Source organism: Clupea harengus, chromosome 4 (assembly GCF_900700415.2).
Source record: "Clupea harengus chromosome 4, Ch_v2.0.2, whole genome shotgun sequence".
Lineage (NCBI taxonomy): Eukaryota > Metazoa > Chordata > Actinopteri > Clupeiformes > Clupeidae > Clupea > Clupea harengus.
The window spans coordinates 18225130-18277659 of NC_045155.1; the positions used below are offsets into that span (position 1 = coordinate 18225130).

General features: G+C 42.3%; 1 protein-coding gene and 1 pseudogene across 1 annotated transcript; both read left to right on the forward strand.

Annotated features, from left to right (window-relative positions):
• Window positions 1-15076: 15076 nt before the first annotated feature.
• LOC105906393 lies at window positions 15077-16871 on the forward strand (annotated as a pseudogene).
• Window positions 16872-40884: 24013 nt separating this feature from the next.
• Window positions 40885-47829, forward strand: LOC105906398 (potassium voltage-gated channel subfamily A member 3). Its single transcript, XM_031565544.2, has 2 exons — window positions 40885-44133; window positions 46867-47829. Exon 1 carries the CDS (start codon window positions 41253-41255, stop codon window positions 42807-42809), a length of 1557 nt encoding a protein of 518 aa, XP_031421404.1. The 5' UTR covers window positions 40885-41252; the 3' UTR covers window positions 42810-44133; window positions 46867-47829.
• The last annotated feature ends 4701 nt before the right edge of the window (window positions 47830-52530 follow it).

A 52530-nucleotide genomic window follows, 5' to 3' on the forward strand; every position in this document is an offset into this window, starting at 1 on the left:
TTATCCCTTACATAATGAAACACCTGATATCCCTTGGTGCGATATTAGTTGGTTTTCATTTCTTTCATTTATTTTACAGCATATGATTTGTCTTCTTCCATCTACATGTGTATGACTGATCATATTTCTGTGTTTAATCAGCATTATTGAAACATGCTGTGTGCAGTTGTAATGGGTAGCCTTTGTAAACTTAAGTGTGCAGTATCACGAGTGTTGTGGATGTAAACAGTGTTGTAGTGGCATAACATAAGAGTGCTGTGATTGTGTGTACAAACGTAACCAATGAGCTGTAGTGTTACCGTAATTCACAGGTGTTTGATGTGACGTGTAGTAGGACTGCCCGATTGCCTTGTTTTCTTTCTCTCTCGGTCTGCTGTCCACTGATTGCTGTCCTCTCCCTCCGTTTTAGCTCCACCAATCCGTGAACCTCAGACGTGATTGAACGCAGTACTTAATGCAGACGCGAACTTATCCATAGGAGAGGCGTTTTGTGAAGGGAGCACCGGAATCCACGAGCGGCCTGGTTGCAATTGAGTGGCTACATCGTTAGATGTTGGTATAAAGGAGTTTTCCTCCGTGGCGATTGCGCCTCCCAAGCCAGCTCTGCTACAGGCTTGTATTCCGCCTGGAGAGTTTCTCTATCAGGCACGCAAGGGTCCTGTGCTTCCTCGCCTGTTTCAGGCTTCGACCTCCGAAGGTACTATGTATGTGTAACTGAGCATCGGAACCGGCCTAGCTGTTGTTATTCGGGCGTCATTGACGCTGCCGGTTTCCGTGAGTAGCCTGTGTGGTTGCCAGGTTTGTGACTGATCCTCTTTAGTCGCATTGGCAGTTTACCAATGGTTGCCAGACATTGAGTTTAGCTGCTATTTAGAACACCGCTGTTATTTATACTATTTATTGCCTGTACTTATTTATTGGGGACTAGTGGACTGCCCACTGTCCCTTGTTGATATTCTTGTATCTGTTTTTACTGTTTGTGACATTACATTACAATGCATTGTACTCTTGCCTATTGTGAGTGTTTTAACCAGCCACAAGCTTGAACGAACCTGTGCTAAATTTAAGTAATTATAATTACTGCCCTTCTGGGCTGGCGTAGTCGGCTACTTTCACTATTCCCTAGTGGTAAATCTTAGTATAGGCCTTTTTGGCCCTTACACAGTAAGCTCCAGCATCATTCTGGCTGTGTGCAAATAGTCTAGTTAGCTAATTCATATTGGCGGTGTGTGACTTTGATTTGATTTAGTTTGATTTTCTCACCAAAATGTGATCTTAATCAGGAAATTGAGACTTGGTAATTATAGGTGTACACTCCATGTGGTGTTCCTACAAAACTAAACTAATACTGTGGTACTATGAGTGTCATGAGTCGCAACATTGAGAGTATTAGGGAAATATTAGAGGCAACAACTGCAAACTGGCAACGGTTAACCCAACCATTTAGTGAAATGAAGTCTCTACTGTAAGGCATAGGTGCTAAACTAAACAACTCTTTATAGTGTGGCAAGAAACATACACAAAAACTGTATGTTTTGTGTGTAACGCCGGCGGACACATTACACATCTGAGTGATGTGAATGTATATCCTGCATCCTGTACTGTAAAATAAATAATTAATGAAGAGGACATGCTTGAGAAGATATTGACAAAGACAACAGGACTGAATGGCACTGTACTTCAAGCATAGCTATCAAATAAGCATGGCATGAACATTTGCACAGTTATTTATTTACCTGTATAGCTGTAATTTATCTGACAAAACATCAGTATTCTGGGCTTACGGCCCGTAGAGCATGTTGTACCTGCAGATAAAGTGAACTGTGCTGAACATCATTTTGAGTAAATGGAAGTGAGTATCTAGAGCTTTAGGAAGAGAGCAGGATGAGTGACTGGTTGTTGGCCTGGTGGGCCACGTGGTTAAGGACCGGTTACTGCCCTCCGGATAGTAAGTAGTAAGGAAATAAGTGGCACGACCTTCTCGGCTAACATTTTTCTTTTGGTTAAAAATGATAGAAGCGTGAATACCTGCTCAGAGCCGTGGTTGGTGATGACAGCCTGATGACGGCATGCGGTGAGGTGGATGGGGGACAGTCAGGGTTCAGGAATCCCAGGCGTGTGCTCCCTGTGCCTTCTGGGAACTACGTGAGTCACTGAGACCAATGAGAAGCCACTTGATTAACTTCAGAGTGAAAGAGGCCTCCAGGGAAGCAACTTGACTTTTCATGAGACATTATTGTGCAATACCAATTACCAGTGGCCCTGTGGAGATTAGTCAACTGATACATCCCACTGATTTCTTCACTGGCTGATTAAACTATATGAGCTACTATACTGTATACTACACTATATACCACCAAATTTGGTTTCTAAACATAAATTAATATAATAAATATAAATTTCCAGACTTATATGTTGGAAATGTTTCTATCTCCCTCTTTAAAGTCCTTCAGTATAAACAGTGCAAGCCGAAGACGATTCATGTGACCAGAAACAAACTGCACTAAAACACACTGTAAAGTATGTTAAAATTCCTTTTAAGGATTTATTGGCAAATTGATTTACACATTGTCTACAGAAGAAAGCCTGTTTGCTACCAGAGACATAGTGAGCCCTATTCTCCTGCCGTGCAAGTCCTGTGCCACCCAGGCTGAAGGTCTATTTACATTTGAAATTATTTGGAAGAATGTTTAGTAGGAACCATAACACACACTTCACAAGAAGACAGCTAGAGGTTTCAGACAGCATTTAAGAGCAAAAATGACACAATTAATCTGATGCCTAAACAAAACACTATGATCAACTCCAGGTCTAACAGATGGGCATGCCTAATCCCTCAGAAACTATAGTGATATGAAAGCTATTTAGTTACAGTCTTACAGTTAAAATCAAACATTCTGTGATGATGGGGAAAACGTTTGAACATCCATACCCGCAGACCCAAGAGACATAAACATTCACGTTTGTATTTATTTGCTCACACAGACACAACAAATGGGAAGTGAAATGAGAACTCCAAGCCAGTATGAAGCCATTGCAAGGGTTACTGTGAACTGGAAAATATGTTTGGATTACACGCTGAAATGTACACGTGCAGTTAATTGCCATCATTTATGAAAACTGTTGTTGATTATTATTTGTGACTGGAGGTTTGATTTTGGTGCAATATAGGCTCCAATCTAAAGGGCTACAAACCATAGACTTATATACACTATACATATGTCTATGCTACAAACCACCCAGGGGTTTTAACGCAATGGGCTATTCATTTTGCCATAGCAAAAAGAGAACAGATAAATCATATCTGTCGTGTCATAATATGTAAACCATCTGCAAAACATCTTTATTGTTTTTGTATTATACTGATATCCCAAATTACCACTGACTGGATCAGATGTACAGGAAATTAAGATAAACCAATCCCAATCCCACACAGAACTTGAGGTGGCCTACATTCAATTTACAGTCATTGTCCCATTGGATGTAATATATTGATTCTGACACTGTAACGGGAGCAGACCATGCGGTGCTTTGCAGACTCTTTCAAATATGAGGTACACAACCGCAGCGTGGCATCTGTTTTAGCTATCAAGACTCCTTGGGAGTTGACTTCAAATAAAACAGCAGAGGAGGATAAGCAGAGATGGGACTTGGGAGTGGAGGGTGTGAGGAAGTGGGTGGAGGGGAGGAGAGGAGAGGAGAGGAGAGAGGGGCTGCTTTGGGGTCGTGTCTGTTCTTAACCCCCTTTTAGGATATGACCGTTAACAAAAACATTTCTTCTTCTCTTTCCTTCCTTCTTACTGACTCTCTCTCTCTCTCTCTCTATCTCTCTCTTTGACACACCCAATATCCCCCACACCCATCTCCACTCTGACACACTTAACACGCACGTGCACAGAAACAGACTGACAGACATACAGACACACACACACACACACATACACACACACACACACACACACACACACACACACACACACACACACACACACACACACGCCAAGCAATAAACCATCCCCTTTAGACTTCAAAAGAATGCTGCTGGTGTGTTGGGGGGAGAGGGCAGATGTCTTTTGTTTGGTTCTGGGTGGCGTCATGGAATACGCCTGTGATTGCAAGTGTGATTCCTCAGGCTGCCTCTGGAAAATAAGCCGTGGCACTCCTACACCACATCTGAGAAAGTGTTTGAGGTGTAGCACACTCGTCTGCCCCAGTGTCAGACGCTTCAAGGAGATCGGCTCACATTTGTCACTTCCTACAGCTGTGGCTTCCTTGACATGAGTAAGAGTTCAATGAGTCAGCAGCAAAGGTCGGAAACGTTGACATTTGAATTGTCCTCTTGAATCTATAACAGTTGCACTTGCATAATAATATTGTCTGAACCCATTCTAGAAGTGCTTAGTATTCAAACGCTAATTGTTATGTACACCTTGCAAATAACCATTGGAAATTGTGACGGGTGTGTCTCTCGGGGTAGACTGCCCATTCAAATAGAAAACGGTGTCTAATCTCAAAGAGGGTCAGCTCATCCAATGTAGACACAGACAAACAGGTACTCTCACATTTGAACTTTTTAATACCAGCTGAAACGATACTGTTTTCCTGGGGTCCTGAAGGCCAAAAACCACTCAGACAGTTTTTCTGTCTGGAGACACGCTTCTTTCCTTAGCGTATCTGATGATTGGAAATTAAATTAAAACAAGGAATTATTTTTCTCTTTGGTCAGTCAGAGGTCCTGTGTTCAAACTCAGGAGTTTCCTGCGGGACCAATCTAACTGGATAATAACCACGTCGAATTGCTAGCACATTTAATATTCACCTCCAAAGCTTTGCAGAATTTGAACTCCTCTGTTGGCGTAAAAGCATTTGTCATCATTGGCAGGCACTTTAACGGGATAATTGGGACTTTTTTTCACGTCCAACAATATAACCTCTCCATGTTGACCACACAATCCAAGGGAGCATTCTTGGAGGCTCCTCACAGTGGCGTACTGTTGGACAGTCTAAGCTATCTAAATGCGCTTGGCATACAGGAACCTTTCCATCTGGAATCTATGAGAAACTGGGAACTGTAAGGCAATGTTCCCTGAGAAAAAAAAAGTTCACTTTGAGAGGTAAAGTGTCGTATGCTATTTTGTGAGTCTATCAAGAACCCATCTGTAGTTCATATATATTATTACAAAGAATACTAGGGGTAGACAGAGAGCAGACTGCTCTTCATTATCTTAGTGAGGCAAATGGTAGTGAGGCAAAACAAATGTGTCGATGGACTCTGTATTGCCACTGAGTCTTCTGCTATACACCAGTAAATACTTATGACAGCTGGACCTCTTCATGGTAAACCTAAATGGCTACTGGTGAGTTTTATCGGAAAAGGATTAAAAAGTGACTTTATTCCTTTTACCGTCAAAACTCATTTCAAAGCTTGTCTTGGCAAACTTTGTGCATCTTTACTGATGCAGAGAACTTGGTTGGACCTCCAGCCTGAACTAGATATATAAACGAAACATGCCTACTCTAAGAAACAAGACATCCAGCCTGAACTAGATACACAAACGAAACACGCCTACTCTAAGGAACAAGGCACTCTCTTGCATCTCCCACCCAGCTGGAAAAGTGACCCCTTGATTATCTCGTAACATCTCTGGCGTCATTCTCAGAAGCCTATGTCTAGCCCACGCTCTCTCTCTCCAAAGTACAAACCCAAAGGACAGAGATGACGCCTTCCCTGTTCGCGAGGCGATGACAGATCCTTTGCCTTTTATCTCTCTAATGGGCCCATTCTGTGTAATGTGTGTGGGGCACATCTTCCTCTCTGATTAATGACACTTTTTTATTGATATACTGTGTACCTCGTGACAGGAGACATAAGGCATCATGGAATAATGTCTGCTTTGGCACAGGTGGGTGGAAATGGCCTTGTCTTCTCTGATATATATGAAATTGACCTGGGTATCGTTTGACCAATAAGCATCTGGCCCTGTGATCTCAAGGTGTTGGGAGAGCCACAGTGTCAGCTAAGGTGGCTGATCACACTGTAGATGCTGAGCACACTGTAGATGCTGAGCACACTGAGTACAGTGTAGGGAAGGTCAACAAACACCCTCTGATCTGACTTTGAGTCATACACTCTGACACACGTCACCAGAAGGTCCAAGTTGACCAACGTGATTCAAGGCAGCTCATCATTTTACATTATCATGCCAGGTTGTATTTTTCCAAGGAAGCATGTGACTATTTGATGAATGAAAGGGACATGATCACAGGGAGGTACTTCAGAGAACATGAGTCTGAGGTTCCCAAGAGCAACCAGTGACAGTGGAAACAACAAACCTGATCCAAACTTTCCATCTGGACTTCTCCACGTCCAGAGACCTGATTCGTGGCTAATGATGGTTCCTGCTTGGTTTCATTTCTGGATGACTCAGCCATTTTGAGCCAAACCTGAGGAATCCCAGAGATCCTCTGCTTGGGTTTTTTACAAATAAAAAAATGAAATTGTGATTGTCAAAGAGTTTAATTGTGATTGTTTAATCACTTTGGTTTGTACCGATTACTGATTGTACAATCACTTCAGTTTGTACCAATATTATTGTCTCCGTGCAGTGAAGATAAATTCTGCTTATTGTGTTACTCTGAGTTACTGTGTAAGCATCCCTTGGAGAATTTTATGACAGGCTTGAACTTTAAACAATTGCTTTGTGTTGTCCTTGACTGACAGTCTCTCTCTCTCTCTCTCTCTCTCTCTCTCTCTCTCTCTCTCTCTCTCTCTCTCTCTCTCTCTCTCTCTCTCTCTCTCTCTCTCTCCCTCCCTCCCTCCCTCTCGCTCTCCCCCCCTCTCGCTCACTCTCTCTCTCTCTCTCTCTCTCTTGGACACTAAAAACTGAAAACATTCCTGAGCTCTGAAGGGTTTTAGTTCTTTTGTTTCATCAAATGGTACACACTTACATAAGGTGTTTCTCTCATTTATGTACATTAAAATATACATTATTTAACTAACAGTCCCAAGTCCGGGTAAAGGAGGAGGATTCAGCTTGGGAGTAGCAATCCCACCCCGTTAAACCTACACCTACTACAGAAATCTCTTCAGCGAGACCCTGGTTGGGAAGTTTTCTCTTCAGAAGAGCCATGACGCCTGCTGGTGAAATCCTACAGGCAGCCAGTTCATTGCCAAACCAAGTAAGCCGTGAAGGATTAGGAGACCGACCACCTCCACCAACTGTTCCTGACAGACCACCAGCAACTGGGGAAAAACCAGTCCACCCGCCAAAGCTTAAATCATCAGGGCCATCAAGACCTCTAAGAATGGCAAGGCTGGAGGTCCAGACGGCATCCCTCCTGAGGAGCTCAAGGCAAACCCCACAACATCAGCGGAGAGAATTAACTAGAACCCCACCTGCCAAGATGGGAATACTCGAAAATAGGGGGTGGATTGGACACACCCTACTCAATCCAGCAGACAACATCTGGCAACAAGGCAAGCACTGGACTGGAATCCAAAGGGGAAGAGAAGAGTCGGGAGGCTGAAGCAGACCTGGAGAAAAATAGTCGACACTGAGGCAAAGTTGGACGGACTGCCGTGGGCCCAGATGAAGATGGGTGAGTTGTCAGAACTGACTCCATTGGTGAGGTGTAGCCACGGCCCTATGCTCCACTAACCCTCCACAGTAAATGGTCACATGTGTGGCCTCGATCTCAGACAGTGGTAGATAAAAAAAGATAAAAACTTTATTGCCACACAACAATGTTGGTGGTATTATTTTGTCATAGGTAGCTCAGTCCAGTAAGGAGGGGGGAGATGGGGATAGGAAATAAAAAAAATACAAAAATACAAAAATTAAAAGAAAATAGAAAAAGTCCAGGTCAGCTTTGGGAGTTCAGGAGTCTGATAGCAGAGGGGAAGAAGCTGTTATTGAGGTGCATCGTTCCAGCTCGCATAGATCTGTAGCGTCTTTCAGAAGGCAGAAGTTAAAAAAAAAAGTCATGGCTTGGATGGGATGAGTCTCTGATTATGTTCTTTGCAGGATTTAAGCTACGCTCAGCATACAAGGAGAGGACTGATGGAAGGTCACAACCAATAATGTTGGAGGCTTTGGTGACCACTCTCTCCAGTTTCATCTTTGTCTTGTGTCAGAATTTCCATACCAGACAGATATTGATGCAGTGATGACACTTTCTATGATGGCTTTATAGAAGAGCACCAAAAGGTGTGTTTGTTGACATGAAACTTTTTCAGTTGTCTGTGGAAATACAGTCTTTGTTGGGCTTTTTTGATAAGTTGGGAGGTGTTGATATCCCATTTCAAATTTTGGCTGATGTAAAAGACCAGAAATGTAAAGGACTCTATAAGGGTTATGGGTTGGTAAAATATATTAACTAAGGCTTTGGTGTTAGGCCTCCTTCTCAAGTCCACAACTATTTCCTTCGTTTTTGAGGCGTTAAGATGGAGCTTGTTCTTCCTACACCAGTCTACAGCCCAGTTCACCTTCTTGATGTACTGAGACTCATCCTCATCTCAGATTAGGCCGATGATGGTGGTGTCATCTGCATATTTGAGCATCTTGACGGAGTGGTGGTGAGATCTCAGGTAATTTGTGTAGATGGAGAACAGAAGAGGAGATAGCACACAGCCTTGCGGTGCACCAGTGTTGAGGGTCAGAGGGCATGATGTTGCGTTGTTGACTTTGTTTTAGTTCTGTTTCTCAGGAAGTCCAGTATCCAGTGACACAAAGCTACAGTATGTTGATGTTTATGACTTGCAGCCTGGAGAACATTCTTGTGGCATTCAAATAGCCACCTAGGCATCATTCAGTTATACATGGGGAGCAAATGACATGTGATATTATTATCCTAGTTGATTTTCATCATGAAGCCTTTTAATGTCACATCATATTGGGATTAGTGCACACATTTATCACAGTAATTGTCAGAGGAAGGGTGTATGTTGGGATATTCAAGCAATCTGTCTTTGTAATGAAACCCATTGCTCACATTACAGTTATTCTTCTGTAAATACAGTTCTAGACGCACCATGGTGATACATTATGTGTGTACATGTAAACTGTGTTTTGCCTTACAATTAATTTATTATTGAAGATGTTAATACCCAGTTAGGATAAGTCATTGAATTATATATCATATCACATATCTCAAAGACTATACCACTCCCTTCGCAACAATACAACACTAACTACACGGGCCGTGTCATTTAACATTTCTACAACAGAAGCTGTATTATGGCAGGCTGTTATAGTTTAAAATTTGTTCTCATACATGTTTTTTTTATAGTTTTGTAAACCTACCTTTCAAGCACATTTGCAGGTATCCTGCTGTCAGAATTCTTCCTCTGTTGCCAGTGGTTGTAATTATGTTTGGGAATTAGGATTTCATAAATTTCAATCCCACACACCACTAACAGTAGGCTCAGTCTGCATGAGTAATGGCCTCTTAGCATGTAAGACACATCTCACAAGTCATGACAAGCTGTTTTTCTAGCAAGGTCTAGGCCTGCAGAGTGTGCAACTCAGTCTGGGCACTCTCCAATGAACCTTTCCCCGACTCCCCCTGTTTGTTTGTTGTTCAATCAGGACAACAGCCCTGTTTTTCATCTGTCGAGGCAATTATTTGAACATTGGACTGCATCTGTTAGATTCTGTTGTTTTAAATTCATTCTGAACCCCCCAACACCAAACCAGGAAAGAGAGAGGTATGCAAATGCTTGTGGTAGATTCCATGGGGAAAAGGAATTTTTCTGTTGCACACAAACAAAACTGTGTTTCACATAGTAGTAGTCTGATACAATAATGAGGGTCTGCCAAACAGTACTCAACACATGTCCCATGCATATAAAGATTAATGACCTTAAAGGCCCTAGTTTGTTTGCAGTCTGACGCATTCAATTTAAAGGGATTGCTCGGCAATGCAATTTGTTGGCTTTAACCAAACCTTTCACTGATGAACTTTGGTCTCACTCTGCCTACTTAAAACCCTTGACCACACCATTAACTCTCACTCTCTTTTTTGTGCAACGTTTTCGCTGTCAAACTAGGGCCCAATATGTGGTAAATCTTATTACAGTTACATTACCACAAATAGACTGAAATCTTTATTTTGAATAATATTATTTGAAAACTACCCACAGCTTGATAAGAAGTATTACATTTGTGGAGCATAGAGACTGCAGGCAATTGTTTTGAAATTGCCAAATTACATTGCTGCATGCTTTTACATACAACACAAATTATGCTTTCAGGTCAGGTAAATGTTCTTTTACTTACAGGGCAAGACAGTCTCCTTTCACAGAGACAGTCTGTGTTCCCCTCCGGTAGATCCAAATAAAAACCATGTCCGACGCAGGCCCATGTTTAATCTGGGTTAGACAAAACATGTTGAATGCTGATCTTTGGCAGCTGTGATGGATTGCTTTTGCCGACAAACACACAGGAGGCCTGAATGTTTAATTTAAATTCCACCAGTCAAACTGATCCCCTGACTCCAGTGAAAAGCATAAAGTTGACGCAGAACTTTACACTGACACTACATTAGCTCGAAGGGCCTCCTTTCTTTCGTTCTTTAGGTGTTTTACCTTGCATTTTCAGTGAAGCCACCGGAAAATGACCCTCCAGCCAGTGTTAATATACTGTTAATATCTCCCATTCTCATTGCCTAATCACGAGTGGAGGAAGATGAAGAGAAAATTTTCCGAGTCTTAAACGCAATCAGTAAATATCAGAGAATACAAGAATACAATAGAATACAATAGATATTAACCCCATCCGAAGCAAAGTTACTGTATGTTATGTTTAATGTATGCCTATTCAAGAGATGAGCATCTTGTTCCATTTGAGAACATTTTTTACTTTTACACGCAGGTAGAAAACAACAACAACATAAAAACGTGAATTTGCATTTCAGCCGTTAGTTGCTGTGAGTGCTTCACTCAGCGCAGCCACCAGTGCGGCAGGACTGAACTCTGGCCTCAGGCTTAATTGCACATACAAACACCCTTTTCATTTGCCAGCTAACAGTGTTGTGATGTCCAGCTGTTTAAACTGGCCCCAGTGGAGTAGAAAAACCACAGAGTAGTTGTAACCCCTGGCCCTGACAGTGTGGCTCCAGATGGGGACCGGAGGTCTGCAGAGCAGTGGAACTGCACTCCGCCCTGCTGCATTGGGCTATTCCCTGCCTGCAACTCAACTTCTGCCTGACAACAAACACCTCTACCTCCATGTATATGCTGTCCTGCTATATGGGACACACTGTTCCCTGTATAGCTCATTAAAAAACAGATACCCATGTGCCAACATGTACATACAGAATACTGATATACCACTATACAGAATATTATATATATATATATTTACTTTTGTACTTTATACTGTTTGTGATAAATGGTAAAGTAATATTACACAGAACTAATTTGTATTACTGGGGAGAAAAGCTCTTTCTTCAGTGATAGCTTTCATTTTGTCCATGAATCCTCAATATACTTCCAAAATACCACAACGCCTGATCTTGTTTGAAAGGTCTTGTCATACCTTGCAGGCAGATGCGATACATTGACTTAAATAGGAAATAATTGCTCATTTGTGATTTAAATAAATAATGTTAGGGTCATTACAACAAAGGAATGCGACCAGACACATCTGCGCTATGCCCCTCTTTTCGCATGAGCTGTATGTTTGATGGGGATATTAACTCCTAATTAATGAAACATTCCTGTTTGTAAAGACCATGCAGTGCTTATGCGTCCTCTGAAAGGAGAGACAAAAAACTACGCATTTACTGAATCGTTTTCCTTCGACAAAAGCATAAACATAAACCAGTGAGAGATGAGCAGATAAACGCCCCTATCAGCGCCAAAGTATTTGTGTTCCTACTTCGCTCTTTAAGAACCATCAACAGCACGCAACCTGTTTCGAATTTGTCTCAGCTCCTGAGCGGAGCGGAGCGCACCCACCAGCTGCTCCATGTGCGCAGAGAGGAAACGACTAAACAGGCCAGCTCGCTCGTGCTTGGGCAACTGCATGGAAAACAAACACAGCTTGGTGACAAATTACGAGTTTATCTACAGCTAAATTGCAACCCGTGCATGCTTCCCCGCTGTGTTGCTAGTTTGCTGCTAATATGATAAACTGATTCCGAGAAACAACATCATATGTGAAAAAAGGGCGGGGGCGTTGAAAAGCTTGTCAAATTCCTTGGCAAAGACCCGGTTACGGAGAACTTTTCTTATACATCCACTCTGTTATGTCTTTAATGCAATTCTAATGTAGGGTTCAAACCTGCATGGGGGTTGTGTTGCTCAAGCATTGCCTGCCAGGAGAGATTTCACGGGCAGGCATTGACATCTCATCAAAACGGCCATACTAATAAGCGGAGTGAAAACTCCATGGCCCACCGCAGTTGATTGTTGTAACTGAACCCTCTTCCCTCTCTGCGCAGGATCCGTGCCACTGCACAGTCATAAGTAATTAATGCCTCACCATGAGGTTTGCTATGGCCAGGCCTATACTGGCTTATGTTCACAGCCTTGTTAGCTATCCCATTTCTTGAGTAATTGTTGCTGTAATAAGGGTCAAAACATCAGCAGGGCTCTAATGGTTTAACCTCCATCACCTCCCATTATCACAGGGCGCAGTTTTATGGTGAGAATCACTTGGGTGGGCTTGTTTAGAGGATGGATGAGTCATCGCTGACTCTGCATATGCAAAAATGTAAGGGAAGAATAAAGTGTGCCTTGAAAGTATAGAGTATAGAAATAGAATAGCCATTTTACAGTTATTTAGTTTCATAGTTGTGGTATATTTAAAGAGTTATCTGTACCTGAGAACTGAACCCATAAAACCTCCCATCTCCCATCCAACCTCCCATTCTCAAGATTGAGAATAAATTCTGACAAATCCACTTGTTTACCTAAATAACCTTAATTTATATTTAGAGTAAGTAAGTAAGTAAGTATTTTAAAAGTAAATTTGTATGTGGACTGCATATGAACTGAATGGCAATTTGCTGGCTACCATGTTAATCCCCCCCCCCCCCCGCCAAACCACAACATCATATCTGTTACGTTTTGTTACTTGCTTTTTTCTGAGCATCTAGTTACATTCACACGATGAATAGAACATGGAAGTGATAGCATGTGATAGCAAAAGATATAAAGGCTTTGAGGTTGTATGATCCAGGTAAGATATAAAGGCTTTGAGGTTGTATGATCCAGGTAAGATACAAAGGCTTTGAGGTTGTATGATCCAGGTAAGATATAAAGGCTTTGAGGTTGTATGATCCAGGTTAGATATAAAGGCTTTGAAAGATTACATCAGTGCTACCTGTGGTTAAAAGGTAAAGAATATGTGGTATTGTAATCGGTTACATCATATCATCCTAGGCATCAGGTTTCCTTTAGAAACAACTGTTAAACTTGTGGAATTCACATAAGCCCTGAGGAGATTTGAATGTCTCTGTTGGCCTTTATAATGTTAGCAGTGGTGTGGTAAATCTCTCAAATTCTCTGGAACGGATTTACAGAACTGTTAAGTTCATTGTAGCTTTTATTTCAGCCATTGCTCATGTGTATCATTGCGTATCAGTAGATTTCTTAGTGATGGCTAAAGTATTTTTCAGACAGAAATGTCACATGTAAGCAACGGTCATTCATTTAGAGAGATGGTTGTTAATGAACAGGCTTCTAAAAAACAATACAATGAAATTGAACAGAAACTTAATTGAGTCCAAACTCAAACTATAGCCAAAGTGCTGAGCTTGTGTACCTTACTGTAACCAATGGTCTTGACTGCTATTTCGCAAGCAGATACGATCACAGGCTCACCGCACCATACATGCTGGGCACACACTGGGCACAGGGCACCACGTGCACAGAGGGGCACCACTAATTAATGTGAATGTGGTGGGTTTTCTATCTGAAGAGTCTGAGTCCATCTGGCATGTATAATGACTTTAAGTAGCCATGTTTTTTATAATGTAACCTATACTTTCGCTTATGATGGTCACTGTAGTAGATTGGAATTATGAATGATTTGCATTCATTTTGACTTGACTAAACTGCTTTTTCTGTTTCTGTGCATAATCTATGCTTTCAGGTTGACAGTATGTTTGTCCTCCCCTATTACATGTATTTTCACTATTATTATAGGTTATGTTATGTTACTAATTTCGACTATGTCTCTCCAACGATACTGTGTTGTGATGCTAAGCGAATAAAAGGTACTCCTGGGGCTGTGTGGTGTGTTGGAGCACAGGAGCTTCCTTGAAACCTGAGATCTCTCTCTCACTGTGTCTCTTTCCACGCTACCTCACCACAGTATGTTCATTCTTTAAATATTGGAACATTTGCCTACACAATGCATGCATACCAGGCAAGAAACGTCCAAGTTTAGCGAGCTATGTTAGAAAGCTAAATATCTTGTAGTCAAAATTGAATCTTACAATAGTCTAGGGATAAAAAGCTAATGCTAGCCAGCATTTAAGTTAGTGTGTGGTGTGGTGTGCAGTTTATTCCAAGAAAGTTGTTTAAGACAAGATAGGTCATTAACACGTAGGCTACTGTCTATTTACAGGCTAGCGTATGCATCGGTATCTTCGGCTTTAGATGCATCTCATCTAATCTTTATAACATGTCTTGTTGCATTCCTCAACTCAACGAAGACACAGTTCTATTTCATTTAGAGCAACATTCAATGGAAAAACTTTTGTAGTATCAGGTTAACATCGCTTCAACTGTCACAGTAAAAATGCTCTTCTTATTTAAGTTCTTGGGAAATGGCCAAAATATTAGAATTCAGCCTAAACCAAATAATTTGGAATGATAAAACACTAATATTAATTAATACTCACTGATTAATACTAATTAATCACCATGCTGCATCAAGTTGGCTATATTTCTTTCTAATCAAATTTTTATAAACAGATACAGAGCAAAATGTGATATTTGTGATTTCAAATAAATAAATAAAAGTATATTGCCTTTAAGGTGCCTTGGTTCTAGGGGAGTAGCTCGTCTTCTAGTTACTTTTTAAATCTGTGAAACGCGGTGCTGTTGTTTACCAAATCTAAAGGCGAGTCCCATCTTAAAAGAAGAGTGGTTTAAGAGTGTCAAGCCACAATGAATCCTGAGTATAACTGTTTATTCAAGCTGCTGCTAATTGATGATTCTGGCGTCGGAAAGTCCCGCCTCCTCCTCCCATCTGCAAATGACACAGAGAACTACATTAGCACTATTGGCGTGGACTTCAAAATAAGAACTATAGAGTGTGAGTGTGTGTGTGTGTGTGTGTGTGTTTGTGTGAGTGTGTGAGTGTGTGAGTGTGTGAGTGTGAGTGTGAGTGTGAGTGTGTGTGTGTGTGTGTGTTTGTGTGAGTGTGTGTGAGTGTGAGTGTGTGTGTGTGTGTGTGTGTGTGTGTGTGTGTGTGTGTGTGTGTGTGTGTGTGTGAGGAAATGGAAAGAAGGGATGGAAATCTAGGACATGGCAGGGCAGGAGCAGTTTTGCACAATAACCTCAAAACAATAAAGTTACTACAGAGGAGGAGCACACAATAACCTCCAGTTACTACAGAGGAGCACATGGCATTATTGTAGTCTATGATGTTACAGATTAAGAGTACTTCAATGACGTTAAACAGTGGCTACAGGAGATTGGCCGCTATACCAGTGAAAACAAGCTATTGGTTGGCAACAAGTGTAACCTGACAACAAAAAAAGTGGTGGACTACACAACAGCAAAGGAATTTGCAGACTTCCTGGGCATCCCTTGTAGCCTGGATACCAGACCGAACTTAGCCCCGCCCACCATTTTTTTGGTTGGGAAGTTCGGTCTGGCATTACTCCATTGAGGAGAAATTATCTGCGGCTCGATATCGGCCGTACCAATCAAATTGTTAAGGCGGGCTTTATACGATGATGGACAGATGATCAACAGTAACGTAACCAACCACGTCACCAACACACGAGTTGAATTCGTTTTCAACAAACATGGCTGCCGCTGGAGAGCTGAAATGTATAGATTCGAGTCCATTTAGACATTGACAGTGCATTCATTTTGAAAGAGGAACAGAGAAACGCGATTAAGGCATTTGTCAATCGAAAAGATGTTTTTGCCTTCCTTCCTACGGAATCCGGTAAAAGTGTAATGTATCAGCTGCCCCTGGTCACATACTACGTTGTTCTGATTGGTTGTAGGTAACCAATTGAGCGAAGAGGCATTTTTTCTCCTGGTTCGGTTGAAACACGCCCCATAATCACAGCCCAATGGAGCGATATCAGACTCATATTCTGACTAGAATTATGAGTATGACATCGTCAGGCTACATCCCTTGGAAACCAGCTCCAAAAATGCCACTTATGTCGAGCAGGCCTTCATGACCATGGCTGTGGAGATCAAGAGGAGGATGAGCCCCAGGGCCACGGGTGGAGGCTCCCTGAAAATACAGAGCACTCCAGTGAAGCCTGCGTCTGGCTGCTGCTGCTGAGCCCTCTTCTCCAGTGAAGCCTGCGTCCTGCTGCTGCTGAGCCCTCTTCTCCAGCTCACAAACACAGCTCCTTTGACCCAGTTTCCTTTTTTAGTCTTTTTTTGCTTTCTTCATTTTTTTTTTGCTGTCTATATCGGTGTGTGTAGTTCTGTCCCCTTGGAAGGTGCTTTTGCCAGTTTGCATTTCAATCAACTGCACAACACTGTCACTGTCCAACATTAAAAAAGAGTCTAGTGAAAATATATGTGTACATAAACATCTGATTGGCGAGTTCTGTAATTAAATACATTATCTGAGTAGTTTTACCTCTCAATCTTTGCTATTCGTTTGTGGCTACAGACTACTGTAATTGTGTTGTGCAATATGTAACATTTAACAGGAAAACATAAACATTATACAACCGGACTGTACAATATATATATATATATATATATACATAAATGATCTCCATACATGCTGTAGGACACAGCCACAGGGATTACTCACACCCGCAAACCATTAGAGCCACTGATTGTTCTGGGGGGAGAGCGGGTTCATGACCCTCACACCCACAGTGCATTAGAGACATATGGTGTTTGACCTGGGCCTCTCTTAGGAAATCATGCACCTGGCAACCATAACAATTTGAGGATGTCCATAAATATTCATAAACATTCACATAATCCTTTTTAGGGTGGTCCTTGAAGGCCTGCGATCCCAGCTCTGAAAGCCATCAAGATGTTCTTGAGGAATCTTAAATGCAGCCTGTAAAGAAACCTCCAGGCAAATCAGCTTAAATTCCACCAGACATTCAGAGATATCACTTATCATGATCATTTAAGCATACCATGGCATCAGCTAGATCAACTAGCTCTCTAAAACTATCATGAGGTACTCATGAACTAGCATTCTTGAGGCATTTGGCTGTAATGCGAAATACACTGAAACTGATAGAACCTAAATCATCCATAGATTAGAAAAATGTGAATATTTCTAAGTAATAATTAATATTTTCTTGAGTCATAAGGAAAAGAACAACAATGTAAGTAACATTTTGCACGTCTTGTCAGAATTACACATGGCAGAAGGATTAGTTCTTGTGTAATTTGGAAGCAGTTGAACATTGAATTATAAGTGCTTTTGAAAACGCATGCTAAATAAACTAAATAAGTACCTCAAAAGGTTTCTGTTTATGTTATTGTTCTACATAAAAAAGTCTGTTTTCATTTCTTCAAAGCATGTCTTAAAGTCTTAGCTGTAGCAGATGCCAACTGATGCATTTGGCAGGAAAATGACTGTAGTTTAGTCAAAGTGACGTAGTTCTGACAAACAGTTTAGTAGTTTATCTTTACTTCCACAAATAGATACAGTAAGCTGGTCGCAAGTTTACATTTACAAAAAACAATGAACCATTAGTATCCAAGATATTAAACGTGAAACAAACTCACCAGGATTTTAACAAACGCTAAGACCCCTTACTATTTACGCTTTTGCATGCGTTCTCACTTTCTGCCTTCTGTTTGCATTGTGATGCACTTAGATGTCTTGCATGCAAAAACGAGTAATCATTGTTATTCTTGAAAACATTTTCTATGGATTGTGTTCACAGAGCAAGTCTACCTCAGGAAGTGGCCTGACCAATCAATCACATGTTGGCGGCTATGCGTGATGTGAATGCTCGCACTTTGCAAAAACATGCATTCATTCTTATCCAGAAAATATATTCCTCTAGATGGCATGTTAAGGCCAGGTGCGGATAGCTCCTTGTTTTCCCAGCGAGAGCTCCTGACAGTTAGTCCTGACGCTTTGCATATCTGTGAAAATGAAACTTGCCTGCTTATTCTTCAGCTGTCACTCAGGCCTGACTGTTGATCTGCTCTCCCCTCCCCTCCCCTCCTCTCCTCTCCTCTCCTCTCCTCTCCTCAACTCCTCAGCTCAACTGTTACAGTCCTGACAGTCAAAAGCACACAACAAGGAGAGAGTGGCATGCACATCACATTTTACAGTGTGGGCTGGAAAGCCGACCAGAGACAACGACCCTGCTCTTGGATGGAACCAAACCTGGTGCCGATTGTCAAATCCCATGCCTTCCTGGCAACCAACACACTCTAAAACACTTGCTGTGCTTGCATTTTCTTCTTTCTTTTTTTGTCTGAGAGAGAGAGAGAGAGAGAGAGAGAGAGAGAGAGAGAGAGAAAGACAGAGATGACTGAGAGATAACAGGATCAGCCAAATGCTGGTGTTTCACAATAACCGCTAAAGAATTGTAGAGTTTATGACCCTGAAGCAGTGGTTGTTGGTTTAAATGAGCTGTCACTTGTTTGGGAACTATGTTTGACGGCTGAATCTCAGAGGTATTGTCGGTATTCCCTCTTATTATATATAAGTCTATGTGTAGTGACATATGTCTATGAAAGCATGAGACCAGGATTATCAGATTTGAGAGCAAATGATCAGAGTAGGCTTGTGTTTGAGAGGGACAAGGAAAAAAATTGTATTTTAAATTGTGGTGTCCTTCCAGTGGAACTGTGGTGTGTGATACGGGAATTCAGTGGTCAGACAACACTCCTACTAGCCCCCTACATCTGGGTTCAAGTTAAAGTGCATTTCATTATTTATTTCCCATGAGATGCTTGCGTTTGAATCTGCTTTGGCAATAGTGTTAAAAAAACATTCATGCCAATAAAGCTTCTTTGAATTGCTTGCTTATGAAATGTCGATTTCCTGAAAGCTTGCACATGGCGTGTTGCAGACCAATTATTCAAGGCGTGAAAATCCCTTGAATGAAACCCAAAATAAAAGCAATCTCAGACTGATGTACAAATTTAGACGACAGTCTCATGACCCATTTCACTCGGGTCCGTGCAGTGAGTGCTCAAACGCTGCTTAGATTAGAGGTCTGCTTTGCTTACTAACAGTGCATTTGCAGGAGGATCAACACACTCACTGGGGGTAAATAAAACAGCTGAAGAGAAATTCTCTCGAACTGCAAAAGGCTTATGTCATGCTTTTGTGGCTGGCTTTGCACAGATTCAACTTTCCAAGTAGTGTTCCATGCATTTGTGTAGCAAGCCCTGTTAAAAGATGGTTAAGTGCTTGCTACTGTTTTATAGTTTCAGAGAACTCTAACTGTCTGCCAAATGGTCTGCACAGGACTCGGACTAAACAAACATTTCCTGTTCCTGTTGTATCTGTTGCTTTAACTCATTTATCTGAAGGTATTTACCAAGCTGACTTCATTGTATATCATTTAATTGGTGCTCCGGGTTACTCTTTATACACAGTAGAAACAATATTGGACGATCTGAAAACATTGGTAAGCGTTAAGTGCTCTTGGAAAATGGATTTGACAGCTATTGCAATACCACGGTGCTTTTGGGAAGCCCAGCCCGTTTCACATGCTGTCTTGTGATCAGAGCGATGAAATAATTAATTAAATATCAGAATCAGACTCTACATCAAGAGGATCAGGAAGATCAAAGCAGCCAATCCCTGAAGATGCCCAGTCGATAACCTCGGCTTATGCTAAAGCCAGTTCACTTTTCCTTTTTAAACGCCTTACCCCAGTAACCCTGATGGCCCCCAGCTTTTAACTCACCTCTCCGTCTCTACCTGGCTCTTGAAATACAATACAGGTATTACATGTTAACTCAAGCAAAGGAGAGGCCAGGCAGGTATTTGTGCCAAAAACCCCTCCGCCCTCTCTCCCTCCACCCGCCACCACATTCACTGCCCCATCAGTGTTCGGGACGGACAGAGACACCTCGCTGTCCCACCCCCACCCCCACCCCCACCCCTCCACCAGGCAGCTCCGGTGCAGATCGGGTGTCTCGCTTTGAAATCTGGGAGGACATCAAACAGGCCACAGCCACTTAGGAGGACAGCTCCACTGGTCCCATGTCCCCCAACGAGGCCTGTGTCGGCTGGGATCGAGGCCAAGCTGTGCGAGAGCCACTGTTGGGGGGGGGGGGGGGGGCATTTAAAAAAGAAAAACAACAACTTTGTAGAAATGGTGCTGTGGTTTGCTTGGGCAGCTTGCAAATGGTAATGTTGAATGTGAATTGTACTGGTTAGATGCATCTTTGCAGTGCCAAAATCACACATGAATAAAAAGAAAAGAAGTTCCATCCAACTGTTGATGTGGCATTTCCAAAGTTTGTCTAAGGGCAGCTGCTAAGGCGTCCTTAGTACTACATCTGGATCCTGAACAAGCAGCTAAGTAGACTCAGACATTGATTAATGCAGGGCAGAATCTCGACGCAGTGCAGAACCCGAATTGTTTCATATTTGTTCCAATAGAACTGCATGCGCACGGGCATGCCTAAGGGTGACCGGCACTCATGCCAAAAAATACAGGCATTGAGGGTAAAATCCCATTTTCTTCAAATTCCTTTATAATGGGCCTGTTAAACAATTGCAATTGCTTAACAATTTTGGATTCATTGTTTATGACATCCTGCATAAGCTGTCTGTCACTTTATAAAAACAGTGCAGCAATGATTTGTGGTAGTGGTTATCAGTATTTGCTTGTGCTTTCTTCACATACACAGAAGTCATTGTGTATTCAGAATTGACTTCTCCGAATGCCCTCTTTAAACACAACAGATTGTGTTATCTTTAGTAACTTGTCACTTATAGTAGCTTTGGTGTTGTCGTATTCACTGACCAAGCCAGGCGAGTGTGAGGGACGCTTAGGAGTCCCTGTAATAACAAGTTAGATGCATTCTCAGAGCCCGTGATTGTGTGCTCGTGTGAATTACAGGCAAGTTATCACATTACCTGCTGTTCACATTCCAAAACTTTCTCCTTTTGGGGTGCGCTGAGTGACTAATTGCCAAAGTTGCCAAACACTAAGAAAGGCCTGTCTTTACCTCATTAGTGGCAAGCGGCAACAAAGAAACATGAATGAAACCACGATAGAATATCACACTTGGTGGCAGAGAGGGCTGAGTCCACAAGCCATCAAAATAATTAAATTGATGAGTCAAGAGTTGGGCGGAATGGTCTACTGAGGAGACAGTGAGGACTCTGGGAGTATTTACTTAACAAAGGACTGAAACAGAAACAGGTAGCGCTGATGATTACTTTCTCCTCAGCCTGCACTGTAATAACAGCGGTTGGGATAATTACAGCTTTCTCTAGATGGCAAGCTTTTATAAGTGCTGTCAGAAACTTGCGGCTTTTTATGACTATATTTGTATAATGGATTTCAATCAAAGCAAGTGGCTGTGGCTTGAGATTGAAATTGAGTAATACAACCCTTGGCAATAAAACACATACTCTTTAATGGACCTTAATAACAGCATCATAGAAAATGTTGAATAATGTCATTCCTTTGAGACTGTAATTACGCGTGTGTGGTTAAAATGGGGCTGGTAGTGTGGAAAATATTCAGTGATGCATTTATTCTGGACACTGTTACCAGTAATAGGGATTATATTTTACTGTAAGTGAGGTGGAGATGTTACGGACCATTATGGCAACTCCTGGACTTCCAGAACATTGCATCAGTCTATTGTCATATGCCCCTCCTTCTCTCTCTGTCTCTCTCTCTGTTTGTGTATATTTGTCAAACATATTGTATTCGATGGGATGTTTGTGTTTTTGCATGTGTGGGTGGGTGCGTCAGAGCGTGTGATGTCCATTCACATATCATCACCTTTTATTTGTCCGACCTGAGCTCGTTAGACAGTTAGTCCTTGACAAGCCCATTCATGAATCTGGAATCCAGATGATACTTGGGCATATCAGGATTCTGGATCAGTACCAACAGTCTTCAGTGTGAAAACTTGTCATTTGATTCTACCCATGATTGAACGTAATTACACATCAAAGAAAAGTATTTATATGACCTTTGATGTGGATTTTGTATCACATGATCTGGATGTGTAATAGAAAATCGAACAGTGTGGTGGAAATATAAGAAACAATGATAGAACATGGTATTCAGCTTGTATGCTTGAAAGTGCAGCGTGGCTTTCTTTGCCGGCCAAAAGTGCAGGTTCAAGTGCTTTTTCCATGTCTACATTGTTGAGTGTACACTTCTCATCTGCTGCCCCCATCTGGTAATACCACATATAACAGAGAAACTGGAATCATCTCTGACGAAAAAAAAAAAGGCTCAACAGTTTGCTTTTCAGGCTTTGCATCAGTGTCCCTGAAAACAAACTACATCTTTATACCAGCAATCTACAAAGAGTTTTTTTTTCTCTGTTACTGTGTCAGCAAGGCCGGTATCATTAATACCATCTCACTGCTCAATAGGCACGCCAAGCAGAATGTAACTTCTGTCCTTCGTAAAAGTGCCTTTGTACCCGGAGCTCCGAAGGAAGTATAGGTGGGCATGCATGCCATTGTACTCTCCGCCCCACCTCGCCTCTCCTATCCACCTTGCATGGTCAATAAACCCAGACGGATGCCTGTCTGATCCCCTTGACGAGTGCAGTAATGGACTGGCTGTGTGGAAACTTAAGCTCTCATTAATACCGGCCAACAAAAGGGCTTCTGTTCCATCGCGGCCGCATATCTGCCCCGTTGTCAGAGGCTAGGTGGATAGAATGTCGTAGCCCCTTTGTTGTGCCTTTTGTGTGGAGAGACAATGAATTTCTTTTTTAATCTGAGGCTGAATGAAACCTCTTTTTTTCTCTTTTGCAAGAAAAAAACCCTGCTGGTCCTATTATCCCTGTGTTAGCTTTGAAATCCTCTGTCGTTTTTGTGCTGAGGAGGGGAAAAAAGAGAGAGGAGATACTTTGGAGTACAATGTTCCCCCATGAGGATGTGTGTCAGTGTGACCACAAGAGGGCAGTAAATGTCTTGTGTTGTGCACTTGCAAGCCATTCCTGTCTTTGTAGGGTTCGAAAAAATATGCTCAAATACACAGAAATATCCTTATATTTGAAGGGCAATGAAAATGTAACATCAAGTGAAATCTTTATGAAGCCTTAACCTACAGGTGCAAGAGTACTTCCTGTGTCTTAAAAGTCTAAGAGGCAAGATGACACACATCTAAACTTTAAACTTCCATTCCCATAGAATTCCATGCATGGTTGTTTTGCTTACGTGTTGAATCCGAACTCTCCGTAAATAGTGGAGGTGTTCCAATTATTATGTTCCAGCTGAAGATTTATTTGCACCTCCTAAGATATCAATCATATTAAATTCTGTTTTTGTTTTCTTTACTCAGGGAATAGCATTTACATAATATGGTGGTCTATGTTATACATGGATACCAATCTGATTTGTCTAAAAACAAAAACATACTTCCAAACTTATATAACCTTCTCCAGTGTTGCCATCTGCATGTACTGGATTCCACTCAAGCTTATACTTCTATCCAACTCCAGAGTGATGAATGGCTATGTTTCCTGGTGAGCAGATGGATTTTCTCATTGACAGTTCGAAATGGTGTGGATAACATTGTGCAAGGATATGATCAAATCAAATCAGACTGGATGAACGCTGCAACGAAGAGGACTGCATATCCTGTTGCGACTGCTTACCTGACTGGCAACCATTATCCACATTTTAGAAGTCCTGACAGCAAGTTAAAGATGCTTCAAGAAGAGATGTGAGAATGCAGGCAGTCATCACGCCCTGATGGACTGATAACAGATAGTGCTGAGAGGGCAAAGGAAAATCTTTTTCATTTCGCTCTGTGGTTTGACACAATAGGAATAAAGGACAAACATACATGAATGAGCTGAGTTGGAATTTTAAGTTCAATTTTGAGTTCAATTTTAGTTCTTGTTTACTGAAGTCGCATGCTGCCGTATTTGTGAAATAAATTGGATTATGTATTGGATATACAGTGAGTTATGTTTATTTGGGGAAACATAAAAGGATATTTTTTCTTCACCGAATCCAGCGTTGAGTTACATTATGGTGGAATGTGCACAATCAATCATTGTTTGGACTGGATCAAATTGGCCTGCGGCCGTGCTTTGAATGGATTTCAGTTCATGTATAAAAAACAACCAAGTGAACCTTGCTTTCATTATTCAGAACAATTTGTGCTCTTGGCTTCAATTTAATATGATCTCAAATTTCTGAAAATCTATGGGAATAAAATGGTCCAAAGTACACTTTTTGTTTTACTGAAGGAGTGATAATTAAGTGGAGATTAAGCAACCACTTTAACATAACAGAGAAGAAAAACTCAGATTACATAACAGCAAACTGTGTGTTTTACAAAAAATATAAAACGTCAATGGCCAACACTGATATTTTTAGACAACAGTGATGGATGAAAAATGTCTCGTCAGCCTAGGCAAGCTGTCGTGGTGTAACACACCGTGCATGGCTGCCTACGCACCTGAGCTCACTGTTCTCCAAACAGGCACATCTATCTATCTATCACATATACCTGAGACACCTGTCCATATACCTGAAACACCTGTCCATATACCTGAAACACCTGTCCATATACCTTGCCATCTCGATTCCACTTCACCCAAATCCCCTGCGCATATGTGTTCTGTGGCATTGCTGTTGTTTCTACCAGATCTCCCTCCCTCTGTGGAACAGCAATGTGGAGCCGCTAAAAGATTTGCCATGGCTAGCAGATGAAATATGTCAATCTAGCAGTTTATTAAAAATGTCACGGGGGATGTTGAAGGGAGGGAGGACCCTCGTTAAAATTAAAGATTTGAAGCGTTTGGGGAGGGCTACTGGTTGTAAGAGGTTTATCTCCTCTCTTGACATAGCCAAGAGAGGCGTTGTTGTCTTTAAATCACTTTCTCTTTCTTTCTCAAATAAAATCATCTCTATTTCATCACATATATCCAACTCTGTCTCTCTCTTTCTTTCTTTCTCTCTCTCTCTCTCTCTCTCTCTCTCTCTCTCTCTCTCTCACACACACACACACACACACACACACACACAAATATAACTTTCTCCACTGAAACAAAAGCCATCAGCAACTTTATTTTATGATGCCTTGTAAAGTGTTGCTGTGTGAGTTTGCTGTCCCACAGGCTTCCAATTATTCCTTTATTTCCTGACTGGAATTTGAAAGCCAGTGATACTAATGAGCTTGAGGTGGTCGTAAACTCTATTTTTGTTAGAAAAACGAGAATATAAACATCACTAATTACTTCCATAATTATTTAAGATTTGGCAGTAAACGCTGCATGATGATCAACTTAATTGGGAAAAATGGGATATCCTGATTTTTAATTTGGAAAGGCTGCCTCATGGAATATATGATTAGTGCTGTATAAAGCCAGTGATGCTTCCTCATGGATTATATTATTAGTGCTTTATAAAGCCAGTGATGCTTCCTCATGGAATATATGATTAGTGCTTTATAAAGCTAGTAATGCTTCCCGCAGAAGCGCCCTGTATGTTTTGAATATATAACTTAAGCAGGAAGCAAGGGGGAGAGTAGTAACACGTTTCGCATCCTTTAAACACCCTGTTCAGCTGACTAACCGCACTAAAGTAAATGTGTGTGTGTACATTTGCACACATGTGTACGTACCTCTCTGTCTGTCTGTCTGTCTGCCTCTATGCATGTGTGTGTGTGTGTGTGTGTGTGTGTGTGTGTGTGTATGTAGGTATCTGTGCGTATATGTGTCTATGGAGGGGCATGACGTTGTGGGTGTGTATTTTTTATATATCTGCGTTGTGTGTGTGTATGAGGAAATTACCTTGTTGGAGTGTGTTTAATAACTGCCAGTATAATAAAAAAAAAGAAAAGAAACAACCCAGGGCTCCTGTGCTGTCTGGTGTGCACCTGACATCCTGAGGTGGCTCTCGGGGCAGGCAGCATTAAGATTCCACAGGCCTGACTAAACAGTGAATCATCCGCACGCCATGAGCATCTCAACCACCAGCACTGGGAGAGAGAGAGAGAGAGAGAGAGAGAGAGAGAGAGAGAGAGAGGAAGAGAGGGAGAGAGAGAGGTAGAGAGAAAGGCTGTTCTGATGAATCACATGAGCAACATGCTTCCAGGCTGCTCAAGATCAATCTCCAAATCTTCCAAATCCCTTTCTCTCTCATTCATGAACATAGACACTGTCTGTGTCTTTCTCTCTTTTACTCTCTCACACATGCTTTGTCTGTCTCTGTCTTTCTCTTTCTCTCTAATTCATTGGCACTGTTTCTCTCTCTTTCTCTCTAATTCATTGACACTGTTTCTCTCTTTGTCTCTGTATTGTCCTCTCTCTCTTTTCTCTCCATCTTTTCTCTGGCTTTCTCTCTCTTTTCTCCTTCTGTCTATTTGACTCTCTCCTGCCCTCTCCAGCTGACTCTCCTTCCCTATCAAGCCTCCTCCTCTCTCTCCCATCACCCTTTCTTTTTTCAGTCTCTTTCTCTCTGTCGTTCTCTCTTCCTCTCCCCCACCCCTGCATTCGTCAATACATTTGGCTAATGGCTAAACAAGGCCACAGATGCATCACAGCCATATTCTCACCATTCAGGCGCTGTCTTACTCAACGGACAGACACATCGCTCATCCTTTTCCTTTTGTGAGACGGGGGCCAGAGGTGAGATGGGGGGTGGGGTGGAGCGTAACATCTATCTCGCTTTCTCTCTCTTTCTCTCTCTCTGTGTCTCTCTCTCTCTGCCTCCTTCTCACTGTCACTGTCTCTCTCTCTCTCTCTCTCTCTCTCTCTGTCTCTCTCTGTCTCTCTGTCTCTCTCTCTCTCTCTCTGTCTCTCTCTCTTTCTCTCCCTCTGGACATGGTGGTCTGGTTTAATCAGAGCCTTCTATAAATTATTCAGTCATGCTTTTGGACTAAAGGCCCTTGATTGTCACTTTTATTCTCCGCCATCATGCATTATTGAGTCGCCGCAATAAGTCTTTGTCACCCTGTTGGAGGGTCATGGTGGCACCAAAAAGTGGCAACCAAACAGAGGAAAAACTCCTCTCCTCTCTTGGACCAGCATCACACCACAACACCATCAGAATAAACCTCTTGGACCAGCATCACACCACAACACCATCAGAGTAAACTAGGGATGCACCGATACCGATACCAGTATCGGTATCGGTGCCGATACTTCGTTAAAATACTCGTACTCGTACTCGTTTTGAATTGCCGATACCAAGCACCGATACCACTCATCAGTATTTCACTGCATCAAACTGGCCGGGCACATAAAATGTGATGTATTGTCCTACCTGTCCTACCACTCTCTGCCAGACTAGTAAGTAGCTTATTTGCCGTCTTGTGTTGCATTTGCTTGATGTTTGACTGTGTTAGGAAAGTTTGTCATAGTGTCAAAGTATTTCAGTATACAGGTTTCGCTAAATTTAGCTGCTAGCATCTCGTTAGCGATTAGCAATTCCGTTATGCTGCCTTAACGGCGATTTGGGCTCATTTTAAGATAAATGACGACGACAGGAGTAAGGCACAGTGTAAGATCTGCATTGCTACGGTGTCGAGGGGCGGAAAGGAAAGTACTTTGTTTAACACAAGCAATTTGATTAAACTCCTGAAGACACACCATAGTGCTAAGTACACAGAGTTCACTGATGCTAGTGGCGCAAGACCGAAGTAACCAATCTTAACTGACGTCTTGCAAAAGAAAAAAACGCGCACGCACACACAGAGAGAGAGAGGTAGAGAGAAAGACTGTGCCACATAGGTTAAGTGATTGTTTGTGTAGCCTACTTGAGCAGGAGATTCTTCTGATACTTTTGTAACTGAAATGTGCTCTTGTGCTAATCCAGTAATAGTTCTGTTCACTTTTTGTTAAGCAGACTGTGTTGTTAACTATGCAGCAAATTGAATTGCCTTTATCTGGTTATATTTGCATTTTGTCTAATGTGATGATATTGTCTGTTTGAAGGCTTTTTTTGTGGTTTAAAACCAGAAAGCTCTGTTTATTTTTGGCTTGGGATAGCCTTCTGTTAATTTTGTACAATAGGCTTGACATAATCTGCAGAGGATAAAATCAAATCTGCCTCCAAATTAATTGCACTTTCATGGAGACCAAATCTAAGAAGTATCGGTATCGGTACTCGGTATCGGCAAGTACACAAATAAAAATACTCGTACTCGTATCGGTTTGTAAAAAAGTGGTATCGGTGCATCCCTAGAGTAAACCTCTTGGACCCCCATCACACCACAACACCATCAGAGTAAACCTCTTGAACCAGCATCACACCACAACACCATCAGAGTAAACCTCTTGAACCAGCATCACACCACAACACCATCAGAGTAAACCTCTTGCCTGTGTAGGGCCTTTATGGTATAGGAAGACTCAACTGAAATCATGAATCACATCACAGCATATTACTGACCCCTCTGACTCCACAGATGTGATATCAAGGGATTCAGTGCCAATCAGAGGGAGCATTGAGGGTAGGGTTCAGGGTTGGGGCTAATCATTCAGCGTCCCCTCTTATGTCCCGCTTATGCAGATGAATTTATGATTACAATCTAGCATTGTTGTCCCCAGATATCAATTGGATATATTTATACTGTCTTTCAGAGTTTTTTCAGCTGTACAGTTCAGGTTTGTTCTTTTTTTACGTAATACAGCGTTCCTGCTTGTGGCAGAGTGAATAGACATATGTCTTCAGGGCTGGTTGCTGGGGTGGGGAAGAGCCCCCTCCAGAGCTCTTTCAAGACCCAGCATTGACTGCTGCTGTAGGCATGGTTACGGGTGTACAGGCGGAAACTGCACAGCTCACAGGTGGCCAGTCTCATTTCTGCTGAATCTACTTGAACAAAAAGCTTTGTCATCCTGGAAGTATCTAAGTATGATGAGCTGGGCTGAACAGAAGCTCTTTGGGAAAGCTTCCTTTATAGGCATGTGCTATCTTGGGCCTGAATGTCTTCAGGCTTTTTGGATGGAGTTCTGTGATTTTGTAGACACAAAATGCTATATCATCCCAACATGAGTTGGCTGTAGCAGTCTCTCTGTGAAAGGAACAGGTGAATTTGTTTGACGCCATGAGCTTTTGCAGAGTGTATGTGTGTGTGCTTCCTCACTCATATATGATCACGTCTCCCAAAAGTGCAGAGCAATATGCTACAGACACATTCAAATAGCAGAGCCCAAGAGGATGCTAGCTGCTGGTTGGTAGCTGTGATTTGCTGCTTCAACACTCTCTGTTTGTGTATGACTGGTAGAGACTCACTGTGTGTCTTTTCTCAGACAAGAAACACTGTCTAAAATCTCTGTGAAGATGCAAGTTGACTTTGTTGGTAATCTTGAATTCAGGATGCATATCTGTAAGTATGGATTGATGGATGGTTGGATGAATGGACGGATAGATGGATGGATATATGGACAGATTGATGGATGGATGGATGGATGAATGGACGGATAGATGGATGGATATATGGACAGATTGATGGATGGATGAATGGATGAATGGATGGATGGACGGACAGATGGCATGCATGCATACATACATTAATCCATACATATGGTACATGCATACATACAGCCCACACACACACACACACACACACACGCACGCACACACACACATGCACGCACGCAGGCACACACGCACACACGCAGGCACACAAGCACACACGCACACACGCACACACACACACACACACATACAGCACACACACACACACACACACACACACGCACACACTCACACACACACGCCTATAAACAAATATATAAACCTGCTTGCTTTCATTTAGATGCATTGGTAACTTAACCGATAACCATTGCTGGTATATGGAAAATGTGACCCTGTGCCTCCTGCATGGACTGTTCCACTTCTCTGATCTTCCTGTGGCCCTTCTGTACCCTCCCACCCCCCGGTGTCATTCAAATCAGGACACAAAGAAAGGACTGTCATAATTACTGATGACAAGCCTCTGTTCTGTCTAAAATTAAATCCCAGGAACAGTTATAGGAGCCGCACACTGCCTCCTTTCCTGCATTTGGATTCATGTATTTTTTTGTATCATGAAGATGAGGGCCTCTCAGGGGATTTAGAGCCTTCCACTGAGCAGAAGCAAAATGGAGGGAATTAAACTGAGTGATAGACACAGAGGCCGGGTGGGAGCACTATCTGTTGTCTCTCTTGTTATGTTCTTCTTTTCTTTCCACTTCCTCTGTCTTTCTCGCTCTCTATATCTCTCCCTCTTTGTTCATGAGTGTATGCTCCTGTCTGTGTGTGTGAGAGTGTATGTGTGTGTGTGTGTGTGTGTGTGTGTGTGTGTGTGTGAGAGAGAGAGAGAGAGAGAGAGAGAGAGAGGGAGAGAAAGAGAGTTGAAAGAAGAGGGCAAGTGATGTTTAGAGATTAAGTGCTAATAAACTGAAGGCTCTTCGGTTGCTGTCATCATCACTGTTTCTCTGTGGTTACGTTTTTCTTCACCTTGTGTGTGTGTTTGTGTGTGAGAGAGAGAAAGTGAGTTGAAAGCAGAGGGCAAGTGATGTTTAGAGATGAAGTGCTAATAAACTGAAGGCTCTTCGGTTGCTGTCATCATCACTGTTTCTCTGTGGTTACATTTTTCTTCACCTTTGTGTGATTGATAACAACAAGAGAATTTTCCACATGACCAGTGTGCAAACTGAATATAAAATAAAGGAAAGCTCTGGTAAGCATCACTGGTATGCCATAGCATGTGTTTGACTTGTGTGTACAGTACATATGTGGCAGCGGCTTCTCAGCACAATGTTTTGGTTGGTAGAGACCAAAACCCACACAGGTATGTCATTGTACTGCAGGGAACAGAGTTAGCCACTACTAGCCTAGCACCTTTTTAGCTAACTAAGAGTTATCTCTGTGGAGTTTACCTGAAGGCTATTTTCTGACTGAAATAAAAAAAGAGCAAATTATACATTAAACATTATCACATTTCTTATTTCATAAGATGAATAGCATTGCAGGAAACACTAAGGAGTGTGCAGGCATTACATTTTATTTTATTTACATTCCACTGTTCTGCAAAGAGAAATGGCTGAATGGCTGAGAGTGCACAGTGTGACTTCTAGTGTGAACTCTTACATCAAAACTGTTGCTGTTACATCTCACATCCTTCATTACACAAAAACTTGTATAGCTGTATAAAATGCGTTAGAGAAACGCTTTTGTCAGTCATATCTTGCATAATGGAAAGTTAATAGCGCAAATTAATTTATGGAGGAAAAAATTGCTGTTATCATCAAAAAAGACATAGTCTGCTTTTATCTGCTGCTCAATACAATCCTCTAATCCTCTGAAAAGAATGCTGCTGCTCAGAAATGTTGAAAACCATTGAAATATTTTGTGGAGAGTGGAGATTACGGAGACAGAAGTTAATTAATGAACAGTAATCTTCAAATGTGAACACTGGAGATGCAGCGGCTTATAAATGGTATATGACAATGGGGAACAGGCTTCTTCTCTCATATCCATCCAAGCTCAGAAATAGCCGAGAACAGCCAGTGACTGTAAGTGCCAGTGTAAGGATTATCACTCACCTGATACATCACCTCTGCCTAAATGAAGTGCATGGTGTTTACAACGCAGGAATCTTGATTTACTGAGGCCATCATATTTAAGCATTTTTAATCAACATCAGATCATGTGTGTGACCTCCAGGAGCAGGCGGAGGGAGGAGGGAGATGGTGTGATTGTGACCACATGTGGTGTGTGTCAAAGCAGAGAAGTCTGAGGGCAATTGGTAATGTCATATCTGAATTAATCATCACCTTAACACCTTCATGACAGACAGACACACACACACACACACACACACACACACACACAGAACAGACATATAAACACTCACACACACACATACACAGAAGGCAAAGGCAAATTGGACAGATTGAATCTATTTTTAATACCACATTAACACTGCACACAAGTAAGTACTAAGAAAAGATGCATCGGCTTGGACCCAATCATAGGATTCTCCTCACAGTCAGGGGAATATGGTTATACGGCGTTACATGTCTATCAGTCAGGGGAATATGGTTATACGCCGTTACATCTCTATCAGTCAGGGGAATATGGTTATACGCCATCACATCTCTATCAGTCAGGGGAATATGGTTATACGCCATCACATCTCTATCAGTCAGGGGAATATGGTTATACGCCATCACATCTCTATCAGTCAGGGGAATATGGTTATACGCCATCACATCTCTATCAGTCAGGGGAATATGGTTATACGCCATCACATCTCTATCAGTCAGGGGAATATGGTTATACGCCATCACATCTCTATCAGTCAGGGGAATATGGTTATACGGCGTTACATCTCTATCTCATACATGAACATGGAATCAATGGTCTTTCTCATCAATTCCCATTTACTTAAGGTGATTAGAAATTGATGCATCACTTGACGTTAAGGTAAGTTATTGACCTCTCCTTTCAAAACAGGACATACATAATTAATTTACCTGCTGTGTTTACTGGATATTGATTCTTCCACCCTCTGAGAAGGCACTGAAATATAGCAAACAACTAATATACATTAAATCTAAATGAACTCCACTGTATAACTAAATATACATTAAATCTAAATGAATTCCACTCCACTCCACATAACTAGATTATACATTACATCTAAATTATGTACTCCACTGTATATCTAAATATACATTCAATCTAAATGATGTACTCCACTCTATATCTCAATGCGTTGCTCTTATGGCAGCATCTGTGGTTGCAGCAGGTGTTGGTGTGCTGTATCCAGAGGTCAAAGTGCAGCTTGAGCCAGAAAGAGCTGAGCTCCACCTCATCTGCACAATTACTTACTTCCATAGAGGTGATTACATATTCTTATTATATGGCAACGACAGTATGAGCATTCTAATTGGCTAATGCGTAGTCATGCCACCCGCGTATTGCCCTCATCACCGGTCATTATGGATCCGTATTGCCCTCCGTCGAAAATTTCAAAATGAGCGAAAGCGTTCAGTCTGAGTTTTACTATCCAGACGAAAATGAAAACATCAACAGTCAGGAAGAAAATTCAGAAGAAGCGAAGATTTGTTATTGAAAGTGATGATGAAGACTAGAATCTATAGTTTGAATCACTTTTGTTGTTACTTTAAATTAAAGCCATTTTTGTTGAGCCGTGTTGTCCGTTTTCTATTGATCATTGTAACTTGAAGTTAGCAAGGAATTGGTTTCTACGCAACACCTGAAACACATTATGTCGTGAGAGAATGGAGAGCTCAACAAAACGACATGTTTTCTATTTACAATTACCATTTCTTTTCATTTACAAAAAGAAAGGAGAGAAAAATGACATAAAATAAACAACTTACTAACCTCGACCGTTCGGTTAGTAATTACTTCATATTGAAAGACGCAAATGTGGCCAATGTTAGCAGCCTTCATAAGGAAGGGGTAGAGGGCTGTAAGGTGTTATGAGTATGATGTATTTGATGTTTTTGATCCTCCCTCCATCTAATGTTATGCCGTGGTCAACAGGTAATTTTTTTTAAACAGACATTTCAAAAATACACACAACTCTGGCAAATGAGGTCATCTGGTCATCTGCTATCTCCTCTAAAATTAGAATCTATCAGTGAGAATAACATTATTTTCTATCTCTGACCCTTCCTCTTCTGTCCACTTCTGACCTGCTGAATGATCTTTCGGGGGGTGGGGGGTGGGAGGGAGCCACTGGACGTTTGGAGGCCTTTTATTCCACGCTGGGGGATTTCAGATGGAGAGATGTAAAGTGGGTCTGTTTCGAGGCTTGCTGCTGGCAAAGACAGCATGACCTAGTTACTAAACACGGACGCCCTAAGACAGCTGGGATGAAGGGCAGAGGGGCCACCCAGGCGATGGAGCCGCGCTTGGCCGACATAGATGACTTATTAGTGGAGGCGGAGGCCAAACTGGTAGGGTGGAGGGGGTGGCGGGGGGGTGGAGATCAGAGATAATCATCACCTGCTGACCCAAAGTTTGGATGGACTCCAGAGTTGTCTTGCAGCCTTCAAGGTCCCCTTCCGAAACAGTTTTTCCATGCCCTGAAGAGAGTTTACGTTGGGAAGATAATGACGAGGCACTTTCTTGAAACTGCATCTGATAAATAGGCCCTGCTGTAGTGTTTATTTTGTCACACAGATTCTCTCGTGTCATTGCCCGTGTGTTTTCACTTCCCCAGTGTTAATTGTTCACTGGAAGACCTACATAGGAATTTGGAATAGAGGCATCACTAATGGATGCAGGCCACGTAGCATCACATCCCAGCTTAGAGGAGCTGCCTGGTAAGCCAAACTCTTAACAAAACCAGCAGGGAGAGGAGACAACAATAACAGCAACAACAACAACATTTTCTCCTCAAAATCAAAGCATTCAGGGCACCCGTGCCAAAGATTAAACAAACTTTCCAGAACACACAGTTAGAATAAAATTAATTTAAATAGGTAAAACCAATCTTTCTGTGACATCTCACGAAACACAGGAATGGTGTTTCAACTGATTTTCAAGTGCCTTTTCAATGCCTTTGTTTTTTATGATCGCCCAAAACCATTGCCCTCAAATTCAACTAAATTGCCTCTCAACTCACAGTTTCCAGACCATTGTTTGCAGTAAAACCGACCTCACAAGATGTAGCACAAGGCTAGTTTCTTTTCCCCAACAATAATCATTCTTTACCCTCATGTTTGGAGGTTTCAATCCATCCCAAAATGTTACTCTGGCTGGTGAGTATGGATCTGCACTTGCAGATGTGTCTGATAGAGAACCAGAGAGAGATGTTTGTTCACATCTGCTCTTCGGATCCATCTGGCAAAGCTGTTTTCCAGAGAGAAGGTGCAGCACTGTGGTTTGGGGCTAACGCTAACGTTGCCTGCAGGCCACCAGTTGTCTCAGTGCAACTCAGTGTTGTTGTTTTTTTATTGCTAAAAAGAGCATGCTGTCATATTCTTGACCCATGCCTGTACTGTGCTTTGAGCCAAAGCGGAGGGGAAATGGACTCCATTATCTCAGCATGGGGCGATGGAAGGGAGCCTCTGTTCAGTGAGGGGCCAGATGCAGATTTCAGTGCAGAGGCTTCAGAAATGGGCTCGCTTTGTTCAAAAGTAGTCAATCAGCTTCTTTTTAAGCACTTAGTTCACTTTTTAAACATTTCAATGGTTTTGTTCTTTGTGAGTTAAACATGTGACATCCATGAAATGCCATTTCTTGCCTTTCTCATTTTCATGTTTAGTTGTTTTCAGGATTACCCACAGTCTGATTAGCAACAAAAGCCACGAGTCTACCATCCCACCCATCCAGGCTTCTGTAGCCAGATGGCAACATCAGAAATCTCTCTCTCTCTCTCTCTCCTTTAAAATATGCACATATGCATGATTGTCTGCCTCTTTGTGAGTGTTTTGCTCATGTGTGTGTGTGTGTGTGTGTGTGTGTGTGTGTGTATGAGTGTGTGTGTGTGGGGGGGGGGGGGGGGGGGGGGTAGTCCAGCAAAACAGGAAGCATTTCCATCATCTCATTCAGCAAAGCACAGGAAGGGCTTGTAAAAGAATTGATTAAAATCATCTGTGTTGCCATGGCGGTGTGGCAGGAAATAGAGGGATCTGAATTAATGAAGGTGACTGGACAGAATGGGGGCAGACAAAGAAAAAGAAATAAATTAAAAAAAAAAAAAAAAAAAGGTCCAACCAGCCATCTTATTTATTCCCTGTGACTGCAAAAGAGACAGATTCCCATTTGCCTTCAACCTGAATGTGCTAGAGAAGCCGGTGGGAGAGTGGGGAATCCGCTCGGAGCCGGAGGGTTGTTTATAACATTGACAGCTGTATATGGGCTTCCCCCTCTCTCCGCCATGGAAAATTCATGTCATCCATGCCCAAAGGCTCACAAATCAGACGGCATCCACTTAAATGCTTTCGGGAGTAGGGCCAGCAGCTTAAGGATGGGTCCTGGTGCAGCAGAGCTAAACTGGTGAAGTGCTGAACTGGTTGAGTGTTCTTGTGTGGTTTTCTAGCCATCAATCATGTGTTTAAATTGTTATGTAATGCAATTAATATGATTGCATCTTTACCTCTCTGCATACAGTGCAATGATCCTGTCGGGGACTCTTCACCATTTATTTCCATTGTGTTGTTGCTAAGAGATAAGACAACAATGGCAGTTTTAAGGGGATATGTAAAGCTTTGTTTTGATGGCTAAACAGAATAAAGAATGAAAACTTTCATCTCATATGTTTATTCAACCAAGATGGAAGAGAGAGAGCGAGAGAGAGAGAAAGAAAGACAGAGAGATAGAGAAAGGGAGAGAATAAAAAAAGTTGTTTCATCAGTATGATTGCTCAGTCAAACAGAATTATTAGGTAGATACATAGGTTTAGAGATATTGCATTGATGCAGAGTAGCAAGTGGCTAAAAGAACAGGTACTTCAGAGCTTTCCCCAATCCACCAATCAGAATGCCCATGGACAAACGTCTATCAGCCCTGGGTGACATGCGTCTCATTCTTGGAGTTCAACATTCCATAGGGATGGCCTGCAAGCAAACATGACCCCTTCCAGTTACTAGTGTTGGGTGAAATGTGTGTATGTGTGTGTTTTTGTGTGTGCTCTTTTTGGGGGGCGGGGGCATAAGAGGAGGTCACCTTGAGAACCCCCATCCCCCGTCACCCCTGAATCGAAACCTTGACCACAAGCTCTGGGGGTTTGGAATGACAGACCGAGCATTGCAGTCAGACTCTCTTCTGTGCCTTGGGTGTGTTCTGTATCTAAAAAAAACAGTACACACACACACACACTGCAGTAGCCACCACAGGTCAATCACGTGGCACTGATTAATTTGATGTTTATGACAAAAACTAAAATGTCCTGATTTCTCTTTCCTAATACATCTGATTCTGGATCAATCAGCCTGCAGCAAAGCTGCCGAAATCAAATAGGTAAACATTTATAACACTGTGAGTAGGTGGATGTCCTGAGAACAACATGCCACTACATAGCCTCACTGTCTGCGTGTGCCATGCATCTTTTAAAACAGGATTATCATTAGGAACCTTATGCCAACAGTAGAGCACAAATGTGAGGTCTTTGCATGCCTTTCGACATACCCATTGGCTATTTAAAGACTTGCATTCCCTAATGAATCTATATTTATCTAAATACATAAAAGCATCCTAGCATGGGTTACGCCATGCTACATACATGCCATGCTTTGACGTTTGCAACTGACAATACTTTTTCGATAACTATAGAGGTCCTGTTCTGAGTTATCTGATTGAAGTGGATAAAAGGAACCATCAGAGTGTGATGTACAAGGTAGCCTCATTTTGTAGGTTAATAAGGGACTTTGGACCATACTATATATAGTCGCACAAGTGGAAACCACATTAAAAACCCTTCGGCTGTCCCATAGCTGTTTTCCCAGTAGGATGTGGTGCTCCTTTTTCATACGTGCCCTGGATAGGAAGACAGATTTAGAAAACACTTAAAGAGTGGCACTCACCACTCAGTGCATGGCAGGGGTATGTTCTGCTTCCATCTGCATGGACTCTGATAATGCCCCGTCATGTAAGAGATGCTATATGTTTACACTTACCTCCATACTGGAGGTCCCTCCTCTGTCGGGAGATATAAACAATGCATCAACAGAAACTCATCATCAATAACAATAATGTATGCAGTAGATGGCTTGTCACCACTACCTAGTAGCAAAGCAACTACTTCCTCTCGTTTAGATGAGCAAGTGTAGTTTTAAAAAGGCTCCTTCAGATCTGGCAGAGAACATTAAACACCACCTCCACCCCCACCCATTTCTGATTAATCCCAGTTTACAATCAAATCAAAAGGGAAGCAGATGCCCCGCAAACAGCATCAAAGTCCTTCCTGCTCTGCAATTAAAGGCTGGGCTAAATGAATCTCATTTCGGCCCCAGCACTTCCTCTCTCTCTCTCTCTCTCTCTCTCTCTCTCTCTCTCTCTCTCTCTCTCTCTCTCTCTCTCTCTTTTTCTTCACCGCTCAGATCCTCGTGATGGTCGTGCGAGTGAAGCCGGAGAGGTGGGCCAGCAAAGGTGCCCAAGGACATCCAGTCCAAGAACACTGACAAGGACGTACAGCAGTTACAAACACACACACACACACACACACACACACACACACACACACACACACACACACACACACACACACACACACACACACACACACACACACACACACACACACACACACACACACACACACACACACACACAAAGACATCTGAAGAGGAGTGAGCACAAAGAAGATGGTAACAGCTGCCGATGAAGGTGGAGAGAAAAAAACGAGTGTCTGGATTCGGCTAAGTTGCCATTGAAAGGGAGAGGTAATGAAATTTGCTGAAAGCAGCAGTTCAGTGCCACGCGGTCAGTACAGACTGTCATGTACCCCATCTGTTTCCCACTAATTAGGAAGGATGTGGAGGGATTGACAGGCTACCAGGAATAGGTCAGACATTATGCAAATAATGAGAAGGAAACCGACAACAGGAGACAACAGTAAACAATAGAGCCTTATTTCATCTCTGTCACACTACACAGACCAGGTCCCTCACAGTCCTACAGAGTGTTGATTAAACAATATATTGGCAATGATATTCATACAGCATTCTTCTTTTTCTTTTTCTTTTAACCCCCTGTTCCCAATGTATACTGGCAGTGAACTGTGTGGAACTGTCAACACCACTGGCTGTGTTCATTTGGGAGGACAAGAACACATGCCCCCACTAAGGTAGCCATTGCCATTTCTTATCCATAATTACCTACAGTGACTTAAAATGCATAGCCATCAGAAGATGTGCCAATTTAGATAACACTGTGGTAAAAAAGTCTAGTGATAAAACTTGGCCTACTGAATACAGACAAACATAATTACTGGTCATGGTACAGAGAAAATGGTAAATGATTTCTACTTACTTTAATTACATAACCCATTGCAAGCTTGGAGGCAACTGGCTGTATGAAGAGGGTAACCACATTAGCAACCTGCTGGTCTTGGCAGTCCTCAGAAATGTCAAGATAACGTTGGCTCAGTGTGCTTTAATTATTCAAGCACAGAGCCAGGTCTCCGAATGGTGTGCCACTCAGGCACGTTGGTTGTCCTCTGGGATGACGTGCCGTAGAGAAGCAAATCATTTCTGACGCGAGGATGTCTCCATAAGGCGTGAGCTTTCTCTCGTGTGATACTTGGAAGACTTCCAATAACTGCTTCGGGAGTACACCATCTCTGTCAGTCAAACCCATTGCACTCACAGAGCAAGAAAGATATGCGAGGACCTTACATATTGGAAAACCATTGTGAGAAAAAGGAAGGCACTAAAAACCAATCAGGTGCCAGATAAATGACACAGTATATGCTGACACTGCCTACTGCAGTGAAAGAAAGACATGATTTCCCCATGCTGTTTGACTCTTTAATTAACTTCTTCTTGAATTATATTTTTAAGAGAATAAGCTTCACAGTTTTATTTGTGTTATTCTGTAGGTCAATGCAATGGGTTTCTGACATAATAACATAGTTATTTCTCTGTCATGTAAAACTAAAATATGCACCATCCATCTCTTGTATTAAAAGCTCTGAGGTCATCTGATGCACACGAGACACAGATGGAAGTGTCTTCAGCACTATGGATAGTTGAAATATGTAACACTTGTCGGGCCCTAGTTTGAGGGCAAAAACAGCTGGTGGAAATGGCAGTGTGTGTGCACTGTTGTACAAAAAAGGAGATAGTTCAAAGAGAGCGGTAAAGGCGTGGTCCAAGGGCAGAGGGCAGAGCCAGCCTGGACGGAATAGACCGTTTTCACCCAAGATTCCGCCGCCTTATCTTTCTTTCTTTCTTTCTCCCCCTCTCTCATACACACACATGCATGCACAGGTATACACATAGACAGAGAGAGAGAGAGAGAGAGAGAGAGAGTGAGTGACAGATAAATAGAGATTGTTCTGTATTCCTTTTCAATCACTCTACCTGACATAGTGATGTCAGTACCCTGCACACTTGTTTTCCTTATTGTTAACACATGCAAATGGCTTCATGTGCAACTTCAGTGACATTCTGCAGTATGTGAGTCATTATTTTCACCTCTGTTGTGTGTCTGGAACTGATCTTTAAACAAACATAAACCCGCTAGCATTCCATTGCATTGGCTATATGCATGTTCAAAATTCAGATTTGATCTTTTCAAAAAGTATTCCATAAAATGACTTATTTCAGTGTGATAACTCATTCCTCACACCCTGGCCAAGAAACAGGCATGCTGTGGTAGGACTTTGTTCCCTCTGCTTTAGCATCATAATACAAAACAACCTGGTGTCTACCATGTATAAAGTGTTAGATATATAGTTAGGTGTGTACTGAGGTGGATGTATCCAGTATAGATGTTTTGTGTCAATGTATTGGGTGTAGGCTATGTGACAACTAATTTCCTTGAAAAAGGAAATCCATCTATCTATGACCAAATATCTTCAATTAAAAAAGCAAGCCATAACATCATTTTTCAGCAGTATGTTGACATTAAATACATTTTCACTTTTTGCAAGTTTTCTTTTATATTAAGGCATGAGGATGTGTTTGTGATGGCTGTGAAGGAGCCACTCCCGGTTGATGTCCTTTTCATTCAAGGTGAGCGCGCGTAAAGGGTGGCATGAGTGTTTGAGGTTCGGTGACGCGCGTCTGTGGTCTGTGTCTGTGTCTTTTTAGTTTCCGATTGGACGAGGTATGGATGTGCACTGTGCATGTGCGCTCCGTGGGCGGGAATAGTCATGTTTACCCAGTGAGCGCGCCGGGGCGGGAAGACTAGATTGAGAAAGTACAGGACTCGGGACAGAAGAGCGGCTGTGGCTGTGGCTGGCTGACTGGAGCTCGTGGAGGAGGCGCGGCTCCCCTGCCCCTCCATCCAAACACCTGTATGGACGACCACCTCAGTCTTCTTCAATCGCCTCCGCCTTCCTCGACTAAACAACGGAGCGACAACCTCGTGAACCACGGATACACTGAAACCGAAACGGACATCATGACAATTGTTGCTTGTGACAACATGTTGGAGGAGACGGCGGTACTGCCTGGGCACCACTCTTTAGAACGTTACGAACCTGACCACGAGTGTTGTGAGAGAGTGGTCATCAACATCTCGGGCTTACGATTTGAGACGCAACTTAAAACTCTTTCTCAATTTCCAGAGACCTTACTCGGGGACCCTAAGAAGCGAATGCGTTACTTTGACCCTTTAAGAAATGAATACTTCTTTGACAGAAATCGCCCCAGCTTCGATGCCATATTATACTATTACCAATCAGGGGGGCGTATCCGGAGACCTGTCAACGTTCCCATAGACATATTCTCAGAGGAGATCCGTTTCTATGAACTAGGGGAGGAGGCCATGGAGAAATTCAGGGAGGACGAAGGCTTTATCAAAGAAGAAGAGCGTCCTTTACCCACCCATGAATTTCAGAGACAGGTGTGGCTGCTATTTGAGTATCCCGAAAGCTCAGGTCCAGCGAGGGGGATTGCTATTGTTTCAGTGTTGGTCATTTTAATTTCCATTGTTATATTCTGTCTGGAAACATTACCCGAATTTCGGGATGACAAGGACCCCACGCCCGTGGCACCCATTATAAACGGAACTGTTCCTTACCTCGGGAGTCCTTTCTCTGACCCTTTCTTTGTAGTAGAGACTCTTTGCATAATTTGGTTCTCATTTGAACTGTTGGTCAGATTCTTTGCTTGTCCCAGCAAAGCCGTATTTTCCAAAAACATCATGAATATTATTGACATTGTGGCAATCATCCCATATTTCATAACACTCGGGACTGAACTTGCGGAGAGACAAGGCAATGGGCAACAGGCGATGTCCTTGGCCATTCTTCGAGTGATAAGACTCGTGAGAGTGTTCCGTATTTTTAAGCTCTCCAGACACTCGAAGGGACTCCAGATTTTAGGCCAAACTCTCAAGGCCAGCATGAGAGAGCTTGGTCTGTTAATATTTTTCCTCTTTATTGGAGTGATCTTATTTTCAAGTGCCGTGTACTTCGCCGAGGCAGACGACCCGGACTCTGGCTTCAGCAGCATCCCTGATGCGTTCTGGTGGGCCGTTGTCACCATGACAACGGTGGGATACGGAGACATGCACCCAGTCACCATAGGGGGCAAAATTGTAGGATCCCTGTGTGCAATTGCTGGTGTACTAACAATCGCCCTGCCAGTTCCCGTGATCGTTTCCAATTTCAACTATTTCTATCACAGAGAGACTGAGGGGGAAGAGCAGGCCCAGTATTTACACGTCGCCAGCTGTCAGCCCCTGTCCTCGTCGGAGGAGCTCAAAAAGACACGTAGCACTTCGTCCCTGAGTAAATCGGAGTACATGGTGATAGAGGAAGGTATCAGCAGCACTTTTAAGCAGCCCAACTTTCCTGCTCAGAATGACCAAAACTGCGTCAATATCAAAAAGATTTTCACGGACGTTTAAGCTTTTCACAGGGAACATCGCAAACAGTTTGGCCATTGCATCGGCTATTCTGTTACAATCATTATCGTAACGTATTTGTAGCCTTCAAGTCTGCGTGGAGGGAGCCCGGTGGGTATATGTAGCCTATGTGTCATGAGTCCGTGAGTTTATAAGCCATTTGTTCTTAGAGATTGTAAACATCGTTCTCATTCAGTTATTACAAATCAGTGTTCAAATTATCCGAATTCATTAATTCCACAGACAAAGCAGGGGTCATCAGTGTTAGTATTTTTTATTAAGAAACGTAAAGTAGTTTATAGCACTATCATCAGCGAACTGATGGAGATCAATTTAGGTTACATTACTAAAGATTCTTCGAAATGTATGTGGTTCAGTCAGTACACTATAGCAGCTAATATGAAATAGTCTTTTCATGACAACCATAAGTTACCAAGTTCATTTCAATAGCAGTCAGTACAGCGTTCTAGGATTTTATGAAGTTCAAAATACAGTTTGTTATTCATAAGTATAATTAAACTGATGACAGCATAAATCAAAGGCAGCTTTTTATTATATGACAGGCGCTGTTATACTAGGAGGTATATTTGTGCTTGTGGATTGCTATCAGATTCTGTCAATATCTCGTCAGTCTCTATTTGCATTAAATTCGAAAATTGCTGTTAAACAGGTTAGTAGCATAATCGTTCTTAGAACCGGTGCTTAAAGCCTCAGAAGCACAGCAAGAGTAATGGCTGTACATACTCATCAGGGGTGCAAGACACGCAAAAAAAAGGGGGGGGGGGGGAGCAATCTGAGAACGCGGTTTCACTGGATGCCTTTAATCATGCCTGAAGTGATGCAGTCTCCATAGCGACCCTGGTTTCCTGGGTAACGCCCGCTATTGTTGCCATGGCATCCTTTCTGTTTCCACAGTAACGCCCCAGCTGGTTTTGAAACTATGTCTTGAAACCCGTAAAGAGAAATAAAAGAACAGCTGACGCAATCTCAATATTGACAAGATCAAGATTAGCACTGGATTACCTGGTCGACACATGGTTTGGTCATCAGAGAAAAAGGGTAGATTGAATTACACTGTGGAAAAGCAGCGCACCCAGTCTTTTTTTATATGAAATCTCACCACGATCACTTTTTTGGGGAATAAAGTGGAATATAGGCAACATTCATCTTTGACAAGGTGAACATGTCAAAGTTGAAGAAAAAGAAAAGACGGACGCCATCAACAGATACTGTATAATCAACTGGGCTGTGAATAGGTGTGGACCAGATTGTGTGCGTTACATCGTACACGCACAAGGGGATGCTCTTCTCACATCAAACAGAAGAGGTGAGTACGACTGCTAGCACCTGGGCTATTATGCCCTCGTGACTCGCTCGTGCGTCACGCGCAAGATGCGTTTGTTTGGATGAGATTTAAGGGCATGTGTGCTGCCTTGTCGATGCCTCAAGTAGCCTACAGACTTGAATTCATTAAACTCTCCTCTCTCGATCCAGTCGAGATTTTAGTAAAAATCACTTTTATGAACTGTTCAGTAGTTTAAAGTTTGATCAGAAGTCATACATTAGGAGAAAAGGTACATTTAAAATAGGAGCAGGATTAAAACTACAATCAACAGGACTAGTTGATTGAACTCATTTCATTCCCATATCTGATTTATCTGGACCAAACATATGCTGTTCATGCATTAAGTAAGAAAAGGCAGATGGTTCAGACCAAAGGATGTGATGTTTGTCATGTCTGATTTTTTGTAAATGATACAATAAGCCCTCATCCTGTTGATCAGAGTGTCTCTCTTTTAATCTTAGCCAAAAGATAGAACTTCCTCTAGACCTAAGAAGACAGTGCATCTCAAAACTGTCATGCTCACTAGGCATCTTGTTTTATTTTTTAAATGTTGCGCTGACCAAAAAATGGCAGCCATTAAAAAGATGCTGTGTTTATATTATACCTTTAGAATGACATCACTGTCATAGGAGCAATATCAGAATTTCAACTGCACCTTCCCAGCAGAGTGAGTGTGAAGTCAAACAGGTTGTTTGCTAATGTTTCGCACAGTGCGGTGCTGTTGTCTTCATTGTATGCCTTTTGAAAGTTTTAGCGTGTCTTTAGTTTGTCCTGTTTAGCTAGTTTACCTTGAGCTGACATTGGTTGTATGGCCTGTTTAAAGGACTCAGTAAGTGCTGCCATCTTGTGTCATAAAATATATCATGCAGGGCACAGATAACATAGCAGACAATAAATGTTATTCCAAATGGACCTGTAGTCAGTATATCTCATTTGACTATTTTACAGCACATGACCTTACATATAGGGTGTACGTAAGTAGATTGTGAGTGAACCGTTTGTTGTTTCTGTTGTTGTATTGAGTTATCAGTTTAGTGGCATCTAGCAGTTATCTGTCTTTCTCAGTGTACTGGCTGTTTGTAGTTATGATCCCATTGATATTAGTGATTGTTTGTCAGATTTTGGGACATCCTTGTAGTCATCCAATAATAAATTCAGGTAGAAAAAAGATTGTAATATCTTATTTCTGGTGATAGTCAGTGAAGACCAGTGTTAAGAGAAAAGGACAGTGGGCCATCTCACTGGACTACTTGGTATATGTCACAGCTAGTGTTCAGTCGGAAAGAATAGACAATTAGACAGTCAGGTCAGAATGCAATCACTGTAGATCAGGGGTTTTCAACTGGTTTTGTCCCAGGGACCACCATTCTGACCAGAAAGTAATCCGCGGCCCACTGATGTGCCAGTGATTCATAAAAAAACATTTTACAGTCCCGTGCCCTTCTTTTTCATGTTTGTAACCGCCGCCGCCGCCACGCCCCCTCCCCCCGCACGCGTATTCTGCCTATAATACTTGTCAGTGTAATTTCTTCGCTGAATATGGGTCTACATCAGTATTTTCGGCAATGCTACTTGGCTATTCAGACATAAATATGTCGACGGGCCCAGGGATTTTATAAAAATAAAAAAAGTCAATGGTGAACTGATCAACATAAGATTATGTCGCGGACCCCCTGCAATGCCGTCGCGGACCACCAGGGGGCCACGGACCCCTGGTTGAAAACCCCTGCTGTAAATGACAGGCTGGTAAGGTCAGGTCAGGTTAGGTCATCACGGTTTTTGAAGGTTGACAGAACTATCTTTCTTTAAAATGGAGTGTTGCTGTAACTAGTATGTTTTCACATGAGAGACTAGAGAAAAAGAGATGATGATGAGGACAAGCTTTGGTACCCGAATTAGTGCAAAACTATTGTCTGACACCAGTGTCTATCAGTCTATCCATCTCCCTCTCCATTCCTTTGTGCTGGTGGGACTGGATTTTTAAATATGTTTTTTGTTTTTCATGAACATAGGAATTGTTTTGCCAGTACACTGCAGATCAATCCGACATCTCATCTCAGATATTTATGAAGGGAGGGGAGGGGGTTCTCTGGATCATGCAGAGCCCGTTGACTTGCTCTATGCACTTGAATCTTCGCGGAGACTGCTTGACTCACACAAACACACACACACACACACACACACACACACACACACACACACACACACACACACACACACACACACACACACACACACACGCACACACACACACACACACACACACTCAAAAGAAACAGAAGAAGAGCCCTTGCATGTTGTTCGTCAGAAACAGGGACATTGTGTATTTCTTGGGGAGCATTAGTAGGTAGCTCCTTGTGCTTAACTGCCCCCTTACCAGGCTGCTGTTAACCCACTAGCTGAGGCAGAGAGGCCCCAGGCACTCTAATGCATCCCCTCTGTGGAGCTCCTGCCTGTCCAGGATCCCACCACCTGCATGCACTTTCACATGTCTCCGTTTATAGTCATACCCCCCCCCCAGTAGACTAGTCCCATACCATAACCACTCAAGGTGTCTTTGTGCTGTATTTCTTTTCTCCTCTTCAGAGTTATGTAACCCATTAATTCACAGTCGCAGTCACGGTTTCCCTCTTCAAGCTTGTTTGCTTGTTTTCTATGCCATTTCCTTTTTGAAAATGCAGATATCTGTAACTAATCATTGTTTTTGTCCCACAGCATCACAGACGATGAGTACATGGGTTGTCATGCCCGTGCTTGCCTGCTAAATGGAATGGCTCAGCAATGGGGGGGGGAAAGAGGTGCCTTCTTCAACAGACCTGCCGACAGCCTTTCATACCTGTTAGCCATACAGGCTCAATTGGTGCCAAACCCAGAAGCTACAGCTACTTCACATGCCTTCTTCTCTGCTCAGTGTGTTGTCTTCAGCATTGCCAACGCCTAGCTTTGACGCGACGATGAGCGGGAGACGAACAAGAAGAAAAAACAACAACTTGGACACATGTTGTTTTTCCTGCAAATCTACGGTACTGTTTGTGCGAGGCACAGATGGAAATATGGAAGTGCTCGTGTGATGTGTGTGAGCACTCTCTTTTGCCACGCTGTGTCTTCTTGTGACAGTGGAGGTAGATCGTCGCCATGCTATCTGTCATGTTTCATTTGTTATTATCACAATGTGATGTCTTAGAGCTGACTGTATAAACGCATACAGATAAACAGTGTGTTGGCTCCTGGTCTGAATATTCACTCGTCTGTCCAACTCATTAGCAAAGCTTTTAGTGCACTAGCCACAGTATATTAAGAGCTGTGGCAACCCAATTTCCTTTCAGCAGAGTTATCCATCATTATTCACATATATTATTCTGTCATAGCAGAGGATGTATGCCAGATGTATTCAGTTCCAATTACATTTTGTGTAGCAAGCATTTATGACAATAGGGTTTGTTCCAGATATGCCTTCCAGGAGCCCAAGAGAAAGCCTATATGAGGGCTAAGAGCAGCAGAGATATTGTGCCAATTAGAATGACCTTCCCGAGGACGGCGTTCCATCAGAGAGTGTCCAGCAGGAAGATGAGTGCCCTTAAGGGATGGATCACTCCTCAAAGGTCCTTGAGGCTGCAGCAGGCCCTTGGCACACTGACAGTTTTTTTCTTTTCCCTGTAAAAGCTCCGTCATGTGATTTGATCACAACATATTACAGGGGAAGCTTGTACCGTGTGTGTGTGTGTGTGTGTGTGTGTGCGTGTGTGTGTGTGTGTGTGTGTGTGTGTCTGTGTGAGGTTTTCAATACACTCATGCACTCCTACAAAAACACACACAAACAGGTGTCAAACACACACACATACATGTGCAGATTTACACATACCGTATAAGTAAGCCTTTTCACAGCACAAGTCTCATTGTCATGATATGAAGAGAGGTTACGTCCTTTAGGAAGAGGATATCTTTAATCAGCTATGCATTTTAAATAGCATAAAAATGCTTTTTGAAAGGCTTACCCCAAATTTACTTTGGGGTAAAGTGACTCATCAATTCATCTAGTCAGCATCAACACTGTTACAAACAGTAGGTATAAATGCAATTAGCAACACTCTCATATACACTGAAGCACACAGCTACATACATGCATCTGTGTGCAGTGCACACACACATTCGCAAACACACACACACACACTTCCACAGACACATTCTTACTCATAAAGAAAGCATCGAGAAGCTTCACTTCACAACTTGCAGCTGACATTGTGATTCAGAAAAACAAAGAGGCAAGTTGTTTTGTTTTTGCTGAAAACTGCTTCTTTGTTGGCCAGCAATGACTCTAACGGTGACCTGGTCACAGATGTACTGGAGCTCAGGATCATCAGCACGGACACAGGGATGCAAACAGCAGGAAACGCCCTCCTGCAGAGAGGCCAGATGGAGTCTGGAAACGAATGGCCATGTCTCCGGCTCTCAGCAATACAGTCTGCTTTGAAAGATGCACCGCTCAAATTACACTGATTTATCATCTACATTCGCTGCTGAGGTTTGACCACAGAAGCACATTTGAGCAAAAGTGCCTCTCTTTGGAGGAAAACATGCAGAGTGAGTGCAAAAATGCATTCTTTTTTATTTTGCAAGGTGATTGTTTTTTTTTTGTAAGAAGGAATCCGTGAATTACGTGGCTTTTGTTTTTGACATAAAGGTTGTATTTCTGCTTAGGAGCACTTGATGAGATTCACTATGGGGTTTTCCTGTCCTTTCTTAACCTGCTCTCTACAGAGGCACTTTTCAGATCATTATCTGGCAGTTAGCCTCTCCACGGTGCTTTTCTCTATGTCCGACAGACACCCACACATGGAACAGATGGGCTTCCTCCTCTGCTTCCTGTATTGCTGGTGCCCCACAGTAGGTTAACTCTCTTCCAAAGGCAGGTTGGTGAGGGGGAGCTGGAAGAGTAAGAGACAGGAAACCCGAGGGTATCCCCTACCCAACTTGCAGGGGCTCACCAATGCCAAATGAATCATGTCCCTTTGCCAATCCCACTGATCTGAAAGCACTGGGCAGTACCTCTTAGAGCATTGAACAGAGAGTAAATTATCTTAGAGCATTGAACACAGAGTAAATTACCTCAGCTCTCCATCACAAATATAGATTTTGGTGTTATTTTCAAGTGCAACATAAAACTGATTCTGATGATTGAATAAATTGAAATTCCAGATACATAGGAATTTTTCAATGAACTTCAAATCTTGTTGAGTATAAAATTATATCATTTTACCTTCTTTGTTGGAAAACTAAATAATGTAATAGCCCTTGTAGCCATTGAAGCACCCATTCGGATACTCTCAAGATGCTATCAGTAGATGCTGAACTATATTTGAACCCTTTTGAAGCCCAAATATTTCTTTGGAATGTGATATTACCTTCAGCATCCTGTTCTCATCTTCTGTCTTACATTCTCAAAAGTCACACTCCCATCTCAATCATTCATGCACAGATGCACTTTCAACACATATACACACCAAACACAGACACACACACAAACACGCACACACGCACCTAATCAACCATCTACAGTAAATACATCTCCTTTGTGGTCTGGATCCAAAACTTCTACTGACACAATGTTTTCATCATCGGATCATCTGAGTTGTGTTCAGAATGAAACAGGTCTAGGGCCTCACTGATGCTGTAACTGTTTCATAACCAGATTCTTGGAAGTTGGGCCGCTGCTGGGAGAACAGGCAGCATTAGCATCTGAGACATAACACCGTTTAACAACAAGACCCAAACGAAAGCTAAAATCTAGTGATAGTACTTGTGATGTCACACCTGCACTTGAGCTCAACCACTGTGTTTCTTCTCCTAGTGTGAACTGGTCAGGACAGTCTGAGTCAACTGTGTTTCTTTCTCCTATAGTGTGAACAGGTCAGGACAGTCTAAAACATTACTTGAAGGCTACTCAAAGTGCTTCACACACTTTGTTGAATCATCATTGCACTTGGGTTATGCTTTTAATGGACAGTGAGAGAGAGAGTGAGTGAGAGAGAGAGAGAGAGCCCTTAATGCTGTGCAAAGGTCAACTGCTTTTTAATTCTATGGGTAGATTTTGAGAGCAGGCATGCACCGCAGGCCTGAGTGTGGGCTGGGAGCACTCATCACAGTGACCACTTCATCCACGTGCTGAGTGGCCATCTAAACACTATCAGCCACCGCTAAAACATGATTAGGTTTTCTATAGTAAAAGAAAAAATCCATCTGCATTAACAGAAAAGTATTATTTTGTTTATTATTAACATTTATTCAGATTACACGTAATATGATTTAATTATTTTGAGGAGATGAGAGATAGTGTGTAAAAATGGGGGCTGAAATTTTATAACGGATCAGTTTTAGCACTAAGAATAATGAAATGAGTTCAAAAGCAACTACAGCTGACAGATCCCTTAGCACAACTGCCACTACACACCCCAATCCCAACCAGTCTGGGCTGACCAGAACAAAAGTAGGTTCCTACTTGCACTTTTATTTTTCTCTAAGCATATTCAGGGCCTGCTTGTTAAGATATTCCCCTGAGATATGGCTTACATGTCAAATCCAGTCCAAAATGACTGCTGTGTTCCCAAGGACTGATCCAGTCCAGGAAGATCACTGTTTTTCACCCTACACTCCAGCCTACCTGCTTGGAGACGCCTCATTGACCTGGTCATAGAGGGCAACCGCAGGGAACACAGCCTGCTGCTCGCTTGGTGTCTGAGCTGTCTGCGTCCATGGCGTCTGCTCCTCTGGGCATAATTACTGCAGTGCAGTCAGCGAGGAGAGAGAGAGAGAGAGAGAGAGAGAGAGAGAGAGAGAGAGACAGAGACAGAGACAGAGACAGAGACAGAGACAGACAGACAGAGAGAGAGAGAGACAGAGAGAGAGATAGACAGACAGACAGACAGACAGAGAGAGAGAGAGAGAGAGAGAGAGAGATGAGGACAGCAGGGGTAGGCTCACTTAATAAGCTCCAGTTCCATTTAGCTTCTGTCAGTTAGGAGATGCTCTTATCCACTGAGACATGTGACAGTTCCTGATGAGCATACATGAATATTATGATTTTGAGATACCGCTTAATTCACCTTTGCATAGACATACACAATTATCATGGCTGTATTGCATGGAAATATACAGGAACACACACACAAGCCCAGCCAAATATGTTTTTTTTTCTCTGCTATACTGTAGGTGTGACCTCTAATAAATTATATTTTGGCAAAAACAGACACTGCACATTTATAATAAACAAACCTACTCTTGCAGATATTGCACAATAAACTATGATACATCAGTGTTTCTGTATTTCAGCACATATGGGGCTGACACATCCAGTACATGCCCATGTGTGCAGTCATCAGATTCATGTACCTCTCAAAGGTAATTTGTGATAAATAGAACTGAACAATCTTCAGTAGTTATTTTTAGTATGAACTGTAATAATTCGGATATTTTAGTCACTGATTGTGATTACATAACAAGGGCCTTAAGCACTTTAAAGCCAAAAATAGTAGTGCTAAAACAGCACATTTTGGATGCAAATAGATCCCAGCTTGATCGAAGCGGTTTCATATCACCGGTTCCTGGAATGTCTCCAGACTCCGGCACACTCCGCGGCTCCGCGCCAAAGAGTATTGGCACACTTGAGCTCTGTGCCCATTCCACGTGGGGTGGCAAGGAGAGCGTGTATAGATTTTTCCAGACAGCGGCATGAGAAATGGAGATGAAACTCCACCCCAAATCAATAAAGATCATCCATCAAGCGAGAGTAAACAAAACAGAAAAACCCTTCTGGGCTCGAGGCCACTACTAAGTGTCTGGTCAAAAAGGAGCCCTTTCACTTCCCTGTACACTAGATCATCGTAACTCACACAGCCTATAGCCTACACATACTAGGACTACTTGAGGAGGGAAAGGTGAAGACGGTGTTGTCTCCTGTCACATTTATTTGGGATAAAGTCACTGGCTGTATGAAATACGGTCTCAGTTGTACATGCACAAGGTTTTTGCCTGTCAGTGTGTGGAAGGTTGGTCCACTGATGTCTGAGTGAGATTTTGGATTCCCTAACCTTGTCAGAAAGTTCAAGGTCAGGGTGAAACGTTATTCTACTGTAAGAGCAAAACTGAAGCCAGGTCCAGTTTTCTTGAACTAATCTAAAATCTCTTCCTGTGAAGTATGTTTGAATGCCTTTTCTCCTTCAGCCCACACACACATGAAGCCAACAAGGTGGAATGCATGTCACATGGATTTCAAAGGATAGTGTAAGCAACTTACAGAGTTTGAAAAGAATGGGCACTTTTCTTGTTGTGAGTTGGCTTAACTGTGACGGAACCCGAATTTATACATTTCAGTCAGGTAGAATA

Excerpts from the sequence above, each read along its gene's own strand:
- LOC105906398 (XM_031565544.2), top strand. The coding sequence starts at position 41,253 with ATGGACGACCACCTCAGTCTTCTTCAATCGCCTCCGCCTTCCTCGACT.